Source organism: Pinus tabuliformis, chromosome 2_1 (genome assembly GCF_031772625.1).
Source record: "Pinus tabuliformis cultivar Carrire ecotype Pingquan chromosome 2_1, CPIR1, whole genome shotgun sequence".
NCBI lineage: Eukaryota > Viridiplantae > Streptophyta > Pinopsida > Pinales > Pinaceae > Pinus > Pinus tabuliformis.
In genome coordinates, this window is record NC_142299.1 from 250,491,873 (window position 1) to 250,563,961 (window position 72,089).

The 72,089-nt window shown below is 37.9% G+C and overlaps 1 protein-coding gene across 1 annotated transcript; it reads left to right on the forward strand.

Annotated features, from left to right (window-relative positions):
• The first annotated feature begins 25,491 nt into the window (after nucleotides 1–25,491).
• On the forward strand, nucleotides 25,492–28,728 carry LOC149199637 (3-ketoacyl-CoA synthase 11-like). Its single transcript, XM_089399427.1, has 2 exons — nucleotides 25,492–26,971; nucleotides 28,392–28,728. Exons 1-2 carry the CDS (start codon nucleotides 25,617–25,619, stop codon nucleotides 28,618–28,620), a joined length of 1,584 nt encoding a protein of 527 aa, XP_089255553.1. The 5' UTR covers nucleotides 25,492–25,616; the 3' UTR covers nucleotides 28,621–28,728.
• Nucleotides 28,729–72,089: the final 43,361 nt, after the last annotated feature.

Genomic DNA, 72,089 nt, shown 5'->3' on the forward strand with positions numbered 1-72,089 from the left:
ATCCAAATGTTTCTTTGGAGTCCAGGAGGTGGAATATTTGGGTCATATTGTATCTCATGAAGGAGTTAAGGTAGACCCTAGCAAAATTAAAGCCATTAAGGAATGGAAAATCCCCACATCCATAAAGCATCTGCGAGGATTTCTTGGGTTGACAGGGTATTATCGCAAGTTTGTTAAGAATTATGGGAGAATAGCAGCACCTCTAACAACATTATTGAAGAAAGATTCATTTTCATGGACTCCGGAAGCAACAAAGGCCTTTGAACATCTTAAAGAGGCAATGTGCCAAGCACCGGTCTTAGCTACACCGGACTTCACAAAAACCTTTATTGTGGAATGTGATGCTTCAGGAAATGGAATTGGTGCTGTTCTAATGCAAGATGAAAGACCCATTGCTTTTGAAAGTCGTCCAATCAAGGGAAAGTTTTTAAGCAAAGCTATTTATGAGAAGGAAATGTTGGCAATACTCCATGCACTTAAGAAATGGCGACCCTACCTAATGGGAAGACACTTCAAGGTAAAAACGGATCATGATAGCCTTAAATACTTTTTAGAACAAAGATTATCCTCTGAAGAGCAACAAAAGTGGGTCACAAAGATGTTGGGTTATGACTTTGAAATCATCTACAAAAAAGGGAAGCAAAATGTGGTGGCAGATGCACTCTCAAGAAAGGATGAGGATGTGGAAGCATTGTTGTGTGCCATTTCTATTATCCAACCAGATTGGATAAACGAAGCAAGGGAGGAATGGAAGAATGACGAAGAAGTGTGGGCACTTATTCGAAAGCTACAACAAGATTCCAGTACTTCTGATACATTTAGCTGGAAAAATGATTCGTTATGGTACAAAGATCGCTTATACCTCTGTAAGAATTCCCAGCTAAAACAAAAGATTCTTATGGAATTGCACACTTCTCCCTTAGGAGGGCACTCAGGATTTTTAAAAACTTACCACAGGGTTAAGAAGGAATTTTTTTGGGATGGCCTTAAATCAGATATTCAAAAGTTTGTGGCGGAATGTTTGGTTTGCCAACAAAATAAAGTTGAAACAATTAAGACACCGGGTCTATTACAACCTTTATCCATTCCAAGCCAACGTTGGGAGGAGGTTTCAATGGATTTTATCACAGGTTTACCCAAGTCTGAGGGAAAGAGTGTCATCATGGTGGTAGTTGACAGACTTACCAAGTATGCACACTTTTGTGCATTATCACATCCATTTAAAGCCAGTACAGTTTCTACTGCATTTATGGAAACAGTTCAAAAGCTACATGGAAACCCAAAGATTATTGTAAGTGACAGAGATCCCATTTTCACTGGAAATTTTTGGACAGAATTATTTTCTTGTCTTGGTACTCAGTTAGCTCATAGCTCATCTTATCATCCTCAATCTGATGGGCAAACTGAGATAGTAAACAAATGTTTGGAAGGATATCTTCGTTGCTTTGTATCTGATAAACAGACACAATGGGTCAAATGGTTGCCTCTGGCTGAATGGTGGTATAACACTTCCTTCCATACAGCAACAAAAATGACCCCATTTATGGCACTTTATGGGTATCAACCACCATCCATCACATCATATTTAAGAGAAAATTCTAAGGTTCAGGCAGTGGAACATCACATCGAACATCAACAACAAGTCCTCCAACTCTTAAAGGATAACCTCGTGTTGGCACAAAATAGAATGAAACAACAGGCAGATCAACATCGCAGTGAAAGAAGTTTTGATGTAGGTGATTGGGTATTCCTACGGCTACAACCATATAAGCAAATGTCCCTAAAGCAAGCTAAGAAGGATAATAAATTATCACCAAAGTATTATGGTCCGTACAAGGTGTTGCAAAAGATTGGTACTATGGCATACAAATTGGAGCTTCCAGCTTCTCGATTGCACCCAGTTTTCCATGTTTCATGTTTAAAGAAGGTTATAGGCGACAAGCTCCCAGTTCAAACAATATTGCCAGAACTTGACGAGGAAGGAAAAATTATATTGGAACCGGAAGCAGTCACAGAAACAAGAACTCGACAGCTACGAAATCGATCAATTTCAGAGTATCTTATCAAGTGGAAGAACTTATCCGCTGAAGATTCCACATGGGAGGATGAGAATTTTATGCAGAAGTATCCAGAACTGCTCAAGCGTTGAGGACAACACTTTTTTGAAGGAGAGGGGCATGTTGGGTCCCTATAATACTAGTAATTACCCCATAGAATCCCTCTATTGTTATTTTTGTGGCTTTATATTATTATTGTTAGGTCGGCTGGATTATATTGTGACTCCTTAGACTCCTATATATAGAAAGGAGGTTTTGTCATTTGTATCATCCAAGAATTGTTCATTTATGTAATGTAAAGGAGGTTGCCTCCTCGAAGAGGCTGAATTCTAAGGCGTGGATCTCTCTTTTCTATCTTTTTGTGAGTTGGTTTCATAACAGATTTCCCACCAAAATCCCTTGATTAGTGGATCTAGTCCCCAATACTAGGAATTTGCATTAAATGGCAGGGAACACATTCCTAGATTTTCTCAATCATTGGAGTTCCACAATTTGTGCCATAATTCCATAATATCTTGTTGAATTATTATTTATTATTGATACTCCAGTAGTAGGGAACAAGTCCCTAAATTATCTCGCCCTCCAACTCTTCATAATTTGCACAATATTCTCATAATATTCCACAAAAAATAAATAATATTAGGCACAAATATTCAATTATTCATAAACTTTCCTAATGAATATATTAAAGTTAAAAATAAATTATCTAATGCAAAAAGAGAGGTTTAATGTGCTGAAGGATGGTCATAGGCCTTAATTTATGTTTTAAATTAGAGGCATGGGCCTTAATTTATGTCTAATTTAGAGGCCCATCATACCCCCCTGCTGAAAGTGTTGCTCATCCTCTGAGCAACTTAGTGACCTCATTGTGCCTCATCCATGGCCCTGGTGGCCTCTCTCTTGTGCATTAAGAATCTTGGCTGTAAGCTTTGCAAGGGCAAGCCCAAAAACATATTTGTTCAAAGAGAAATCATTGTTTCTTGAGACCATTTTCTTGCTTTCTTCCCTTATTCAAGATGAGTTATTGAATATTTTTTTAGTTTGGCAAGGTCTTCCACACCCTTATTGGCATATCAAGTCATTTATTTTCCTTAGGACTGCCTCCTGTAGGATTTCTGGGTCACTGTAATTCCTACATGATCATCCTGTAGAAAACACAGTCCCTTTGTAAACTGAAGTAAAGGAGTGGAAAAAATGACAGAAATGGTGGAGGAATGAATGGTAATGAGTGGTAAAATAAAAATGTGAGTGACAGGGGTCTCTTTGTGATCCTCCTTTTCTCTTTGACTGTCCTTCTTGCTGACCTGCAAATGGAGAGGATGCTCTCTTTGTTTTTTTTTTTTTTTTTCCAGAATGAAATGGGATAGATGAATGATGAATAGACAGTGAATATGAAGTGGATGGAGGGCTTGGAGTGCTGTGGTTACCTTGGCCTTTGCAAAAATTTATCCTTTTAACTGCTGTCCTCATTCTTTAAAATAATCACCCTTCATAATTTGACTTTTCAACATTATAGGAGTGAAGGGGTGAGTTGCAATTGAAGGCTGTTGAGACTGCTAACCAATCCTTAGCTTATAAAACCTCATCTTTCATGCATTGACAACAAATTTCTAACTATAATATGCTCAAGACAAGAGGTCAAGAATATTGCATACCTGTACCTACTTAATGGTTGTTAGAGAGACATGCATGCTGCTGCTGAGTTGATGTGTATGTGCAGGTGTTGGATGGTGATGCTGATGATCCTAATGCTGCTGCTAAGCTCTAAGGAGCTTCTTTGACCTCTGGATCTCCTTTAAACTACTCACTACCAATCCTTATTACAGATCCATTTGGGCAAATCAATCCCATCATTCGGATCAGTGTTTTAGGGCTCATCAAACCCTAATTTCAGTTGCTACATGCCCTTAACAAGTCACCCTTTTGAATGCCTACCTCCCAGACATGACTTGAAGACGTCTAGAAATAGGCTCTAGAAGGACCAACACAGGTAATCCCTTGTAAAGGTGCACTACAGAGCAGTTAAGTCCACTGCCAGGGTGCTTTGCAGAGCACTTAGGCTTCCTTTCACCTGCACTGGGGGAGAATGAGCGAAATTCACATAGGATTTTGGGAATATTCTTATCTTTTGAAGTCATCTAGAAGGTTCCCTCACTTATCAACTCCTATGAGCTCGAAAATGGATAAGGAATGAGTTAAGGTGCATCCTATCCTCTCATCCCTTCCTCCATGGAACTAATTCTAAGTATGGAAGGCCATTCAATGCCACCATTTATGACAAAACCTCCTTCATCTTCCTATAAATTGACCACTCATCTATGTGATCAGGGGTTGGATTATGTTAAATTGTAAGGAGATAATGCTGCTGTGAGATTTGGCTTTGAAGCAAGTATTGTAATGCTACAATTTTGTCATGCTTTTGATGTGATGTGGATGTGATCCAAGCTGAAGGAATGGCTTTGAATCAAACACCAATGGTTGTAATTCCTTCTTCTATTTAATATAGTGTTTGAACCTTTCTCCCATATGTTTGTATTGTTTCACAATGCTTATATGTGTGAATTGTATCTGATTCCTTTCACTTATATTTAATAGATCGTGTGCTTTGATTGATTCTTGTTTTCTATTGTGTTTAAAGGTACTTATCAAATGTATTAAGTACGAGAAGGAGTGATAGGATCGATACAAGGGAGATGAGAGTAAAGCGAAACTACAAGTAGGTCTTCTCATCTTATCTATTGGTTATAGGAAAAGTCTAAAACACTTTAAACTGTTGTTCTAGATACAACTACTTATTTAGGGAATTAATATTTATCCGTAGATACCAAATTCTCCAAAACAAATTGGGAACTCCGTTGGGGAAGATCCTCTTTTCTAGTAGCTTATCCACCTCCTAGGACATTCTTGTAGACCTTATTTGTGTTCATATATTGTAATTCAACTCTTTGCATTGAAAAATTGGTCAAAACTGTGTCAAATTGCCTCTTGAAATGGCTCACTGTCACCAACGTAGGCTTGTGAGGGACACAGTGTGCTGCAGAGCACCCCTGGCTTAGGGACAATGCTCTGAAGCGCACTGTCTCCTATTCTAGGTTGCGCTGATCCTCCTAGGGTAAGTTTCCCAACTTTGGAAAGTGTTTTGCCAACTTTTCTCTGTTTGTTTGTTTGCTGATTGATCAATGAATGTTATGTCTCAGAGAATAAGTTTTTATCTCCTTGCCTAGCCCAACTTTGATTTGATTGATTAATTTTTCTTGATGTTTTCTTTGTCATTATCGATCGATAGTTAAAGTTAGAATATAATTGATTAATCTACATTAGAAAGAAAGTGTCGTAAAGTCTTCTCTTCCTTCGAATTAGAACTGTCGTAAAAATCTTCGTTCTTTTGAGAGATTGATTGATTATATGTGCATATTTCCGTTTGTTCATATTCACATTAAGGAAATCGAAAAGAAATACATGCATGTTGCATTGAAAAAGTTTGTGTGTGCTCATAGGAATAGTGTAGATAAATTTCATTAGATTGTGCTCTTTGCTCTTTGATCAAAAGAAATATGATTGCTCTATCCATAAGTAGCTAGGATTTTCATTGTTAAATTGAATGGAAAGAATGCTTATCATGATAGTTGCATTCCTAGGAATTTCAGAATACATCACGTGGTTAACTTGAAAGGCAAATTCCTAAGCAAGATCAACTTAAAATTAATATCAATTTACCTAATGGAGCATTGTCATTAACAAGAACATTTAGTGGTTTTAGGCTAGAGACGTGTTCCAGCGTCGTAAAACAAAGCAGCTGTCGCTAACTTATCTGCAATACATCCCGAGTGTGATACCTCATTCCACATACGTGAGTATATCGTAGCTCATCCACGTACTTTAGGGTATATAGGGCGGTGTTACAATATGTAAAGTATATGGGAATGCCCTTACTATGCGGTTTTGCATTAGACAACGCTTATACATATTGAGCCTCCACGTACCTTGGGTATATAGGGCAGTGTTATAGTATGTAAAGTATATGGTAATTCCCTCACTATGCGGTTTTGCATTAGACAACGCTTATACATATTGAGCCTCCACGTACCTTCGGGTATATAGGGCAATGTTATAGTATGTAAAGTATATGGTAATTCCCTCACTATGCGGTTTTGCGTTAGACAACACTTATACGAATTGGGCCTCCACGTACCTTCGGGTATATATGTGAGGACAACGTTTCTATCCATCCTTAAGTAACCGAGTCGGCTGCCTTGTACACTGTGATACACTGAACACAAAATTCGGGGAGATTGCCTGCTCATACTTCTTGGTTCGCTAGGAGGTATTCTATAGTTCACAGTTGCTTGGTAAAACTTTTTCCTAGTTTACCCCTTTTTGTTTATTCCTTTTTTGATAATAAAATTAATCAGCAATCGTGGAGGAACATCAACCCTTACCCCATCGTTTGCGGGAAGCAGTGAGTAAACACATTTTCCACCCGAAGCTACACCTATTCGGTCAAAGCGGTCTCGCCTAACTGAGTCAAGTACATCAAGAACTCCTAGTTCTTCATCTAAATTACTTGAATCATCTATTTCGGTAAGTATTGAGACTCCAGATACTCCAACCATTTATGGTACATCCGTTTTTGAAGGATAAGTTTCACAATTACTTGAGGACATTAGCACTGATCCTAGTAAAACAATAACTGAAGTTGCTCAACAACAAGTTGATCCTCGACTTGAAGTTCCTCAACAAGAAATCACTTTTGAACTTGAATCAGTTCAACCAGACGTTAATCCAGAACCTATCACAGTTCAAATATAAGTTACCTCTGAACTTGAAGTTGTTCAAGAACCTCTTTCTGAAACTGTTGTTCTTTTACCCAAACATCTGGACTTCGAATTTGAACATTCAGAAGTTGTTACTTTACTGGAAGACAATCAACCGGTTATCCATCAGACATTAGTAACTACTGAAACTTCAACTTTATCGACACCATAAATCTTTTACGGACCAGACGGTGAAGTTCTTCCACCAGGTTTAATTGCTATAGAGGAAGAATTGGAAGAATATTCTACACCTAGAACCCCATTCCACTTTGGAGCTGGGCTTTATCTCTACCCTCATACTCCTCATTTTACTACTCCATTTGATCCTGCTTATTTTCAAGTACCCGTTGATTCTTTAGGACAAATTTTGGGACAGTTAACTATGGCTGAACAACCGTCAACATCCCAGACTGTATCATCTGATGCAGCTACAATAGAATCTTCTGTTGCAACTTATTCGATGTCTTCTACCACAACTAATTCGCACCTATATGGTGAATCATCTGTCCCGGTTGGTTACCAATATTTTTTTGGAACCCACTCAGAGGTTGCTTCTACACCATGGTCATCACCCATGTCCTCAACCAGAATTCTACCTGGTTCTTCTTTAACGAGAACTCAACAGTTTGATCCTGCATATTAATATCAAGCTGCGAAATCTGGTCAACAAAGACCTATGTATCCATTAAATACTGGATTGCCACCATATGGAGAGAAATATGCTTATTCACCTTATCCCCCCTATTCTGGAGGACTGTCATATGGTAATATCCCGCAATATTAAGGTCAACCTAGAATTCAAGTTTTTCAATGGCAACCAACAATGCCAATTCAACCAAGGCTTGTGTATCCAACAAAACCAATGTAAAATGTGTCAGATATTCCTACCACACCTGTTGTTACTACTATACCATAGTCACAAGTTCTAACTGCTGTATCTCAACCAATACAAACTAGTCCTTCTACCTTGCAACCACAAGTGTCGGGTCAAGAAGCTCAAGTTTCTCAGGTTGTTGTACAACAACCACTTGTTTCCAGGGTTCAACAACAACCTCAGGTTAGTATACCCTTATCTGGACTGACCCAAGCTTACACTGGTATAATTTATTCACAACCTGGTCCACATTTCATTGATGGGCAACAACAACCATTAAATCAACAACTGTTGTACCAACAAAAAAAACAGTTGATTCAACAACCGTGGCAGCCTCAATTTCAACAACCCCAATTCCAACAATTCCAACCCCAATTTGGACTTGCCTAACAGGCTCAACCTGGGTTTGGACAATATCAAGCTTACCAAGGTCCTGGTCAACAAGCCTTTGTAGGTTATGGACAACCACAAATTCAACCTAGTTATCAACAACCACCTTATGCCAGATTTTTTCAACAACAACCTTATCAAGTTTACCAAAGGCAGATGCCCTATGTTGGTATGCAAAGACCTATTGCTCAGGCAATTCCATTATATCCTGGGTATGCTCAACCTGACCTGAATTGACAGTTTCCATTTGTAGCAACTTTAGAATTACCAGATTTAAATCGACTCACTAATGATCCAATCTTATATGCACCTTGGTGGCCGGTGATTCCGCATAAGTTACCTTTTGACATTTCGAAATTCAATGGAAATCCCGGAGAAGACCCATCAAATCATGTCATGACCTTGCATTTGTGGTGTTCATCAAACTTCTTAAATGATGATTTGGTTAGATTCCGTCTTTTCCAAAGAACACTTACTAGTCCAGCTGCTAAATGGTACATTGAGTTACCAAGAGCTTCTTTCGACAACTTTACGACTTTAGCCACCACATTTCTGACCCACTTCCAGTTACCTATCAGATACGAGACTGGAACGAAACTCCTAACCAACTTTAAACAAACTACTGCTACCCATATATCAGATCATATTCATGAGTGGCGGCGTCATCGTCGAATGGTTAAGAGATATGTTCCTAATCAGATTTTGGCCGAGTGGTTCATAAAATCCTTGTTTCCATCAATCACTTAGGTTGTGGAAAAAGATGAAGTTGTCACAGAAGAGAAAGCAATTTCTCATGCCCAATACTTGGATTTGATTTACACACAATCCGACAGGCTCTACGACAAAATTCCCAATGCACGCTGACCAACTTTCACTGTTCCTCCTCCTCCACAATCAAGTAAGGACTCTCATGCTGGCGATGGTGTGATCGGTTCTTCGAGCACACAAATGGAAGGAAGACCATCTGGTCAAAATCTTGCCACTACCAATCAAAATACTAATGCATCAGAGAACACTCTTGCTTTCAAAGTTAATTCCGTGTCATATGACAAAGGAAAAAATAAAAAGCGACCACGAGGCAAGAAAAAGGGGAAAAACAAGAAGAAACAAGATAATTCTCCTCAAGAGGAATCATCTGATTCCTCTACTTTAGCAAGGAAACCTCATTATCCATGTCTAATTTGTAATGGTGAGTATTTTACAAGAGATTGTCCACACCGCTCAGAGGTCTCTAAACTTTTAAAGACTTCTAACACATCTGTGGTGTTGACTGATCCATTTCCAAACCCGGAGATACATTTGGTTGTGACAGACCATGCTTCCACATCTCAAGTACTCATGTTATCCATCATAAGGCCACAAAATGAAGTTTTGGTGTCAACGAGAAATAAGTATTGTGGAAATCTACTGTCATCATAAAATAATCATGCCACTGATCAATCTAATACTTGGACTTCGACTTCATCTGAAAATATTTCACCACCTATTGCACCGGAATTGACAATAAAACCACCAAAGGGAGTTGTGCATAAATCGACATTTTACCCTCAGGCTTGAGTAGCTCAGAACTATAACATAGTGGAAGATCTTACTCAATCACCTTCTGCTATGTCGACACTCGAGGTGTTACAAAATTGTCCCTCCAAGAAGCAAGCATTATTGTCAGCAATTAGCGAGATAGACCCTGCGGATTCCAATCTTGTGGTTTTTAACCATGCAGGATATACACCACAGTTACCGGCGCAGTTAACTTTCCCGATTCAAGTAAAAGCTCTCAATAAGAATGTTCACTAAATTATTATTGATGAGGGGGCATCTACTTGCATTATGTCAATGAGCTGCTCGAAAACACTTGGTTCACCGCCATTGTCACGATCACCAACCACGTTAAAAGATTTTGACAAAATAACATATAGTCCTTGTGGGATTTTGAGTAACCTGCAAGTCGAACTAGGGGGAAAAAAATTACTGTTGAAGTTGAGGTAGTTGACGGACCCCTCGATTACAACATTTTACTGGGAAGGCCATGGGTATATGCTATGGCTGTTGTGGTTTCCACGTACTTTCATGCTATTGCATTCCCTCATAAGGGTGGAATCGCAGTTATTGATAAGCTAGCCTTCTTTTCCAGTAATTCACAGGCTACGGGAAGCATTCTGTTGGTACACAGACTCCCGCTGTTACTTCAAAGTGTTGGAGTAGGTCTCTTTAAAGATCCTTCCCTAATGGGTACTTTTACACTACTGTCACCATCTGATTTGGCGGAAGTAGCAAGAGTAGAGACTTCCAACATGATTTCCTCCACATCATTTGATTTAAGGAGGATTACCAACAATTTTGAAGTTGATAGTAATATTGAGGTAATGCCACTAAGCCCCATTGAACTAGCATAACAATCAATTTTTTGGGCTTGTGTGGAAAACCCAAATCTGCATTCATCAATTGTATGGGTATATCATTCGTTAGAATACGGTACTTCTTCGGATCCTTTCTCACATATGCATTCTACGGATGAAGGAACCGTCCAATCAATGATGGTAGTAGAAGAACCTTGGGAAGATTATCATCATCGTTCCCATCTTCCTGATGACATTGAATATTATTCAAATGAGCTAAACCACCCTTTAATGGTTGATTTTCTTTCGAATTCAGTTTTCATAGACACATTAGAATCTAATAGAAACCTGTCAAATATTGAAGAAATGATTTCTATTAATATTTTGACCAAGCCTAATGTTGTAGAGAACATTCATGTCGACAGATCTTGTTCTCCATTAGAACTCAATAGTTACCGTACTCTCTTTCGTGAATTTAGAGATATCTTTGCATGGTCTTACGAGGAGATGTTGGGCATTGATTCTAGTATTATTGAACACGAAATCAAAATGTACCTTGATGTCAAGCCAGTTCGACAGCGGCTTCCACCTTTTCACCCCAAGAAAGCCGTTGCAATTAAGGCAGAAGTTGAAAAACTCTTGCGGGCTAGTTTCATTTACCCTGTACCTCTTACTGACTGGGTTTCCAACCTTGTTCCTGTCATGAAGAAACAAGGGACAATTCGAGTGTGTGTTAATTATAGGGATGTAAATCAGGCATGTCCAAAGGACAATTATCCTACTCTTTTTATCAACCAGAATATTGACGAATGTGCCGGATGTGAAATATTCTCATTCATGGATGGTTTTTCCGGATACAATCAAATCAATATCCGCCCACAGGACCAATCAAAAATAACTTTTATTTTTCCATGGGGCACATTCGCCTATAGGAAACTCTTATTCAATTTGAATAATGCTGGGGCCACATTTTAGAGGGCAATGAACTATGCCTTCCATGACATCAAGCACATTGTTCAACCTTACCTTGATGATTTACCTACTCATTCATGAAAGCGGACTGATCACCCACAAAATTTGAGAGCCATATTTTTACGGTGCCGACACTACAAGATACGACTCAATCCACACAAATGTGTGTTTTGTGTTGGTTCTGGTTGATTGCTTGGATTTGTAGTATCTAGAGAGGGATTCGACTCGATCCATTAAAGGTTCAAGCAATTCTAGATTTGTCTCCACCTTCAAATCTTTTACGGTTACAGAGACTCCAAGGGAAAGCAAACTTTCTGAGGAGGTTCATTCCTAATTACATTGAGATGGTTAAAGGTTTTACACATCTTTTGAAAAAGGAGATACCCTTCCATTGGGATCAGGTTGCGCAAGCTTTCTTTGATGCTCTTAAATATACCTTGATTAAAGCTTCATTAATGTACTCTCCAAATGATCAAAATGACTATTACCTATATCTCGCCACTACAGATACAACCATTGGCATGGTTTTAGTCCAGGAAGAAAATCGGATTGAACATCCAATTCATTCCTTGAGTCATAATCTCAACAATACAGAAAATAAGTACTCTTATGTCAAAAAACTAGCTTTGGTAGCTATGAAAGTTGTTCAAAGATTTTGCTATTACATCTTGCTATGGAAAACAACTGTCATTTTGGATTGAAACCCTATGACATACATTTTGTCACATCAATTGCTGGGGGGAAATACTCAAAATGGATAGTTATTTTTTAGGAATTTGATTTGGAATTCATCAAGTTCAAATCAAAGAAATCTCTAGTTTTCGCAGAGAAACCTCCACTGATTCAACATCTGAACCATCAGTTTTGGATGAGTCTCTATTTATGATATCATCATCTGATGCATGGTATGGATATATGCTGATATATCTCCAGACCCAACCTTTCCGCCCTGATACCTCTCGCTCGCAACAACGACATATTCGATACCAAGCCAAATATTATCTGATCATTGGCGACACTCTTTATCATCATGGTATCGATACGATTTTATAGAGGTGCCTCACCCATGAGGAAGCTGAGAAAGCATTAAATGATTGCCATTCTTGTGCCTATGGTGGACACTTATTTGGATATGCAACTGCACAAAGAATTCTCCGTGCTGGTTACTTCTAGCCAACTATATTCAAAGATTGTATTATTGCTGTCAGAAGATGTCACGCATGCCAGATATATGACTGAAAAAACAGATTACCACCTGCACCATTGCATTCAGTCATTGCTGTTGGCCCATTCACCAAATGGGGCATTGACTTTATGACATGTAACCCCACCTCGGTCGGGGGCATGGGTATATTATAGTCGTCGTTGACTGTTTTACCAAATGGGTCAAGGCGATGCCAACATTGAACAACAATGGCGAAACGGCTGCTCTTTTCTTTTTTAACCATGTGGTTGGCTGATTTGGTGTACCATAAGCCATAGTTATAGATCATGGGTCACATTTTCATAATCACATGATGGCTGAGTTAACTGCTAAGTTAGGACTATCACATGATAGTTCTACCCCTTATTACCCGCAAGCGAATAGACAAGTTGATCCTATCAACAAAGTCCTGAAGCAGATGTTGCAGAGAATGATAAGGGTTTATAAGCGGAACTGGCACTTAATCTTGTACTCTGCCTTGTGGGCATATCGAACCTCGGTGAGAAATGCAACTGGATTCACACCCTTTCAGTTGGTGTATGGTTTGGAATCAATCTTACCGATACAATGCGAAATTTCATTGCTCAAACTCGCGATTGACCTATTACCCGACTCTTTTGAAGAAGAAGCGTGTTTCTTGGAATTAATCCATCTGGATGAAACCCGTCATGATGCCGCATTTGCTAACGAAGCGCATAAGAAGCGTATTGTCAAGCGTGTTCTGGAAAAAGGTGCATAGGAGTTACTAGATTATGATGGGATTCCATTGTCACAACCCTGAAGCATGCTATACCTCAAATGTTACTATGCTTGATTAAGTGTAGTAAAACTCACTGTATATATGATTTCATTGCATGTGTGTGTATCTTTTAGAGATTTTATCTGGTTAGTGATACACTTTGTATTTGTTGCAGATGTCGGAGTCTTCAGAACCTTTTGTTGGTTACGCTGATGGTGCTAGTCATAGTATGCAAAACTTGTCTTCTGCAACATGGGCTATTTTCGCTCCAAGTGGAAAATTAGTAAGTTTTCAAGGGATTTGTATTGATCGATCGACGAACAACATCACAAAGTATATCGTGTTTATTGAACTTCTCTCTGATGCCATTTCACTTGGCATTCATCGAATCATCATTAGGCTAGACTCACAACTCATTGTACTACAACTAACAAACATTTATACTGTCTGAAATCCAACAATTTTCCGTATGTTCCTTAGAGTTTGTATTTTGGAAAGACGTTTTGAACACATTCAATATCAACATATTTCCAGAAATCTTAACACGTTAACTGATTCTCTAGCGAATTATGTGTTAAATAGACATTTAGGACACATGTAAAATTAACATTTTCAATTCATCATCAGTTGAATAGGATTGCATATAACCATAGAAAACTCTGAAAGTAAAATAATTAGGTGTGTTAAATTTTTTTACAAAATTTGTGTCCAAGACACGCTTGGTCATCTAACTCAAAAAACTCAAAATTCATGCAAAACATCCTAAGTAGATCTAGTGGTGCTCATGGTAACAGGTCACACCTTTGATATCATGCGCAAAAGCCTTTCCCAGCAGCTAGGTACACCAATAGTGTGGCACTGCAGCCTCATAGGTAACTCCTCGATCTGGACATCCAAAATACCAAGGGTTAATCCCTCTATGTGATCTTGAAACTCTACTAAGGTCTTAGCCAAATCCAAGTCCTAGAGAAATGCTCTCCCAATGTTTTTCCACACTAGCCCACCTGCGACTTGTTGGGGTCCCACAGGTCGAACAATACCCACATCTGCATGCATAAGAGTAATTTTAGTTTAGTCTTGGAAACATTAAAAACACAAAATACATGTAGAAACTTGAAAAATAAAAAAAACACTTTGGTCAAACAACTTACCCATAGCACCCCATTGTGCTCCAACTGGTAGAATAAAATCTGGATCTCCACGGACATCCATCCCTAAGTATGGATGCTCCTCGATGACAAGATGTTGTCGCTTGATCTAACTGAAAAATGCAGTGGAAAAAATTATTGTTGACTGACCCACATATCGAGCCATCAATTCGACCCACCTCTGCATACGTGGATCTCTAAGACCAGCTACACCCAATGATACATGCTGTGGTTGCACCAATGGGATTCTCTCTAAGGTAAAAGCAATTAGGATCGAACCATAGTAGAAATACTTCGTCTTACCACTTTTTACCTTGGTCAGTTGTTCTTTTAGTGAGGAAATCATAGCCTTTCACTAGTTGAAAACTTCTGGCTCTAGACACTCCAATGCATATTGCATATAAGATCTGTTCACTAGATGTAGTGTCACACTGCCAGCCAATTTTTTGATTGTGAAGAGGATTGTTCTCAAATACAAATCACCTACATCCCTGATGTTTATTTTCCCATCCTTTCTAGGCTGTGTACCTAGCCGACATAACTGTTTAATATAATCTCTCACTGATTCACCTCCACGGGCAAATCCAGAAAGTGAGATGGGGGCACCTCGCCTTGACAGTCCGGTAAGAAAGTAAATATCACCCATGGTAATAGAGATTATCTTGTCCTTAATGTGAAAAGTCTGATCTGTCAGATCCCATGCATGAACAAGGAACTGCAGTGGTTCTATTTGTTGCCTCATTTCGGACAACTTAAAGTATTTGAGTACCTCGCAGTTTTTGAGGGCCTCAACTATACCTGGATTGAGGGAAATCAGTTCTGAAAAATTATTTGTTCCCACTCCTAACCGCATTTGAATTTTGAAATGGTGGTGTTTAGATAGATGAAATAAAATTCCCCCACCACATCCCTGTGCTTGAGCTGCACCACTGAAATAAGCACAGGGAAGAGAAAGATCAATAGTTTTGGAGTAACTACTAGGCCTGTAGAAGTGTGATCCTCATAAGGTAATTCATGGTATGCAACAATGATCTTAGCAGTGATGAAAGGCCATCTAGCCAGTTTTCTCCTGAATATGATCCCATTCCTTGTCACCCAAATGGACTAGAAAACAAGTAGAGGAAGGCAGTGGATTTTTGTATCGCAACGTGCTACACGCTAGAGGTCCCAAGCATCGGGTACAGATTGTCCATGCCATCTGATAGATAGAGTTAGCGCATCTAGGACTTGATTCCAAAGTTGAACAAGCATCGGGCAGGATAGGAAAAGATGTTTTTTGGTTTCTTCTGCCTGTTGACATAACATACACTAGGTAGGGCTGTAGAAATACCAATGCAATAAGTTGTTACCAGTAGGAGTCTTATTTCGAATGACATTCCACATGAAGAGCCTTGTTCTCGGTGACGCTTTGAGTTTCCAAAGCTTTCTAAACTAGTCCAAGAGGACAAGCAGTTTGTGCGCTGAGTGGACGATGGGATATCCCACCCTCGGGGAGAATATGCCATGTTCAGCATGGGTCCAAATGAGCTCATCAACTCCTTCTTTGATACGGACATGTGATTTAGTCAGGGCAACGATATATCCTTCCCAGTCCTGCTGCCATTGCTCGGGGATGCCTAATTGCACCGTTGTTAACCAAGCTTGTGCAAGGATCGTACTATTCTCCAGGTCAGCCACCTGAGCAATCACATTAATATTCCTATTATTGTGTATATGAATAAGGTCTGGAGGTAATCTAAACATATTCCCACATCCTGACCAGGAATCCAAGCCTATGCGCATAGATGTACCATCATTGATTCACCATGCTAGCCCATTTCTAATAGTAGGCAAGGTGTGTAATATTGCTCGCCAAACCATGGATATCCTAGTTCGTTGCCAAGTGGGCAAATGAATCCAATCCATAAGCTGATGGGGCCATATATATTTATGATAGATAACTTAAATCCAGAGACTTTTTGAGGTGAGAATAATCCAACTCATTTTTGCAGCCAACACATGTGTGAAGGAAAATAAGTCCTTTAGACCCCATCCACCCCATTTCTTAGGTAGAGAAATATGATTCCAACCCACCCAAGAAAATGGTTTGCCCTCCTTATAACCATTCCAAAGGAATCTGCAACATATCCTTTATATCCGGGATAACATTCCTTTAGGAATCCAAGCCAGAGACATCCAGTAAACAGGTGTAGCCTCTAAGACCAATTTAATGAGGACTAACAGGCCAGCTCTAGAGAGGAATCTGTGGTTCCAATTGAGTAATCGTTTTCTGATCTTGACCACAAGAAAAATCCAGTTGATCTTGTAGCAATGAGGTTTGATCCAGAACCCCGGGTATTTGAGTCCATCCTCTAGGTGATGGCTCTGAAAGGGAAATTTTTGTTGTGCAACCCTTGCTTCATGAGGAGTACAATTAGAGAGAGTAATAGTGGATTTTAAATGGTTTGCTTCCATACCTGTGGCCTTGGCGAAAAAAATGAGAATATCAAAGAAGGTAGAGGTATCCCTTATACTTCCATTAAGGAAAATGAGCACATCATATATAAAGAGAAAGTGAGTGAGGAAGCACTGATCAGATATTTTGAGTCCTTGTAATTGCCCATCATGCTTGGTAGATGCAATGAGTCTATTGAGGCCTTCCATAATGATCAGAAAGAGGAGAGGGGAGAGTGGGCAACCTTGCCTTAGACCATGTTCAACATGAAAGAAGTGTGATGTTGAGCCATTAATCAAGATACTGAAGGAGGCTGAGGTGATGCAACACATAATACAATGGTGAATGGAAGGGGAAATCCCAAGTGAGTTAGAATCATTCTAAGATAGATCTAGCTGACCCGGTTGAAAGCTTTAGCAAGATCAATTTTGAGAATGGCCCCTTTGAGTTTTTTAGTTTTCATGGAATGAAGGGCTTCCTGCGCTGAGCCAATAGCCTCATGGATTTGTCTGTTATGGAGGAAAGTAAATTGTTCAAGGGAAATGTGACAAGATAGAATGGGCTTGAGGCAGTTGGCTATGATCTTGGAGATGATCTTGTAGAGACAATTATAGAGTGAGATGGATTGGAAATCATTGAACGATGAGGGGGAGTTAGATTTGGGAATAATGGAAATGAAAGTGGAATTATTGGCTTCATACATATGCCCAGATGTCCTACATTCCTCCACCACTTTGAGAAGGTCCTGTCCAATGGTCTCATGAAAGGTGAGGTAGAACTCAATAGTCCATCCATGAGGCCCTGAAATCTCATCTTTTCTAAACCATTTTAATGTGCTTTCCAATTCCCCCATGGTGACATGGGAGATGAGTTCCTCAGCCTCATCCATGTCAATAAACCTAGGGAAGTGTCCTACTATCCAAACAATATCAGCAAGAGTGGCACTAGGAGGAGCCTTGAATAGTTTTTGGAAGTGAGAGTTACCTAGATGAGTCAGCTGATTAAAAGAGGTTTCTAATCTCTCATCCTCCATGGGCATGTTCCAAATAGTGTTGCTGACTTTCCTTCCCTTTTCAAAGTTGTGGAAAAACTTTGTATTCTCATCCCCAGCTTGTAACCAAATAGCATGACTCTAGAGGTGCCAGGTTTCTTCCCTCTCTTTTAAAATCTTGGATCGATGCTCTTCCAACTCAATGAGATGGGGTTTTTCCTCCACATATGTGAACCCCCGTCCCTGATCGTCCAAAATATTGGCCAGATTCTATTCAATAGTACTGATGGTTTTCTCATCCCGGTCTCTTTTCTCCTTGGCCCATTTAATGGATAATCGATTGATCTAGAGAAGGTTGGCACAGAAATCGTCCACAATGGTTCTCCCTGAGGATGGTGGGTGAGAATGCCAGAAACTATTGACCAAGTGAATATATGAGGGGTCCAATAGCCAAGAGGAGTTGAATTTGTAAGGTGCTCTTGCGTTCTAAAAAGGGTTAGAGATCTCCATGAAGATGGGGGAGTGGTCTGATATATATCCAGAACCAATCCATTGTCTGTACAGTGATAATATTCTCAGCAGGGTATCCTTTATGAGGAAGCGATCTAGATGCCTAGTCAGGGCAACCTCCCCTATTCTGCGATTTTGCCAAGTGGGCTGGGGTTTAACCATCGAAATATCAGTCAAGTGATGTTGTTCAAGGAGTTGCTCCATTATATCTGATAAGGGATCCACTTGTGTATTGCTTCCCCAAGATTCCCCAAAGCTAATGGAGAAGTTCAGATCTCCTCCCATAATGATATTATCAGAGTTGATAATGGAGAGATTTAGAAGGTGGTTCCAAAAAACCTCTCTATTATGACAAGGGTCATAAATATTGACAATTTTGAGATCCATGCCCAGGTCTGAGGAAAAAATATCCATGTCGATAAAACCAGTGCCACCCCAGGAGGCCTTGAGATGTATAGTGCAGGGATTAAAACCCAGGGCCAACCCACCTGATTGCCCCATGACATCAAGGGACTGGAAGGTCCAACCCAGTTTCAATGATTGAAGCACAAGAGTAATATGATCAGCCAACCCAAGGGTTTCTTGCAGAAAGATAATGTCAATAGGCTTAGATTCAAATAATCATCTAAGGGCTAGTTTTTTGGGAGGGCTTGTCAGACCTCGACAGTTAAAAGAAAGCTACTTCATGGGGGAGATAGTGGGTGGTTAGTCTGTGCTCTAAGTATCCAATTGAGAGAGTATTGTCTGTTGAAAGCCACTTTGACCCCAGCTAGTAGGATGGCCTTCGACATATGATGTTTACCCCCCCTGGTGGATTTGGGAGCGCAAGAGGGGGGAATCAAGCCCAACCTAGAGTTCACATAGGTCTCTGGAGGGTGAGTGGAACGAGGACGAAGGTTGTAGGGGTGCGAGAGTCCAAAGATGGTCAAAGAAGCAACATGAGGGGTGGAATGTTCCGAGTTGGGGATGGAGGGAGGAGTAGTAGAGATAACCATAAGATGGGAGACAAGGAAGCAAGGAATGGAGTGAGGAATAAAATATGGTATAGATGCAGATGCATAATGCAAATGTTGTGCAGAGCATGTAATAGTAGATGAAAATACAGAGCAAGGGTGAGGAGGAGTACCCGAGGATCGAGTAGCCTCAGCAGCAGCCCTTGATCTTGTCATTGGAAAAGAAGGAAGGCGGGGAGTGCTCGAGGATGGCATCTGAGTAGATACTCCTTTCTTTGGCAGAGGAGCATTTGCTGGAGGAGTCGACCCAGGAATGGTATCTGATGCCCTAGCTGCAACGTTCTCTCCTTCTTTAGATGGGGGCGAAGCCTTACAAACCAATGGACATTCCTTGTAGAGGTGCCCAACCTTGTGGCACCTATGGCATCTAAATGGTACTCCTTCCTAGTCCAATATTTGTATCCTTCGAAATTTTTCCACTGCAGAGTGATTTTTTCCTCCAACCCTTCTCTAGTATCCAAGTAGACCAGTATGCAAGCCAGATACTAGTTTCCAGATTTGATGTATGATTTGTCATAGTCTAGGTAGGTGTTGAGTGCATTGCCAATGCGAATGAATATATATTCAAACCAATAATGCAAGGGAAGACCAACAAGCCTAACCCATAGTGGTCCAACACCAATTTGTTCCCTCTCTGGATCAAAGAGCGGGTTGCAGCGCTTAAGCATGATCAACGCCATTTCGATGTGCCAATATCCGGTAAGAGCCCAATTGGTGTATTCTTCCTATTGAAAATGGAGCGCAAACCACCCTCGAGCCAATGTTTACACTTTTGGGAGGTCCTTGAATATATTTCCCCAAATCTCCTTGACCCGGAGTTTGAGTCTCTCGGCAAAATAGGCACGGCTCCGAACCCTACCAACAAGAACCTTACCAACCGTGTTGACAACTTCCCCCATGTTGATCCCTTCCCCAAATTTGAGTTTCAATTCCCTACTCGTGGCTTTCACGCACATGATTTTCCGCTTTCCAGAACGAGGCACAATTGGATGATCCTGCAAGGGGTCCAAAGAGCCCAGGTGCTCCTATTGGGCTTGCTGAGCTAAGTGCCAGACTTTGATGACCAAGGTTTCAAAACAGCTGGAGGGGGTGGATGAGGAGTTTGGTACCGCAACAGGGGTGGAAGGAGTAGAGGACGCAGGTGGGGCGAGTCCAGGTGTTGATTCGAACCTAGCTGAGGAGGGAAGCACAAAGGGAGACGGTTGAGACAAATTTCTCGATGGCGATGGCTCAAATGGAGGGGAGGATGACGTGCAGGCAGTTAGTAGATGGAGGGTTGTTGGAGAGAGGGGAGGGCAGTTGAGTTTCGGGGAGTCAATGGATAGGGCGACGAAGGGGAGACCGGAAGTAGATGGACTGGGGAGTGTAACGGCGGGGGGCGAAACAGAGATGAGCGGATCAGACGGGTCCTGATAACCAACAGGCGAGGAAATCGACGTAGGGTTAGGGCTTCGCTAGATAGAAACATAGGGGTTAGGGTTGGCAGAGTAGTCCACATCTTCGAGCTCCATGTCCGACATTCTACAATAAACCCGGCGGTAGCGAAAGGCAACATGTGACAACGGGAACCAAAAAAGGAATCCAACCGTTAACGATGAGAATGACAGTGCAAGACAGCAGGCCTCGTGTGGTTTACTGCATACGATGAAACCATAGCCGTATTCCTTGTTCACAGAAGCAGATTTTGTTATGAATAATAACAAAATCGACTTTTTTTCTCTTCTTTTGTTTTTGCCTTCTTCTTGGGCATAATTAATTCCAACTGTTTCCTGATAGTTAGGAGTTAAGTTCAACATGAAAACCCTTAACACATTATCAAAACGATTAACACACCAAAATAATTGTTTTCCATTGATTAAAGTAAATATTTACATCAACGGTTCATCTTTAGTCTTTTTAACTTTTCTAGCGACAACTAAATGAAAAAGTCATAAATCATTATCCAGGGGTGTTACAAAACATGTCATACTATGATTGATAATGCAATATTTCATAACTATGCAATTCCAATTCATTTATCTCTAAGGAATAAGAGAGGATCTAATTTGGTCATTGACTTTTAAATCTCCCAATCTTAATTTACACCCTTCATTAGCCCCCATGTTTCAAGTTAGAAATATATGTATAATTTCTAACACATATAAATAGGTTTACATAGTCACAACATTATAACCAATATTCGAACACGAATTCAAATTCCTAAAAACTACTTTACTAAAATAAATCTATCTTTCTTTTCCCTTTTCCAACTTTTCCAAAAACTAACTGTTCAACGGTAATTGAAAATCGCAAAACACTTATTTAAAGCTCTTCCTAGAAATGTATTAAGTTCTCTCACGTTCCTCCTAACCATAAGTTGGCTTTCACAACTAGATACCCTTGAGCTCTTCTCCTCTCTATTAAAGAAACAATAAGGAACTTTCCATAAACTTTTCTCATGAACCCTTAAAGTAGCTTCTTGCTCTATTTCGTAGGTTTTCACTAATGTTTCTCTCCCATTGGTTATACTTTAGAAGCAATTGTTTTTCTCTCCCATAGTGCTCCTATATAGAATACACTTCATGACCTTACCTCCAGTCATGTTTTTATTATGGTGGTATGTTTCTACCAAATTTTGTTAAATAATAACAAAAGATATTTTTTTCTCTTCTTTTGTTCTTTCCTTCTTATTGGGCATAATTAACTCCAACTGTTTCCTGACATTTAGGATTTAAGTTCCACATGAGAACCATTATCAAAAAGGTTAATACACCAAAATAATTGTTTTCCATGGTTAAAGTAAATATTTATATCAACAAGTCAACTTTAGTCTTTTTAACTTTTCCAGCCACAACTAAATGAAAAAGTCATAAATAATTATCAGGGATGTTACAAAACATGTCACACTATGATTGATAATGCAATATTTCATAACTATGTAATTCCAATTCATTTAGCTCTAAGAAATAAGAGAGGATCTGATTTGGCCATTGACTTTTAAATCTTCCAATCTTAATTTACACCCTTCATTAGCACATAAGTCCGCATTTTTATTGAGATCACAAAGAACTTGGAAATATGCTATTTAAGAGAATTCTTATGTTGATTTCCTAATTCTTTTCATAAAACTTCCTAATGTTTTGTCTCTTGTAGAGGAACTCTTCACGAAATGCTAGATAAGAAGGAGAGAGTCTTCATAAACAATGAGAGAAATCACTTAATATTCTTTGACAAACTGAATCCCTTAGTAGAGGGCATAAACTTCAGCTTGGTTGTTCGTCATACATCCTAAGTCCCATGAATATTATGTAACTTTAACTTCCTCGGGCCCATAGAGCACCTCTCCCCCTCCTGCCACATCTTTTTAATTAATCACTTTAATTAAACAAGCATAACTACTTTAAAGATAAATCTCAAAATAACATTGAGGACAACCATCACTGGGTGCTATTCACGAATGCACATTGACTCGTCACTCTTATTAAAGGAAAAAACTAGGCCATTGGAATTACTTGTTATGGTCCATAAGAGTCAAGTTTTCACTGCTCCAAGATATCTCTGGCTCTTGGGCCATTAACATATTTCCTTACATCCTAAAAACCAAATTCTTAAACCTACATTATTATTGATAATAATATTTACCACATAACTTTATAATAATATATATATTTTTTAAAAATATACTACATTATAATATTGTATTTTTTTCAAAATGGTTGAGGATTTTTTTGACTTATTTTCCAGCTTATTTTAATCTTTGTGATTTGACCAATTTTAATTATGAATAATTACATAAAATAAAACAACTAACTTTTTTAGGCATCCGCATTATAAAATAATTGTTAATAAAACCAGATAACTTCATGGCCATTTTGTTAAGGAGATACACCGGACAACACTCTCACACATACAACATGGTATGTGATTGACCCATAACCTTGTTTTACTGCCACTTTGGCTCCTGATTTTTTTGTCTGCCACAGTGTTTTGCTTGTGGCACGGTCCACAACTGAACATTCAGGAAGAAGCTCCCATGACGTGGACCAGTGACACGTTAGAAACCTTTATCCGTGACACGTGTAAGCCAGACACCTCTAATTGGTACACGGGATGGGATGAAGTCCACAGTCAATCACTTAGCGCTGTATATACGCAGTGTGTACATCACGAGCAATTAGCCTCCCGCTGCATTCTGAGACATGAGGAAACTGCAATATTTAATGTAACCAGAGTAGAGTTTTATATATATATATATATTCAAGTTAAGGGGTTAGTTTGGGTTTATAGTATGTTTTAAAATTGTTTTATTTGGTTAAAAGTTTTTTTTTGGATGTAAAGAAATAGGGTAATAGTCAAAGATGCAGAGGTATCTGCTGGGAGTGATAGCATTTTTCTTTATGGATCACTTGTTGGAAATTCCAGGTGACGTAGTTTTTTTTTCAATAACAGTGATGAGTTAGTCTGCATTTACCCATAGTAATCAGTGATCGTTATCCCACTGTTTAGAAAAGTGAAAGTGTCAGTTAAATGTCATTGGGCAATAAAAGATTTGATGTATCCTAATTCCCTAATTCAAATTAAAATTTAGATATTTCAAATTAGTTACGAAACCCAAAATAACACTATAACAGTGATGTAGTTTTTTTTCAATAACAGTGATGAATCAGTTTGGGTTTACCCATAGTAATCAGTGATCGCTATCCCACTGTTTAGAAAAGTGGAAGTGTCAGTTAAGTGTTATTGGGCAATAAAAGATTTGATGTACCCTAATTCCCTAATTCAAATTACAATTTAGATATTTCAAATTAGTTAGGAAACCCAAAATAACACTATAGATCACAGGTTTGGGTAGTTTTTCTTCAATAACAGTGATGAGTCAATCTGCATTTATCCATAGTAATAAGGGATCGCTATCCCACTGTTTAAAATAATGTTAGTTAAATGTTATTAGGCAATAAAAGATTTGATGTACCCTAATTCCCTAATTCAAATTACAATTTAGATATAGATATTTCAAATTAGTTAGAAAGCCAAAATAAAACTGTAAATCACAAGTTTGGGTTAATACAGCCTGATATGGCCCATTAGCAAGCTGATTATTTTCAGCCAATTATAAGTTCTGAATTTCTTGCCTGATATGGCCCATTAGCAAGCTGATTATTTTCAGCCAATTATAAGTTCTGAATTTCTTTCAGCCCATTACAACTATGTTGATATTAAATTGCAAGTTCTGAATCACAGCAGCAAAGGACAAACAAAACCCCTGTAAAATTGGAAAAAAAGACCCCTGAATGATACACATTGCAAGTTCTGAATTACGGCAGCAAAGGACAAACAACACCCTTGTAAAATTTGAAAAAAAGACCCCTGACTGAATGATAAACATTGCATGTTCTGAATTACAGCAGCAAAGGACAAACAAAACCCTTGTAACATTGGAAGAAAAGACCCCCTGAATGATAAACATTTCAGAGGCACTGTACATTTGATAGTATGTATCGAACATATACGCTCTTCAAATACTGCAGCACCAGGACATATTTACTGTATATATCCCATTCTTCAGGGAACGCTTGTACAGCCTGGCAGAGTGCGGTCACATGGGCGAGAAGGCTGATCTCGCACGGAAAGATACAGAAAATCAACAACAGCAGTACCGGGAGCATGGAGGTCACGGGTTCGACATCGCGCCAGACGCAACCGTTAAAAGCGTAAGCGCAGTAACCATAGGATGGCTCGCTGGGCCCCACCATGCGTGTCACTCTGGAGGCGAGGTGGGTACAATAGCCACGTTTAAATGGTGGAACGCCTCTGCAGCAGTACAGAAACGACTGCTCTGTGTTCACAGTAAGAAAAAACAAAGCACAGTGGAGTTCTACAGGGTTAGCGCAATTGGTGGAAAAGCCCATCCTTGCATGAATCCTGCAATTTGTTCAATGGTTGCCCCTCTTTCAAACAATTCTTTCAATTATTGCCCGTTTTCCAACTTATATTAGACTTCCAGGATTCTATAGTCAAATATCCTAATTGGGCCACTTTAGTACAACAACCTAGAAGTCCTCTTTTGCATTAGGGCTGTCAGATTTTGTTGGACTCCATTGAATCATATGAAGGTGGAATATAATTAAATTGGTGGACTCCTACTACCTATCATCATGCAGATGAATGAACAATCCCTTCTCTCAACTGAGATTGTGGCACAAGGAGTGAAGAAATCTGGACCCAATGCTGGATTCCTCACATATTCAGTCAGAGTCCATAGACATTTGCCTGATCTCATGCAGTCTGTCAATTTGAAATATGTGAAGTTGGGTTACCATTATTTGATTGCCTATGCCATTTATATATTCTCCACAGTCCCTGCACTTGCCTTGTTGTTGGTCAGTTTGAGGAGCATTCAACTGGGGTCATGGAGTAATAAGCTGCTGCAACCAGACAGCAGCATTGATATGGTGGGCATCTTGGCCTTATTAATGATATTAACTCTTCTGTTTATCTACTACATGTCCAGGCCCAAGGTTGTGTACCTGGTGGACTTTGCCTGTTTCAGGCCATCCTATGAATCCAAGGTCTCCAGAGAATTCTTCCTGAGAATGTCTAAGGATACTGGGAAATTTGAGGAGCCAAGCTTGGCCTTCCAGAGAAAAATAGTGGAGAGATCAGGACTTGGAGATGAGACCCACTTGCCTAAGGCAGTCACATCTTGTCCTCCATGTCCCTCCTTGAGGGAAGCCAGAGCAGAAGCAGAAACTGTGATGTTTGGTGCTCTGGATGAGCTATTCATGAAGTCTAAGGTTATAGCCAAGGACATAGGCATTCTGGTAGTCAATTGTAGCCTGTTTAACCCCACTCCATCGCTTTCCTCCATGATCATAAACCACTACAAGATGAGAGGCAATATTCTGAGCTTCAACCTGGGAGGAATGGGATGCAGTGCAGGGATTATTGCAGTGGATTTAGCCAAAGACCTATTGCAGGTCCATTCCAATACATATGCAATTGTATTGAGCACTGAGAACATAACATTGAATTGGTACACAGGCAATGACAGGTCTATGTTATTGCCCAATTGCCTGTTTCGCATGGGGGGCTCTGCAATTCTTCTCTCCAACAAAAGAACCGAGAGAAGCAGATCGAGGTACCAACTGAAACATATTGTGAGAACCCATAAAGGAGCCGAGGACGAGAGCTACCAGTGTGTTTATCAAGGAGAAGATGAAAATAACGAGAAGGGTCTATCGATTTCACGAGATCTGATGTCTGTAGCAGGGCATGCACTGAAAGCCAATATAACAACTCTGGGTCCCTTGGTCCTTCCATTATCAGAACAGTTCCAGTTCCTCTCGACTCTCTTCTGTCGAAAGGTATTGAAGATGAGGGATGTCAGGCCTTACATTCCCAACTTCAAGCTTGCATTTAATCACTTCTGCATTCATGCCGGAGGCAGAGGTGTGCTGGACGGAGTGGAGAAGAATTTGGGTTTGACCAAGTATCAGATGGAGCCTTCCAGGTTGGGAAATTTTCAGAGTTGAATTTGGTCATTTAATTGATTTTTTATTTATTTTAAATGATTATTCATTTTCTTTTCATACAGAAAAAATAATTTGTTTTTCTAAAACAATTAAGTCAAAGCATTCATAAACTTATTCTATTATAAAATTTTATTCATAAAATTATTTTATTTTAAAATTGTATAATGTTTAAATGATCTGGACTTAAATATTAATCAGTTTAGATTTATATGAAAGATAATTTTTTTTTTCAAAAAAATTTATATGTTAAAAAATTTGATCCAAATCCAGAATAAAAATAGGTTTAACTTGATTTAATTATTAATTAGTAAATCAAAAATAAAAACAGGTTTAATTTGATTTAATTATTAATTATAGTTATAATTATTAATTTATATATATATATATATATATATAAAATATGTTGATATAGTTAAAATGTTAAACCTTACCACATCTCTACCTTATAGAGTTTGAGAAATACTATAATATTTATTATTTAAATTATAAATTTGAGTTATTAAATTTGTATAATGTAAATATTTTTTTGACAGGGGTTCATATATTAATAGAAAATTATTATTTTATAAAAAAATGTATTGTTATATTTCAGCCCAAAAAAGAAAAAACTAAAACATAGGTTGAGATTTATCTCAAAAATAGTTATATCATTTTTATTTTTCAATTTAATTACAAAAGTAATAAAATACAACATGCAAAAAAAAAATATTTCAACTCTCAAATAAGTTGTGATTTTTTTGGCATGTAACATTAATAAGCCATGATCTTGACCCACTAATGTAACGAAACTTATTTAAAAGTTAACAATTTGTATGATAAAATAGGAGTGAACCTTTATTGTTAAGAACATCCGTACATGTTTTTTTAAATAGATACAGGTTTAACTTGTATATTAATCATTTTTATAATTAATAATAATAATTTAAAATAAAATTATAATTTAGCTAAATTTTATGATTTTTTAATATTAGCAAATGTGAAATGTATCATGAAATAATTATTTTGATAACTATTATAAATTAATGTTTAAGAATATTTATCAACTATTTAATTTATATAACCGATTTAATTTTTAGAATATAAAAAATCGAAATTTAAACTATTTTCTGATTATATTTTTCTAATCTATTTTATTAAAAATCTAATTAAAAATAAAAAATAAAAAATTTATATTATCTCATTTTCCACCCATTTTCCAATAAACTATTTATAAAAATTAACCAACTTCATATATATATAACCTTAGCATCAATCTGTTAACAAAAACCTACTTTTTAGAAATCTGAACATTTTCAAAAAAATACTGTGAAACATTTTTTTGGTTTAAGAATTATTAATTTCTGTTTCAGTTTTGTGCATTAAACAACTATGGAAATTTCAAATTTCCCTTTTCTGCAGGATGACTCTGCATAGATTTGGAAATACTTCCAGCAGCAGCCTCTGGTACGAGCTCGCCTACTCAGAAGCAAAAGGACGAGTGAAAAAAGGTGACAGAGTTTGGCAGATCGCCTTCGGCTCGGGTTTCAAGTGCAACAGTGCGGTGTGGAAGGCCTTGAGAGATGTGGAGGTGCCTTTGCAGAATCCATGGTTAGACTGTATTCACAAGTATCCAGTTGAATTGACATAAATTATCGTCCAACCTTTACAGAAGAGGTTGAAGACTGAGGCTGATATTGAATCTCTGTAATATTATTATGTGCATTATATATGGTTTGGTTTGGTTTGAAACTATTAATGAAACTGTTTGGGCGATAGATTTCAATTATTTTGTTAAAATTGATATATTATATTGTTTTTAGTTGATGTGGGGTGTTTTTATATAGATTGCAGATTTTTTGAATATTTGATATTGATTTTTTGAATATTTAAGAATCAAATAACGTTGTAAGTTATTTGACAGCACCCATATCAGTTTGATTGCCGAATTATTTGACAGTAAATATATTTGACCGTGCCCATGTCTATCTAAATATTCAGAGAATCAACAATAGAAATGCGGTCATTCTTGTAATCAATAATCAATTGACAGTAAATATATTTGACCGTGCCCATATCCATCTAAATATTCAGAGAATCAGCAATAGAAATGCGGTCATCCTTGTAATCATCATAAACTATAGTTATTTCTCATGTCAATGGACAATCTGTACTGAATATCTCAATTCCTTGTTTTGTGTTTGATTTATTTTGCTGCCATCTTTCTGCATATTTATGAGTACGAACGACAAACAGTTGCATTGTTAGTTGCCCGCTCACGCATGGAGCATGGCAGAAACATGCAGCACGCGTGTATGTGATACCCGTCGTATTGGAATTTGTTTCGAAGAATGAAAATTTGTTTTGTCAATTTTTTGATTCTTAATCCGGGCTGATAATGAGGGAGTTTGTTGTTTGGAAAATTCAAATACAACAAAGGCAAATAGATGTCAGTATCGTCTTTTCAATTCAATGAAATTCAATTTCATTTTATTTTTTTAAAAGAGAGGGGCTAGTTACCAGGAGAAGGGGAATGGGATTTTTTTTATTATATTTATATTTTGTCAGACGTGCTGACAAGCATCACATCATACATTATATTCGCAATGGATCACATGAAACCAGCATACAGCGGCAACAATGGTAACAGGGGGAATCGAACACATGTAACGTTCACCATAGAACCAGCATACAGCGACAGCAGAGAAAATCTAACGCGGTCGGGGAACAAGACAGCCAACAGCCCCGACCCCGCGAGATCATGCACTCATGTGCAATTTCATTTTATTACTGTTAAACTGTTTCAGGTATTGGGTCACTATTGGAATTTGCAAACTATAATGGTTTTTTTTTTTTTTTAAATCATGGTAAATTTGTAACATATAATAATATTTAGGTATTGGGTCACTCTTGGTGTTATGGTTATTTTTTTAAGTTTTTAAATCACTGTAAATGTCTAACCTATAATAATATTTGATACAATATTTAATTGAAAATGTCCATGCAAGGATTGATTTTGAATTCTCTAGGTTTTTATTACTATTTAAAAGAAGTGTGTATATATATATATATGTATATTTTAAATATTCGTTCTCAGTTATATATATATATATATCATTTTAAGTGTTTTATATTTTTTAATTTGATATTTATATTATAAATTTTAGAGATAATAATAAGTATTAATTTTTTACATATTTATTAAGTAAATTTAGATATAAAGTTGAAAAATATTATAATTTTGCATATGAATTACCATTATTTAATATTTTTTATATAGAAATATTTTTATTTTAATGGTTTCCACATGCAGTGGATAAAAAGTTAGAAAAAAATTAATAATTAAAAACATAATATTCTATTATTTAAAGAGAAGATGGATTTAAGTAATTTTTGTGGGATAAGAACTCTAGTGCTGAGAATAATAGCAACTCCTCCCTACCACCCACGTTACACCCACTTGAAAATTTTGTTTTCATTATTAAAGATGAACAAATTTTTAAATTAACAAAAAATCATAATATGCAAATTATATATAAGCAACGTAGATTTTTATTAACTTGTCAATCGAGTTATCTCTGGTGGTTGGGCCTAATGGCTATTATGGCTATTATCTTCTTCATCCAAGTTCAAATCCCATAAGTGAGCATACTTATGTGCTATAATGCCTTAATAGTTATTGTTGTAGTGGCTTAGTGCCAATGAATATTGTTGTAGCGGCTTTGAACCTTGTGAACTCTTAAGTGAGCATACCTATGGGCTTTTAATGCCTTGATAATTATTGTTGTAATGATTCAGTGACTATGCATATTGAGCCTTCAACTCTTAAGTGAGTATACTTATGGACTATAATGTCTTAATAATCCTTAAGTGAATATACATATGGACTATAACGTCTTAAGAATTATTGTTGTAATGGCTTCATGCCTATGAACTCTTAAGTGAGTATACATATGAACTATAATGTCTTAATAATTCTTAAGTGAGTATACCTATGGGCTATAATGTCTTAAGTGAGTATACATATGAACTATAATGTCTTAATAATTCTTAAGTGAGTATACCTATGGGTTATAATGTCTTAATAATTATTGTTGTAATTGCTTCATGCCTATGAATATTGTTGTGAGTATACCTATGGACTATAATGTCTTAATAATTCTTAAGTGAGTATACCTATGGGCTATAATGTCTTAATAATTATTGTTATAACAGCGTCATGCCTATGAATATTGTTGTAGTGGTTTCGAGCCTTGTGAACCTCTTAACTAAGTGTACATGTGGGCTATATTGTCTTAACTAGTTATAATGCCTTGTTAATTATTGGTGTAATGGCTTCATTCCTATGAATATTGTTGTAGTAGCTTCAATCCTTGTGAAATCTTAAGTAAGTATACATGTAGGCTTGCGAGGTACCAACAACATCACTCTAACCCTTGGAAGATAACCTTGTACATGTGGGCTATATTGTCTTAACTAGTTATAATGTCTTGTTAATTATTGTTGCCTTGTTAATTATTGTTGTAATGGCTTCGTTGCTATGAATATTGTTGTAGTAGCTTCAATCCTTGTGAACTCTTAAGCGAGTATACCTGTAGGCTTGCGAGGTACCAACAACATCACTCTGACCCTTGGAAGATAACCTTGAAAGATTTGTTGCCACTATTACATGAGGTATAACTATTTAATAAATGCCACAAACAAGCTAGTTACAACATGTCTCCAAAGACTTGAACCAACACAACTAGAGAAACACACTATTCACCAAACCACTTCCGCTAAGATATATATATATATATATTAAGAATTGAATAAATTACACATCTTCATCAAAATGGAAAGTGAAATTCTAAGAATTTTATTTATTTATTTTAATTAATTAAATTATAAAATGAATTTTTGTAATTTTTTTTTTCCGGGGAAAACAGAGTGCGTAATTTCTATTAAAAAGAAAATAATAGAGATTACATGTTGTAGATGCCAAAGCATATGCAGTAGCGTGGTAAAAAACCACTTACAATACCAATACTTCTGGGAAGTATGCAGATACAGCCCTCAGTCAGGGCCTCCAAAAACAAAGCAAGTAAAGCCCACAGGGGGCATCCAGTGACAGGGTATGTATCCCCAACAGGAGTCAACCCAAACAAACTAATAATAACAGAAAATAAAAACAGTAAAAAACGATAGCTCCATCGCATGGTAAAACAACCCCTACCCAAAGAAGCTATAATAAAACAGATACAAAGCTCCAGAGAAGAGCGTTGAAGATCTCCAAAGAAACCAAAGAAAAAACCACCAGATACAGCCATTGGAGACGGCACGAATCAGTGCAGAGCAAGACTCCACGCCACAGATCCCTCAACGCATCCAATGACTGCCGAGGTAGCCAGCGAGAAACCCAAAAAAGAAACCCACACCTCAGCAAGGGAACCCATCAGGGCTCAACCAGTGCAGAGGCGTTTCGGATCTGGGGGCAGAGGCGGCTGGGGCAGCCACCTCGCCCCCTCAAGGCTTAACTGTGCCCCCGCCTCCTCACCACGGCTCAGAACAAACAACGACGGACCACCAAAACAGAGCCGGAGATGAGCCCAAAACCGCCGGAAACCAGAAGAGGTGGGACGCTCACCGCAGCCGCCCCAAACAGAGCACAAGGCGGGGAACTCTGTCAATGAAAGATGCTGAGCAGTGCACGCCTAAACTGGGAACGCTCACCGCAGCCGCCCCAAACAGAGCACAAGGCGGGGAACTCTGTCAATGAAAGATGGAATTTTTGTAATTTAATATGCACATTAAATATTTTATTTATAGGTGACATGAAAATATTTGTTTGATTATCGATATTTTGCCACTATTACAAGAAGTATATAACTATTTTATAAATGCCACAAACAATTTAGTTATAACATGTCTCTAAAGACTTGAACCAAGATCCAAATCACAAAGTAGATGCGGAAGCAATGAACCTAACAAGAAGCTAGTTACAACATGTCTCCAAAGACTTGAACCAAGATCACAAAGTAGATGTGGAAGCAATGAACCTAACAAGGTGTATTAACTCAAACATCAATCACCTAGAGAGACGCAGTGGTGCATGAATGCCACTTGGAGGTCTCAGTGATTTCAAGAATGAATGTTATCTTGCTCGGTTTGACTGGGCTCCGTCGACAACTTGATCTATTTTCAACCGGGCACCAAAATTGCAATATTTTTTAACTATGGTTTATAAAATTATCACTAGTACAACCAAATTAAAAATATAAATGTTGTTGATATAGCCAAAGACTTGATTTGTATCTACCATTGATAAATATATAACAAAAAAAATATTGTAACAAAAATATTATTATTAGCTATTGCAACAAAAATATTATTATTAACTTTGATTTCACTTAACTCTTAAGAATCTCAGGTCTTGATAAGACATAGAAGTGTTGGAGAGTTTTTATCCTTTACAACAAATATATAAGCAATTTCTCTAAAATTATGTATGCTTTGAAAATCCCTAGGAAATTGGTGGGCATTACTACAACTGATAAGCATTCAAAATAAGCATATGTTGAGCATATTCCCTTGAGAATCAATCTAGTCCATCAATTAAAAATGTTCATCCACCTTAAGTTGAAATAGGAACCCTTCAGCGAATTAATGTACACAAAATTATGAAAACCACCATTAAAAAGAAAGTAAAAAAATCATGCAATGCAAAATAAAGGAAAAAAAACTAAAATATGAATTTTTAAAACAAATTCAAAAATTCAAAAAAAATCAATAAATATTGATTAAAAAATAATTAAAGTAATTAAAAAAAGAATAGTGAATTAAAAATAATAATAACAAAACCCAATAATTAAAAGATCTATATAAAAATAATAATAAAACGAATAAAACCTAGAAATATACTTATATTCATTTAAAAAAAAAATCAAAAATATTTTGTTGGGTATATATATATATATAATTTAAAGAATAATAATAATAATTTGGTATAAATAAATAAATTTAAAAAATACTTAAAATAAATAAAAATAGTTGAAAATTTAATATATATATATATATATATATTAAAAGTTAAAATTCAACGCATACAAACACACATTATGGTAATTAAAATATTTGTATTAATTACAAAATCTATGCCAGGATCACAGCTATACATTAGGTGTTACAGTATAATTTTCTTCCATTTTCAATATCATTTACAACTCTTGAACCAAAATTATTCCATGAACAGGGAATACAACAAATACTAAGCATATACAGGTCTTTATAGGTGAATACCTTTTGTAGTACATATAACCTACTTCAAAATATAGTTCTTGATTATAAAAAATTTCCTTATATCCACTATATCATTTAGGTTTGGACACTTAACATTAAAGTTACTTGAAATGACTGAATCTTTCATATTTAAGACCAAACTCTTCACCAAAGATCTCAATGTATTCTCATGGAGTAGGAGAATATGCGATTTCCCTTTTTGAACTAATGATTTAACTTCTGACATTCCTTTATCCAACCCAATCCCTTGTAATTCCAAGAGATTAGTTTCATAATTTGCTACTAGATTTTGTGGCCCCTTGATTGGGGCTTAAACTGTCTCATTTCCTTGTATTCCATCTCCCTATGATGTAGCTATGTATGATGTAACTATGTATAATACATTTTCTTCCCAACTATGTATCATTTTCAACTTTTTTGATTCAAACCTCTCTATTCATTTTTCTTCCCACCCTACGATGAATGCGTTCTTGTTCCTTCTCTTTCTCTATCTCTAATTTTCATCAGCTGAACTGGTAAGGGAAGGGTCATTTAGAGCCACCCAAGAAGAGCGAAACTCGCCCTCATCTGAGGAAGAGTCAATCTCACATGGACATGGGCATCCTCAAGGGGAAGAATTCCATCCTTGGGAAGACCAAGAGAAGCTTTGGATTCCTTCCTAGGAGAGGGAGGGACATTTCTTGAGGGAATATCCTTCCTCTTCAACCAATTTGAATGCTTTGGAACTATTGCTATTAGCCTTTGTTGCATCTTGATTGTTGTTACCCTCTCTTGGAGCTAATTTCACTTCAGGTTGAGTGGATAGGCCCTTGCCTTTTTTCCTTGCTAGATTATTATGTCGTGGCTAGTTTTTAGTTTTCTTGGATGGTCATCTTCGCCTTTTGGCTATTACCATTGATCCCACTCTTCCACCTGATTTTGTTGCCCCTTAATCTTCTTTTTCAAACTTCCATGAAAGTGTCCATACTCATGACAATCCTTGCACTTAAAAGGAACTTGGTCATAATCCACCTCTTGGATATGAGACCAATTATCTAGGTTGAGATTTATTGAGGTCAAAAGCCCTTTGTTAAGCTCTATTTCCACACAAATCCTAGAACAAGAAAACAAATCCTCTTGTGGCTCCTCTTGTGGCTTAACACGATCGATATAATTACCTAGGGCATTTCCAATACTTTTCAAAGTTTCATTGTTCCAGCAATGTAGAGGAAGGAAGGGAAGTTTAACCCAGACTAGAGTTGTTGAAGGAACATCACTTTCCGAGTTAAAATTGTAGGTTTTTAACCCTTTACATAAATTATCTGCAAATGAATTCTTAAAACAGAAAAAATAATGGTGAGAACATAAAACAAACATACATAGATATTTTCCCCTGGATCCCAAAACCAGGACTACTATATTGATTTTTCAGTATATTCCTTTCAATGTTACAATATATATATATATATATATATATATATATATATATATATATATATATATACATGTCAAAGAATTCATAAACTCCAATCCACTAACCCTGGATTACAACATAATTGTAGTTCCCTTTACCGGATCTACAAAATACCATAGGCAGAAAACCATGCGCAAAAACCATGCACAAAACCGCCCAAAAAAAAATCGAGGTGCTGCCCTCGAACACCAAAAAAATTATTTTGGGGCTAGTCGTGGAAAGAATATAACACATATCTAACATTCTCCCACTTGTTGTTTTCTTTCCACATAGGGGGTTGTAAGAGTGCGTAGTCATTGATCCAAGGCTGCAATGCCCATTGTTTCTCTACACCAAGGAAATTTCTTATTGCTCACAAACTTCGGCAATGCATCTACAACATTCTTCAAAATGTCCATGTTTACCAGCAACACCTTTTTGTCTTCAACTGTATCCCTCACAAAGTGATACTGAACATCAATGTGTTTTGTCTTTGAATGATAAGCATGGTTCTTTGCCAAGAAAATTGCACTTTAGTTGTCACAATCTATCCTTATAGCTCATTGTACCAACCCCATACATGAGCACAATCTCTGTAACCAAAATTCTTCCTTCCTTGCATGAGTGGCTATCATGTATTCAACCTCTGTAGTTGAAACTACCACTACAAACTATCTCTTACTTATCCAAATGATTTCTCCTCCAAATAGGTTAAACACATACCCACTTGTAGATCTTCTTTGTTCCAGATATTTAGGCAAGTCTGCATCAACAAAGCCATGAATGTCCAAAACTCTATCCAATCCTGGTATTCTTGGTAGCACAAACCATAATCACTAGTGCCACACAAATACCTAAAAACCCACTTCATTGTTGTCCAATGCTCTTTCCATGGTTTTGACGCAAACCTACTCAATACTCCCACTGCATGTGCAATGTTTGGTTTTGATCCAGGTGTATATTGGTGGCCACCCACCTATTCTACCTATACCTCTAGTTGGTTTCATCTGTTTCCTTGTTTATTGCAACATTTACTATTTTTATAAGTTTTTTAGCTCTTGAACTTCAAGAGCAGTTTTGACCCCCTAAACGACATTTTTTTAGGTTCGCAACAGGTCCATGGCCAATGGTAGAGGCAAGGGTCTACCACTAATCCCATAGTACTCGGATAGATCTTTCCAACAAGGTACCATATGTGCAAAACAAAGATAATATGACTAAGTTACAACACTGGGAAGTTGGTTGCCCAACTAACCCCAATGAGGCCCACAAACTCTTGGCATTCCATATCCTAGGGTTAGGGTTTTAGTTGTTTAGGGTTTTCCCTTGTGGTTCAATAATAAATAGGCCCTTGAGCCTCATCGTAACACAGTTCATATGCATGTAGCCGCCACATCTCTTCTGAGAGATAAGCTACCATCGCTCGAGCTAGTTTTATTTCCATTATATTTGTAAGCATACTTCAGTATTTGATATTAATGAAATGAAGTGTTATTTCTGCTACATATTTTCATTCATGGTTATATCTGTAATTTTTTTTTGTTCCTTTTTAAGTTTGAATCAATGGTATCAGAGAAGTCTGCTCTTTCTCTGCTTTTCTTTGCATGTCCCCAATGAGGTCGGGATATAAGGAGTTAGGGATCAAACTAGTCGAACCTTTGCAAGACCAGCCTCGTAAATCTTGATGGCCTCCCATGACAGAAGAGAAGAAAGACAAGGGGGCAGGAGATCCTTTCAAAATCTTGCCCGAAGAAGCCCTCGAGTGACTGAGGAATGTGATGATGGACAACTTTACCCAGATCCTTAAGCGACTACCCAAAGGCGACGCATCTCCTTCTAGCAGCTATTCTGGAAGTGCCACACCCTTTAAGGTACAAGTTAACTTTTACATTCCCATATTTGAAGGTCAAATAGAAGTGGATGCCATAGATAAATGGTTTAATCTGCTAGAAGGATATTTTTGTTCATTATTTTTCTTGCAGGGAAAAGATTACTTTTTCAGTTCTTAAAGTCACCCCACACGTCAAGGATTGGTGGGAAACCTACTCTGAGAAGAAGGATGAAAGTACATCCTCACTATTTTTAGCTGCACCCACTTGGAATTCATTCTAGGATGCCATCAAGGAGCATTACTACCCTATCAGGAACTACATGGATAAATACATAAAGTGGACCACACTGGGGCAGGGAAGGGACCAAGACGTACCAAACTTTACCAATGATTTTCATACCCTTCACATGAAGTTGGGTATCAAGGATTCTGAGTGACATTTTATACTCAAGTACCATGGTTGCCTACACAGGTACATCTAGCATGATATGGAGTTCTTGGACATCTCCTCGCTCAGCACAACGTATCAATACTCTGTCAAGATTGAGCATAAGTTTAAACATAAGAACCAAGACTTTGGATCTGCGAATATGAAATAAGGGAAAGGTGGCTCCAAACCACATAGCAAAGGACAAATCCAAGGCAGGGTGACCCAGGACAGCCTGCTAAAGCCGCAAGCAAAGAAAAATGCCACGAAGATAAATAAGAACAAAAGAAAATGGTGTGAGTTCCATAAGAGATCCACTCACAAAATGAGTGAGTGTCGGTCCAAGTAAACACTGGTGGTGGAGCTAAAGGCTTTCGAATCAGACGCATGTTCTGACTCTTAGTCAAAACCCGACAAGGGAAATGACAAAGGGAAGCAGATCATTGATGCGGAGCCTAGTGCCACCATGGCCACCACCAAGATCTGGAAGAATGAGCCCGGAGATCGAGAGGAGGGGGAACGCTTCTTCCACTCACAGATGTTGGTGAAGGGTTCTCTGTTGTAGTTCATTGCCAACAACAACAGCCAAAAGAACCTCATTTCAATAGAGGTCATGAAGAGGCTGGGCCTACCAACTACAACACATCCACAACCATACACCATTGGGTGGCTTCACCAAGGACAAGATATCCATGTCATCCAGTAGTGCCACCGTCCCTACAACATCAAGCCCTTCACAGATGAGGTACTGTGTGATGTTTCCCCTCTTGAATTTTGTGATGTATTATTAGGACAACCATACTTGTAGAAGTGACATGGTGTATATTATTCTAGACCTCACTCTGTGATTATTACTTTGGGAAATAAATTGTAAAGGATACTGGAGATAGCCCCACCTACCACCATCTCTTTGATTACTGCAAATAAATGCAGTAATATCATTTCACAAGCCAAGAAATTTGTTTTCCTTATGATTTTCCCTTAAGGAAAGAATAATATTGTGGCCACAACCCCTTTCAGGTCGGGTTGGGATTTCATCCATTATATCCCATTTATGTGGCCATACCACTTGCAGCCACTCAGAAAGATTCGTATCATGTCTAGTTCGAAGCCAACATGGCTAACAGCTTCATTGAGCACATTCAACACATTCACGAACAATTCCATGATATATTTGACAAAGCCAATGCTAAGTACAAGCAACGCCATGATCAACATCGGGTGTCGCACAATTTCTAGGTGGGTGATAAATTTTGGCTACATTTTCAGAAAGAGCGCCTTGCTAGACCCCAACGCACGCTTCGCCTGCTTTGATATGGGCCATACACCATCACCAAAGCTATAATGGACAGTGCCTTCGAGCTTGTAACAACCCTGGTTAAAAACTCATGCAAAATATATAAGGTTGCGGTGATGGGACAAGTATTCCAAGATGAATGGTGGGAAAAACATCCTAATGGGTGTTGACTCAGTTTGTTATGGCTAAGGGAATTGGAAAAAGCAATGGCAAAGGCTTTGGAAAGACAAAATGGCATTTTGACACATTTATTTATGAAAAGAATGGAAATTATGAGAAAAGGGATGTGAAAGGTCACAGGTTGCATGTGACGAGGAAAATGAAGGAAAATAATGGAAAATGAAGAAAATAGAGGCCTCATTGATAAAAAGGCTTCTATGGATCAGTGGGCAAGCTTGGTCAATGTAACCTTTTGTCAGTTCAGTTTTAGAGCTCTCTCGTTATTCTCTCTCTCTCATTCTTGGATACATAGAGTTTTCTTGGAGCACTCTTGGAGGGTGTGGCATACTTGGATTTTTGGAGCAAGAAGTTAAAGGAAGAGCAGTAAAGCGCAAAATGACATCGGGATCAACAACTACATTGGTTTTTTCTAGCAGTATCGAGTTGCATGTATGTTTTCCTCAATAGTTTTGGCATGGAGGATGGCTGGGATTGATAGTGGATTTCCTGGATAGTCATGGAGATTGTGGGTTTATTTAATTTATTTGTTTTGGTTGATTCTCATGTTTCCTTAGCTTGGGTTGAGTTATTAGTTCTGGGAGCCTTGGTTGGACAAACACACTAGGGCCCTGTAACAACTTGGGTTGAGTTATTAGTCCTAGATCCTTGGTTGGAAAAATGCTATGGAGCCCTTGGTGGGTTGAGTTACTAGCCTTGGAGCCTTGGTTGGACAAACGCTCTAGAGCCTGGTAAAATTTGTGGGTTGAGTTACTAGTGTCCTGGAGCCTTGGTTGAAACAAACACTTTAGAGCCCTGGAAGGCTTGGATAGAGACCAACCAGGGTTTTCCCACAACCAAAGTTTTCTCTAATTGATAACAGTAGTAGAGAAATTCCTCATAGAACAACAAATAATGAAGGCTACTATATTTCACCAATTCTAAATTGATATACAATCTAATGACCAGCATTTATCAAGTCTGAAAGCAGAATATGAAACCTCTTCGTAGAGAAACATCGGTCAGATATTCAAAGGATTGTTGATAATATAATCTCTAAAGAAGTATCCAATGCAAGTGGAGGTCCGAGATATGTTGATCCAGATTTAAACACGAACACAAAAAATTACAGAGATAACCATATACACAAAGATGCAGAGGAAATAATACTTCATTTCATTAATGGAAAATATTGAAATATGCTTACAACCAGAAATGGAAATAAACCAGCTAGGGCAATGGTAGCTTATCTCTGAGAAGAGATGTGGTGGCTACATGCCTCTGAACTATGTTACAATGAGGCTCGAAGGCCTATTTATTGTTGAGAAACAATAGAAAACCCTTAACATTCCAAAACCTAACCCTAGGAGATGAAACGCCAAACTGTGGGCCCCGTTTGGGTAAATTGGTACATCAACTTCCCGGGGTCGTAACTTTGGCATACAATCTCTGTTTGACGCATACAATAGCTCATTAGAAAGATATAGCCGAGCACTACCACTTTGGGAAGGGCAACATAGGTGAATGGACCCATGTTGCCCCCATATTTCCCAAAAAACGTCGTTTAGGGCCTCAAAACGGCAACAGAAGTTCAGGACCCGAAAAACTGCTAAAAATAGTAAGTTGTGCTACAATTAAGGAAACTGAAAATGCTGAGAGAAACAATGGTGGGGGTCCAGGTGGACTTGGCAGGTGGCCACCGATATCCACCTGGATCATTCCTCCCCCCTTAGGAAGCAATGGTCCCCATTGCGTTGAGTTCCTCCATGAGATGAGGAAACTTTTGCTGAACTTGTTCCCTGTGAGCCACTTGCCCTGCTGAAGGAGTTGGCCTGCTTTGACAACTCGATACAGTTGGATATTCTGTTGGCGAGTGTTCTTGATATGTGTGTCCATGGTTCGATCAGTTGCAGCTTGTTCCATGCAATCTCGATTTAATTCTGTGGGTTTGAGTTGTTCAGCAATGTCGGATGTGTCTAGCAATGGTGGAAAGTATGGCCGAAGGCGGTCCGCATTGAACACTGGGTGCAGGCCAAGGAATGGGGGAATGCTGAGCTCAAATGCATTGTCTCCCATAGCCTTAGTAATGGTGTAAGGACCATATCAGAGTGGTCTCAATTTCCGATAGGCTCCAGTAAGGTGTTCCTTTTGCAAATGCAACTAGAATTTGTCGCCCACCTGAAACTTGTGTGGCACCCAATGTTGATCATGTCGCTGCTTGTACTTGGCATTTGATTTCTCAAGAATGTCATGGACCTACTGACGAATATGTTGGATGTGCTCAATGAAGCTGGTGACCTTATCTGTTTCGGACTGGACATGAGCTGAATTTATGTGAGTAGCTGCAAGTGGCATGGCCACATCAATGGGGCATAGTGGCTGGAATCCCAAACCCACCTGAAAAGGGCTATGGCCAGTGGAGCTGTGAAGAGCTCAGTTGTAGCTGTGCTGAACATAGGGGAGGCTCTCGTCCCATGTGCGTGGATGCTTTGAGTTATACATGCGCAGAATGTGTACAATCATCCTATTGACAACCTCTGTCTGGCCATCAGTTTGAGGATGGAAGGCTGTGGACTTCATGAGTTTGGTGTCCAGCATTGACCAAAGACTAGACCAAAATGTGCTGAGAAACCGACTGTCCCGATATGAGATGATAGACTGTGGGATCCCAAAGTGCACCCACACTCGTTCAAAGAAGAGTTTAGCAGTGGCTTCTGCTGTGATATTCTTCTTGCAGGCCGCCATAATGGCCATCTTCGAGAACCTGTCGACGACCACAAAAACACAGTCATTTCCATGCTTAGTGGAAGGAAGGCTTGACATGTAATCCATGGAGATGGATTCCCAAGGTCGACTAGGGGTAGGCAACGGGGTATAGAGGCCGTGCTTCTTAATGGTCGGTTTGGCAATGGCACAGGTAGTACATGATCTGATGTATTTCCAAACATCCTGTCGAAGATTTGGCCAATAGAAATAATTTTGCAGTACTGCCACTGTTTTCTCGACCCCGAAATGCCCAGCAGCCCGAATGTAGTGTGCTTCCCAAATTATCTTGGCACGCTCGCTTGAAGGAACACAAAGGTGACCCAGGTGGCATAACAAGGCATCCTAGAGGTGAAAATCTAGAACATGCCGACACTCCAAGAGTGTCTGGTATGTGTGGCCAAATTCTGGGTCGCTTTTGTAGAGAAGTGGCCAATCAGAAGTCTCGTGCCCACAAGAGTTGAGCACGGTGGTTAACGCCATGATCGGTGGTTGACTGAGGCAATCTGCAACATTATTGGTGCTGCCCTTCTTATACTTGATATTCAAGTGGAACTGTTGCAGGTATGTAGACCACTTCTGATGGCGATCATTCTGCAATTTCCCTTGGGTCTGTATGAACTGCAGGGGTCGGTGGTCTGTGTGGATGACCGTTTCCTTCCCCAAAATGTAATGCTTCCATTGTCGGCAGGCCTGTACAATGGAATACATCTCTTTATCATAAGTGGGGTACTTCCGGACTGTGTCTGAAAGTGTTTCACTGTGATATGCCACTGGATGTCCATGTTGAGTAAGGACTGCCCCAATAGCATAGTCAGAGGCATCTGTCTGGACCTCAAATGGTTGTTGTAAATCTGGTAACGCGAGCACTGGTGCCGTGCAGAGGCGATCCTTCAACTCCATGAATGCCTTCTGTTGAGATTTAGACCAGAAGAATTTTGCTTTCGCCCCTCCCTTGGTGACTTGACTCAAGGGCCAAGTAATATGAGAAAACCCCAACACGAACCTCGGTAGAAGCTGGCAAGACCTAGAAATCTGCGGAGCTCTGTTAGAGTGGTTGGAGATGGCCAATCCCGAATGACTTGGATCTTGGCTGGATCGACATGCACCCCCTGTTCATCAATGATGTATCCCAGATACTGAACCTAGGTCATGCCAAAAGTGCATTTCTCCAAATTGGCACATAGCTTGTGTTGTTGTAGTGTTTGGAGAACCTGTCGAATGTGGTGGAGGTGCTCTTCCCAACTCTGGCTGAAGATCAGAATGTCACCCAAGTATACTACTGCAAAGGAGTTGGTGAATGGCTGCAAGATGTCATCCATTAGCCTCATGAAGGTTGCAGGAGCATTCGTCAATCCGAAAGGCATAACCAACTATTCAAAAAGGCCCTCCTTGGATTTGAAGGCAGTCTTCCACACATCAGAGGGTTCGATTGGTACCTGGTGATATCCTGACTTTAGATCAATCTTGTTGAAATATTTCACCCCCTTTAGTTGGTCCAGGAGGTCATCAATCCACGGGATCGGGTACCTATTACGGACAATGATCTTGTTCAGCGCCCGATAGTCAATACAGAGTCTCCACGTCCCATCCTTCTTCTGTACCAACACGATCGGGCTCCCACAAGGCGATGAACTCGGACGGATGTGACCTTTCTACAGGAGCTCCTGAATCTGCCTCTTGATTTCATTGTTCTCCAGAACGGAGCGCCGATAAATTGGTCCATTGGGTAGCGGCGCACCTGGGGTTAGATCGATGGAGTGCTTGACCTGACAGTGCAGAGGAACCCCTGCAGGGGAGGTGAAGATGTCCTCGTACTCCTCCACAACCTTGTCCATTTGTAGTTGTCGTGCAGAGGGACCCCGTCTGGAGGCCGTGGCCACCGTCTTCTTCTTTCCTTGAGGGTGTATCATCAGGAAAACAAATTTCCTGGTTTTGGAAATGATCTTACTGCATTGTTTTGCAGTAATCAAAGAGATGGCGGTAGGTGGTGCTACCTCTGGTATCCTGTACAACTTATTTCCTAAAGTAATAATAACAACACGGGGCCTTGATTCATACACAGCATGTCACTTCCAGAAGTATGGATGTCCTAATAATACATCACAAACTTCAAGGGGAGAAATGTCGCACAATACCTCATCCGTGAAGGGCTTGATCTGCTGGCTCACGCGAAGATCTCGTCCTTGGTGAAGCCACCCAATGGTGTATGGTTGTGGATGTGTTGTGGTCGGTAAGCCCAACCGCTTCACGACCTCTGCCGAAATGAGGTTCTTTTGACTCCCGCTATCAACAATGGACTGTATCGGGGAGCCCTTTACCCACATCTAGGAGTGGAAGAGACGCTCCTCCTCCTTTGGATCTTTGGGTTCATTTTTCTGGATCTTGGCGGTAGCAACAGTGGCGTTGGGATCCACATCAATGATCTGCTTCCCTTTTTCATTCCCCTTATCGGGTTCTGACTCAGAGTCGGAACATGCATATGATTCTGAAACCTTTAGCTCAGCCACCAATGACTGCTTGGCCCGACACTCACTTTTGTTGTGAGTGGAGCTCTTATGGAACTCACACCATTTTCCAGTGTCCTTTTTCGGCTTTGCGGCGTTGTTTTTTGCTTGCAGCTTTGGCGGGTTGTCTTGGGCTGTCCCGCCTTGGCTTTGCCCTTTGTTCTATGGTTTAGGGGCACCTTTCCCCTGCTTTGGATTCGCAGATCCAAAGTCTCGCTTCTTTTGTTTAAACTTCTACTCGACCTTGACGACATATCGGTATGTTGCACCGAGCGAAGAGATGTTCAGGAATTGTATTTCTTCCTGTATGTACTTGTGCAGGCAGCCACGGTATTTGAGTATCAAATTTTGCTCCGAATCCTTTATACCCAACTTTGTGTGAAGGGTATGGAAGAGATTGGTGAACTCCGGCACGTCTTGTTCCCTTCCCTGCTGCAACGTGGTCCACTTTATGTATTCATCCTCATAGCTTCCGACAGGGTAGTACTGCTCCTTGATGGCATCCCGGAATGAATTCCAGGTGGGTGCGACTGAAAATAGTGAGCCAGTAATTTCATCCTTCTGCTCGCAGTAGGTTTCCCACCAGTCCTTGACGTGGGGGGCTGCTTTGAGAAGAGCGAAAACAATCTTTTCCGACTCGAAAATTCATGAACAGAAAAATAACCCTTTAGCAGATTTAACCATTTATCTACGGCATCTGCGTCTATCTAACCCTTGAATATGGGGATTTCAAAATTGACTTATACCTTAAAGGGCGTGGAGTTTCCAGAGTAGCTGCTGGAAGCCGATGCATCACTTCTGCGTAGCCGCTGAAGGATCTAGGCAAAGCTGTCCATCATCGCGTTCCATTGTCGCTCGAGGGCTTCTTCGAGCAAGATTTTGATGGGATCTCCTGCCCCCTCGTCTTTCTTCTCATCCGCCATGGGAGGCCGTCGGGATTTGCGAGGTTGGTCTTGCAAAGGTTCAACCAGTTCAAGCCCTAACACCTTATATCCTGACCTTGTTGGGGACATGCAAAGAAAAACAGAGAAAAAGCAGACCGCTCTGATACCACTTATCCAGATTTAAACAGGAACACAACAAATTACAGAGATAACCATATACACAAAGATGCAGCGGAAATAATACTTCATTTCATTAATGGAAAATACTGAAATATGCTTACAACCAGAAATGGAAATAAACCAGCTAGGGCGATGGTAGCTTATCTTTGAGAAGTGATGTGGTGGCTACATGCCTCTGAACTGTGTTATAATGAGGCTCGAAGGACTATTTATTGTTGAGAAACAATGGAAAACCCTTAACATTCCAAAACCTAACCCTAGGAGATGAAACACCAAACTGTGGGCCCCGTTTGGGTAAATTGGTACATCAACTTCCCGAGGTCGTAACTTTGGCATACAATCTCCGTTTGACGCGCACAATAGCTCGTTAGAAATATCTATCCGAGCACTACCATTTTGAGAAGGGAAACATCGGTCCATGGACCCATGTTTCCCCAGATTTCCCAAAAAACGTCGTTTAGGGCCTCAAAACGGCTCCAGAAGTTCAGGACCTGAAAAACTGCTAAAAATAGTAAGTTGTGCTACAATTAAGGAAACTAAAAATGCTGAGAGAAACAATGGTGGGGATCCAGGTGGACTTGGTGGGTGGCCACCAATATCCACCTGGATAATATGTGGAGGAATCACCATAAGCAGTCATTCCATCCAAGCATCAATAGCATGATAAGTAGTCATTTCATCCAGCCTTGCTAAAATAACTTATCTAAGTTTGCATTTTTAAGTCTGGTATTCAAAAACTGCGAGGAATGCAAACATATATTAAAATCACCTTTTTGTGTTTGTGGGCCTGATATCAAGGATGGCCTTATTGTATCTTAGTTGTTGAGATAGACAAATTTCATCTAGATAATTAGGTATTTAACATGATTTTGCAGTACAAAATGTTGTGTTTCATTATGAAATAAGGGCAGAATTATTGAATTCATTCTTATTTTCATGGATTGATTATTCAAGACACAAGATAAGGCATAAATAAATTCATTTTGTTAAAAATCCAAGTTTATTTATTAGTGAATTCCCAATTCTCTAAAACTATTTTTCTTTGTAAGTATCTCCGCTTTCTACTAGGAAAATGGTCATCCTTTCAAGGTCAAGTTTCAACAAGTTATTTATGAACAACAAAGAATTAATAGCATTCTAATTCAAACAGTACTCATGGGGACCTATTTATTTTCACAAAATGAACTATCATATGCATCTAGTTATAGAACTAGATTTTAAGATCTCTAATTATTTCCATGAATCAGATGGATTCTTGTACTAGAAGGGTTCTTACATGCCTTTAGAGACATGCCTTTGAATCTCTATTTTTGTATGGAATAAATTCAGTAGAACTCCATAAAATAATCTAAAAGGTCCCGCGTAGATAATTTTTGCACGAGGAGGCATAGTATTGTCTGTGTTCCCCGCAGTCTGATATTCAAACATGATCATGGAAAAAAAGAAGAGAGAAACAATTCCTTAAACAAGCAACTCATCACAAACAACGATAAAACTAATTGTTGCACTCCAGTGTGGGCGACCTTTGCTCATCTGGTTCCAAGCGCATCGAGTTATAGTTGCTCTGAAATTCGACTCCATCAGGGATGTAAGAGTGTTGAGCAGGTTAGACATCAAAACATGGGATTTTTGAAATGGGAACGCGGGAAGCTGAAGTTACAGGTTTCAATTCGGGTGGTGGGTGGTAGGAAAAATGTCATATTGTACTCATTGTGAGGCAAACAGAGCCTGCAACGGAGACAGAGAACATTTGGGAGACATAGACAGAGAGGGATGCGGCCATGGCGAGTTAACAAGGGTCAGTCGGAAGTGGGTTGCCGGCGACGAGAGGGCACAAAAAATAAAGCATGAATCGTCAACTTGTTAGTCTACGCCATTGATATCTTGATGCACACATGTTTATAACTTTTTATATCTAATATACTATGTTTTGGGGATTTGGTTAGTTATAAGAAGCTATGATGAATCCATGAGCTCACACATTATTTTTATGTCTATTTTAACTATGTATGACCTAAATTACAGGAAGGTATTTGAGTGAATCACAATGATATGAAATGGATCCATGTAATTATTACATTGTTTTGTTGATGCTTTCATTTAAAACAGATTTTGGATTGTGTAATGGTATTTTAATTAAAATCCTTAAAAGTGTATTGATAAATTTATTTATTTATTTTTAATTTGAGATTTTAAGAGATATTTTTGTATTATATATTAATTCAAAATGATATAGAAATGAGATCTCTATAATATTTGATTGAGAATTTTTTAACTACTCTAAGGAGCATTTAAAATGGAGCTCAAATGTGAAATTTATGCCTCAACAAAATAATTGTTGGTTAAGGAATATGTGAAAGCTGGGTCATCTCTCAATGTTTCACCCATGTGAAGTTAGTGACAAGTAGAATCAACAAGAGACTTTTAGGATCATTAAGAGATTCCAAAACCTTGAATGGAGCTTGGGTGTGAAAGTTATGCCCAAAAAGTAACCATTGGTTATTCCTCAAAGGAATATGTTGAAGCTAGATCATGTCCCAGTGATTCACTCATGCGTAGTTAGTAACAAAAAAATAACAAGACACTTCCAGGATAATTGAGAGATTCCAAAACCCTAACCATGAAATTTGAGAAAGGGCGTTAGATCCCTAGCCAAAAGGAGGGAAAGAGGTTCAACTTCTATTGTAATGATTTAATGTTTGACAACAGAGAAACTACAAAGAGGAGTGAAGAGATAAAAGAGCATAGAAGATCCAATATGTAGGGGATTTAGCGACTAGCAAACCTTAATGACTCATTGCTCTATGTTGAGGTCAAATATCTCTATATTGTGTGTTGTACACTGTTATTTAAAAAAAATACATATTCCTTTATTTTCAAGTTGGAGTTCTCACTTAGTTGGGCTTTTCCAAAGTAAATAGCATGTTCATAATATTCCATTGTGTGTCTTTACCATTATAGTTATGTCCTCTATATTTTCTATGATAGTTTAAATAATTTGTGTCCTTTATGTTAAATAACTAGATATAAGAAAAAATATTGTTGAGTATAGTCTCATTTGTATTAACAATGAGTTTGAGATATGTTTTGATAAGCTAACCATTGGAATATCCAAGGTGGCTTACAAATCTTTTTGGCCTTAGAGTGATTTTCTTTCAACCTTTGTGTGGTTTAAGTATAGTATTATGCTTATATAAATTAAAATTTCTAAATCCAAAGCCTTTTTTATGAAAAGGGGAGGAAAATGAACTTAGAGGCATTTAAGAGAGAGAAACTAAAGCGGTAAGTTCCAATAACATTACAAAATTGATAAAAAAAAAAGTGACCCTTATGAGTAATTGCACAATTATTCTCACTAGATGTTCAATCATCTAAAACCTCTTCTCCCCTATATTTTGAAATCGTTATTGTAATACTTCCGAGGTATTTTCCAAGATGCACAAAGGTTTTTCTCCTACTTAAGAGCATGATAATGTATTCAACTCATTCATGGCAACCTCCATCCTAAAATATGATCGTATAGATATCCTTATGTTGATGAGAGCGAGATTGAACACATTGTCCAAGACATGTTAGAGGTTAGCATCATTTGACTAAGACAGGGTGCTTTCTCTTCTACAACAATGACGGTTCACACAAATAATTATTCATGGAATATATGTCCAAGTTATCAAGAACTCAACAAACAAACCATTAAATATAAATTTCATATCCTTATCATTGATAAATTTTTAGATTAATTGCATGGAGTAACTTTCTTTGCTAAATTGGATATTTGTTTAAGATATAAGCATATTAGAATGAGGGAATAAGATATTCCCAAAGCAATGTTTAGAACACATGAAGGTCATTACAAATTGTTGGTGATGCCTTTTTGACTTACTAATGCACTATGCATGATTAAATTTTTTTTCAAGTTCATCCTTTAAAAAAATTAGCTTTTCATTTTAATATTGTACTAATTTACAATAAATCTTGGGAAGAGCATACACACCATGTCAACAAGGTCTTACAACTATCAAAGGAACAACACTTATATGTTAACCATTCCTAGTTTTCATTTTGGATTTAAGAAGTGGGATATATGGGGTATTTTGTATCTTGTGAGGGCATCAAGGTGGACCTTAATGAAATTAAAGCTATGGTGGAATGGTAAATTCCCAAAACCTTGAAGAATACTATGGGATATTTTAAGATTGATGTGTTATTTCCATAAGTTTGTCAAGAACTATGGTCAAATAGCAACATCTCTAACAACACTACTTAAAAATTGTTCCCTTTATTGGAATTGAAATTCAACCCAATCTTCTTAGAAAATTTAGGAGTCCATGTGTGGCCCTTCAACCTTGGCTACCCCTTACTTCACAAAACCTTTATTGTAGAGTGTGGTGTCTTATAGAATGGTGTTACAGATCCATTTAGGCACATCAAATCCCAACATTCAGATCAGTGTTTTAGGGCTCATCAAACCCTAATTTCAGTTTCTTCATGCCCTAATCAAGTCACCCCTTTGAATGCCTCCTTCGCAGATAGTTTCATGACTTGAAGACATCCTAAAGTAGTCTCTAGAGGGACCAGTGCAAGTAAACCCTTATGAAGGTGCGCTACAGAGCAGTTAAGTCCACTGCCATGGTGCTTTGCAGAGCACTTAGGCTTCCTTTCACTTGCACTAGGCGAGAATGAGCGAAATTCACATAGGGTTTGGGGAATATTCTTATCTTTTGGAGTCATCTAGAAGTTTCCCTCACTTATCAACTCCTATGAGCTCAAAAATGGATGAGGAATGAGTTAAGGTGCATCCTATCCTCTCATCCCTTCCTCCATGGAACTAATTCTAAGTATGGAAGGCCATTCAATGCCACCATTAATGACAAAACCTCCTTCATCTTCCTATAAATTGACCACTCATCTAAGTGATTAGGGGCTAGACTATGTTGAATTGTAAGGAGATAATGTTGCTATGAGATTTGGCTTTGAAGCAAGTATTGTGATGCTACAAGCTTGTCATTCTTTTGATGTGATATGGATGTGATCCAAGTTGGAGGAATGGCTTTGAATCAGAAACCAATGGTTGTAATTCCTTCTTCTATCTAATAAAGTGTTTGAACCTTTTTCCCATATGTTTGTATTGCTTAATAATGCTTATATGTGTGAATTGTATCTGATTCCTTTCACTTATATTCAATACATCGTATGCTTTGATCAGTTTTTGTCTTATGTTGTGTTCACAGGTTACTTCTCAAGAGGATTAAGTACAGGAAGGAGTGACAGAATCAATACAAGGAAGAAGAGAGGAAAGCGGAACTACAGGTAGGCCTTATATCTTCTCACCTTATCTATTGCTTATAAGAAAAGTCTAAAACACTTTAAACTGTTGTTCTAGATACAACTACTTATATAGGGAATTAATATTTATCCGTAGATACTAAATTCTCCAAAACAAATTGGCAACTCTACTGGGGAAGAATCCTCTTTCCTAGTAGCTTATCCACCTCCTAAGACATCCTTGTAGACCTTATTTGTGTTCATAGATTGTAATTTAGCTGTTTACATCGAAAAATTGGTCAAAACTATGTCAAGTTGCCTCTTGAAATGGTTTAATGTCACCAATGCACTGAAGAGCACCCCTGTCTTATGGATAGTGCTCTGAAGCACACTGTCTCCCACTCTGGGCTGCGATGATCCTCCTAGGATCAGTTTCCCACCTTGGGAAAGAGTTTTTTGCCAAATTTTCTCTGTTTGATTGTTTTCTAATTGATCAATGAATGTTATGTCTCAAAAAATTAGTTGTTATCTCTTGGTCTAGCCCAACTTTGATTGGATTGATTGATGTTTCTTCATGTTTTCTTTGTCATTATTGATAAATAGTCAAATTTAGGATATAATTGATTAATCTTCATTCGAAAGAAAGTGTCATAAAGTCTTCTCTTCCTTCGAATTAGAACTGTCGTAAAAGTCTTCGTTCTTTTGAAAGATTGATCAATTGTATGTGCATATTTCCTTTTGTTCATATTCACATTAAGGAAATTGAAAAGAAATACATGCATGATGCATTGAAAAAGTTTGTGTGTGCTCATAGGAATAATGTAAGGAAATTGCATTTAGATTGTGCTCTTTTCTCTTTGATCAAAAGAAATCTGATTGCTCTATCCCTAAGTAGCTAGGATTTTCATCGTTAAATTGAATGGAAAGAATTCTTATCATGATAGTTACATTCCTAGGAATTTCAGAATACATCACGTGGTGAAATTGAAAGGAAAATTTCTAAGCAAGATCAACTTAAAATTAACATCAATTTACCTAATGGAGCATTGTCATTAACGAGAACATTTAGTGGTTCTAGGCTAGAGACATGTTCCAGCGTCATAAAACAAAGCAACTATCGATAACTTGTCTGTAATACATCCCAAATGTGGTACCTCATTCCACGTACGTGAGTATATCGTAGCTCGTCCACGTACCTTCAGGTATATAGGGCAGTGTTACAGTACGTAAAGTATATGGGAATGCTCTCACTGTGCAGTTTTGCATTAAACAACGCTTATACGAATTGGGCCTCCACGTATCTTCGGGTATATATGGGAGGACAACTCTAGGTTGCTATCCATCCTTAAGTGACCGAGTCGGCCGCCTTGTAAACTATGATACACCGAACACAGCATTCGAGGAGATTGCCTGCCCATACTTCTTGGTTCTCCAGGAGGTATTCTGCAGTTCATAGTTGCTTGGTAAACCTTTTTCCTAGTATACCCCTTTTTGTTTATTTCCTTTTTGATAATAAAATTAATCAGCAATCATGGAGGAACATCAACCCTTACCCCATCGTTCACGAAGAACAACGATCAAATTGCCTTTTCCACCCGAAGTGACACATATTCGTACAAAGCAGTTGTCTAGTAAATTTAACATCTTAAATTGCTCTACATAAATTATCAATCTGGGTATCGTAAACTGATGAAGTGTGGTGCACCATATGTGCTTAGTTAACATTTTTCTTACTTCGTTGTTTTATAGATTTTATTTTGTTTTGGGGTTTTGTTCTTGTTGATCTCCTAAAGTATCTAATGAAAATGGAAATCCTATTCTAAGGTCTTAAGAATACTTTTAAAGGTCAAGTATGGGTGTAGATTTCAAGACAAGGTCTATGTCCCTAATGGTAACTTCCAAAACTTAGCACTTCAAAAGATCTTAAAACATGTTATTGATGGAATTAGTACTTAAACAAAAGTGTAAGTATGCAACTACTTCAATCAAGCAAAAGATGAAATAATGATCATGAAATCACTGTTTCCACTGTTTGTCTAAATACGGAAATAAAAGTTAAGCTATTGCACTCAAAGAAATAAAAAATTGCAAGGAAAGTAAAACTAAAATCAAATTACACATTCATAATTCGATCCCTCACCAGTGGTCCCGCTATGGCTTTCGGAGGTAACCGTCAATGATATGAGCAATTTAATATCTAATTATAGAAAAGTAAAACTAAAATCAGATCACATCAATTCATAGTCTGACCCCTCGCAAGTTAGTCTCGCTATGGCTTTCGGAGGCAATCATCAACAACTTGAGCAATCTGATATCTAATTGCAGAAAAGTAAACTTAAAATCAAATCACATCAATTCATAGTCTGACCCCTCGCCAGTTAGTCTCGCTATGGATTTCGGAGGTAATCATCAACAACTTGAGCAATCTGATATCTAATTGCAGAAAAGTAAACTTAAAATCAAATCACATCAATTCATAGTCTGACCCCTCACCAGTTAGTCTCGCTATGGCTTTCGGAGGTAATCATCAATAACTTGAGCAATCTGATATCTAAACTAACTAACAAAGCAAATGAATAAGACTGAAATCAAAGCATAACTGAAATTGAAAAGCTAAAAAAAACAAAGTCAACAGAGAGGTAAATCTCATGTCACTATTTGCTGCAAAAACATGTAAATAAAAACTAATCTACAATCAACCGGTTGAACACACTTGCATGAATGAAAAATCTAATCTATCAAACTTGAAAGCAATCAAATGACATAATGAAATCAAAGCAAAATTACAAAATGAAATCTACTCTACCTTACATTCTAATATGCTCCATGACATCTACTTCACATCTCCTTCCATGTTGAGAACATCAAAGCTTTATTCAAATTCTTCGAAATTACAAAGTACAACAAAGCTCTCCAAAGTTTTCCAAAGCCATAACACAAGCTAACAAGCTTAAGAACTAACAAGCTAAGACTTAAGAACTCACAAGCTCCATGACTAACAAATGAAGGAGAGAGATCTCCTATTTATACAAAAAGATGAGAAGCCATCTCATTAATGAGAGTCCATGAAACTCTCCCTCTACCTCTAGAGTCCTAATCAAAATAGGAACTGATAAGACACATGTCTTCTTAGAGTTACAATATAATTAGGAGATGTGACACATATCCTCATGATCCCATGATTCTTTCCACTCAAATTCGAATTTGGCCTTAGAGTGCCACATAAGGGTCTTCTAGAAGCCTCCTTTCAACCTACACATGTCAACAATATCAACCCATTTATCAGGTATAAGCATATGCACATTATTTTCTAATTTTTAACCACAAAGTCACTTAAAAGGCTTAGAATTAATAAAGATTGGAAAAACATAAATGTGGCCCAATGATAATGAGAGTGGGATGAATGTGGTGACATAGTAGTGAAATGGAGGTGATATAATGGACATAATAGTGAAAGTGTAATGAAAATGAATGACATTTTAAAGACTCAACATACCCCCCAACTGAAGCTATTGCATGTCCTCATGCAATATATATTACATTAACTCTTTTGATCCTTGAGCTTTGGCTTAACTTTGCATGATATCATTTGATAACTTCATATTTTTGCAAAGTGTTTTACCTGAATTGCAACATGGTTGGTTCTTGTGTTACAACCAATTTTTTTTGTTGTTGTTGCATTCTATTTTGATCTTTGAACTTTGCATAATGATATTTTGATTATTGTTGCAAAGTATATCTTTATTGGATAGCATGATGGTTGGTTCTTGTGTGACAACCATGATTTTGTTTGTATCCAATTTATCCTTTAGGCACTTTTTCAAAAGCCATTATATGCTCATAATAACAATGTAATAGTTAATATATGTTGGAAGTATGTGAGCTCTTGAGTATGGTATGGACATGACAAGATATGAATATGAATGTATTCCCCCCCCCTGTCCCAACTGATGGTATTAGCAATTTTATGAAATGAGGAAGAGAAATGTTTTTCCAACAATTGTCATTCTAGCTTTTTATGGAATTATATGGTCAAAAGTTAGAAAATGATGTACCTTAACTTACCCTTTGGAATGGATGAGTTGTATGTGTGGTGGCTAAAAAATTCTAATCATATTCTTCTTCAAGTGGTTGAACAAGAGGAGTCATGGATAAAGAGATAAGATGACTTTTTATTGCTTCTACTAAAACTTGCTGAATCTACTCCAAAATGCTGAAAATAATAGTCTTCATGTCTTCAAAACTCATTGGCACAATTCCTACTATGTGAAAATATGTTCTGATGTCGAACATAGTAGGAAATTGTTGACTTAGTGGCCATTAATGGATGCCACTAGTCAACACGAGAACTCTCACCATTGATGACAATGAGAGTCAAGATGCCCAAACACATCTTACTAGATACGAATGATTTTTCCGATGTCGAGTCACCTAGAAGATCTGACAAACAAGGGACATTAATGTATTCTCATTGTTTGTCAGCATGAGAACTTGAAATTAAGGCATGCAAGCCTCAAGGTGTCTTTACAAGGAACTTAGACTCAAAGGACTATGGACTCAATAATTTGCATTGAAGCAGGGCTTATTTGCGGAATGAAAATGACAGGAAATGGAAGATGAAAATGGAAGATGGCAATGGAGAACAGAAATGGCAATGGGAAATAAGCATGTGAATGAGCCTCTTGCTTTTATTTGTGGGTTATGAATGGACAAAAAGAGATGGAAAGTGTATGTGAATGTAAATGGAAAATATGGAGGAAAATGAGATGAATGGTTTATTATGAGGTATGGATGTGATGGATGGATGTGATGGAGACAATAGTATCTGAAAGTTTTTCAAGTGTTTGGATCTGATTTTACATCAGCATATTTCCTCTTTGTTGTTGATCATCCTCTTATGAAAAAAATTGGTCTCTTAGAGAGACAACATTCTCTTGTAGTCATTTGTCCTTCCTCCTGGAACCTGCAAAAAAAACTAATATTTCTTCTGCAATGGAATGTAAGGTTATCAAATGAGAGAGGTGATCAATCTCTCTAATTATGATATTTACACACAAAACTAAGAATTTGTATTAATGAAACAAGTTTTCAAAGGAAAAATCAAAAGAATTTATACATGCTTTGGAATTGATGCCCCAAGTTGAATGTTGCTTATTTTCAGCAATTTATTTCATTATTTTCCATTTCAAACTCTAATGATGGATTTCTCATTGTGTATCTCTTATTGAGATCTTTCCAACGGTACTTAAATCATCAAAATCTGATTTTGTATGAGAAAGATAGGCTGATTTGAACAATGAGGTTTTTCTGGCTGCGGAATTAGAGAACAACTGCGGAATTGGACTTTAGCTGCGGAATGTGCACAGTTTCTGTAGCTAAAAATCTTGAATAAAAAGTTAGCCATTCATCTTTCATCATCAGTCCAAAATTAATCAATACCTTCAGAAAAGTGAGCAAATAACTTATTCATTTCATTGATTCAAAATTATTATTTTTTTCTTGACATGCAGCGACTTAGTGTGGTGACTCAGTGTGGCGACTTAGTAATAACACACAACTTGACTTCCCTTTGACCATGGTCTTTTTCATCGAATTGGATCAAATGAATAGGACACCATCCATATACTGACATTTTCCCAGCTACCCATGTGGCTTGGTTTGCTTGATGACACCTGCAACCTAGAGTTTAACAAAAACAGCTGCAGAAAGTTGAACCAGCTGTGGAAAGTGGCTGCATTCCGCAGTTAAAAAACAGTCAACCATTAGTTTTCTGATTTAGTTATTTTCTTCATTGTCTGCATGTAGAAAATCTATGAATGGTAGTGGTATATGAAGCAAAACAGTTTCAATGATGGAAATGGAATACCAGGGTACCTACACTTGTGCTGCTCATTTTTTATTTTTTTTAAGATATACCCGAAGTGTCACTTTCCTGCTGCCTTCTGAATCATAACCTTGAAGATGAATTCAATCTTTTGGTTACTTAGTAAGTAGGCACGGGAACAATTTTAGAGCACTTCGGCTATCAAAAAGATGCTTATGCAAGAGTGCAAATATGCAATAGCTAGTATGCAGAAATGATAGATTATTTTCAAGATCAAACGAAAACCAATGATTTCAAGAATACCATTATAATGCACCAAACTTTGATATGATTCAGATCAGCCCAAAATTAGCATGCAAACAGTCCCAAAATCTCACTTGAAAAACAAACAAGATAATACTTATTGAGCCTTTAAGTGTATTAGGATTATCATAACTTATTTTCAGGACTAAACTTCGAGGATTACACTATTGTAGCAGTTATATCAGACTTCTGAAATACACAAGACTGCTAAGGAAAATGAGCAACAAAGCTTAAAATTATAGTGTGATAAACAACTGAAGGCACATCATGATAAAACCTCCACTCCTTCTAGTTTCTAAATCATAAAACAACCCATTTCCCTTTGCTGTCATGCTTTTATTTTCTATTGTCTGTGCCCTGTTCATTATAAAATATGGATGATCATCCGGATTGGCCAATTTTGTCTACCTCATTCACATTTTCACCAGCGAGAATTTGAAAGTACCATCTAAATCATACTTTGAGTCCGTCGGGTCTGTAAGAGGATCTCTTCATCTCCACGCTACCCATTACCGTAATCACCAATTGAAAACAGAGTTATGCTGAATGAATAATCCACTAATTATCTTCTTCACCACTCATTCGTTTATAAAGTTCACGTGAATGGTTTTTTTAAGAGTAGAAAATGAGTAAATAAATATGATAATGATTTCATTCACGTCTTTGAAATGCACTCACATTCTCCTCTTTAACGCATTATAAAATCAAATTTCAGTGCATTATACCATGTAGTTCTACCACCGAGAGCGATCACTCCTCCACACAGAATAATTATGCACTCAAAATCCACTATCATAGTCCAAGCAATATGGATGTAAAAGAGTCGTATTCACTTGTTCAAGTTATCCAATTTAGTTGTTAAACAGGTGGAGTGGAGAAGTTTGGTTGAAGATGACAGATCAGTTTGGAAGAGGCATACTCAACTGGTTCGTAATGGAATTAATTCACTAGTAGAGTCGTCTTCAATTGAGATTACAGGTGTTAATGAGTTACAAACGGGTGGCATTAAGGACAGAAGATGTGGTAGAGTAAGTGCCATCACATAATCAAATTGTAATTCCCCTTTCTCAGGCATGCCGAATTAAATCACAACCTGTTCATTAATTAAAATTCCATTTTTTTTCACGTGGCAGGCAAAAATGCGCTCCAAAGAACCGAGGATATCTCCCAAACCGCCATGATTTTCTAAAAACCATTTTTGGGTTATCTAATTGACCCTACTAGTGAAAAAACCCATGTTTTCTTTTTTTCAGATTCGTCTCCATTTGGCCAAATCATGCTTTCAAAGTTTGATGTTTTTCTTTGTTTACGTTTTTCCTGAGTTGTTGCATTCAGCCTGTAAAATCAATTTCAGAAAAAAATTGTTTTTAGATGCAATCAACAGTAAATGAATTCGTCAGTTTCAGGGAGAGGACGCCATTAAAAATGTTTCCTATCATATTAAGCAAGTGCTGAGATCTATTCTAGCTGGAGCAGCTCAGAAGTTTGTTTCAAATGCTTGCTAAAGAAACAGTGGATTCAAATTTGATGCAAATCCGTGTGAGGTTGGAAAAGACTTCAAGTTCTGATCTAAGGAGTAAAAAAATCATCCTATTTTTTTATTGGTCTTTGAGATAAGATCATGTGGCAGGCCAAGACCAAAGTCATAGTCATTTCCGTGCCTCCATATGAAGTACCAATACAATACTGAAAGCAACATTATAACAAGCAGTGCAGCAGAGAAACCCAACCCAATTTTAGCACTAACAGATAAGCCACGCTTTTTCAAAAAGTATGGACAATCTAGTAGAGATGGCACTCCATAAAGGTCGTGACTTTCTTATAAATGTTAGTAGGCATCTCCACATAGGTATGTTCTCAGTTGGGATGTTCTGGCTGTATGAAGGATTTTCATTGCTGATTACAAGAGTCAGGCAAACAACTAGAGGAGGCTTTTGCAGATTTTATTATTAATTTTTTTTTTAATGTTTTTGCAGGTTCGTTTTAAGGTCAAAACTTGAACAGGGATGCAGATTTTCTTGTTGAAGCCACAACGAAAGCTAGGATTCAAGATAGCCATTGATTGTTTTTCTTTTTTTTTTTTCTCTTTAAAATTTTAAATTTTTATAAGAAGGATTAATGATTTTCAATTTCAGGCAGCAAAGGCTTCAAGGAAAACATGCTAAAAGCAGGACTTTGACTGAGGCCTTAGGTTGATTTTTTTATCAATCTGGGCTGGGCAATTAGGATAGGATCCATGTTAGGACAATTCTGGAGATGCCCATGTGGTCGGTTTCTTCATTGGATGCTTGTAACCTGCTAAACCTTGAAATCAACTGCGGAATTCTCAACTAGTTGCGGAATCAGGCTACATTCCGCAGCTAAGTTGCAAAACCTTATTAAAACAGGATACAATGTTTTGAGGGCCACTACAAACCGTAACCAGTCAATCTTGGACAGTTGAACCTATCAAAGCAGTTGGGTTTCATTTTTTTTTATTGAATAAATTGAAATGATGAAGTTTATTTTCTCTCCCCCTTTTTTTTTAACATAACAATTCTTTTTCTAATCCTCTAGATCACACAAAGTGCAGGAGGAGAGCATACTCAAGAATTATAAATAAAAAAAATTAGATGTAAGAAATAAGGCTTCCTAATTACACTTCCCCGGCAAAAACGCCAAAATGTCTAGTCAATTTAACGTCTTAAATTGCTCTATATAAATTATCAATCCGGATATCGTAAACTGATGAAGTGTGGTGCACCATATGTGCTTAGTTAACCTTTTTCTTACTTCGTTGTTTTATAGATTTTATTTTGTTTTGGGGTTTTGTTCTTATTGATCTCCTAAAGTATCTAATGCAAATGGAAATCCTATTCTAAGGTCTTAAGAATACTTTTAAAGGTCAAGTATGGATGCAGATTTCAAGACAAGGTCTATGTCCCTAATGGTAACTTCCAAAACTTAGCACTTCAAAAGATCTTAAAACATGTTATTGATGGAACTAGTACTTAAACAAAAGTGTAAGTATGCAGCTACTTCAATCAAGCAAAAGATGAAATACTGATCATGAAATCATTGTCTCTGTTGTTTGTCTAAATATGGAAATAAAAGTTAAGCTATTGCACTCAAAGAAATCAAAAATTGCAAGGAAAGTAAAACTAAAATCAAATTACACATTCATAATCGATCCCTCGCCAGTAGTCCCGCTATGGCTTTCGGAGGTAACAGTCAATGATATGAGCAATTTAATATCTAATTACAGAAAAGTAAAACTAAAATCAGATCACATCAATTCATAGTCTGACCCCTCGCCCTCGCCAGTTAGTCTCGCTATGGATTCCGGAGGTAATCATCAACAACTTGAGCAATCTGATATCTAATTGCAGAAAAGTAAACTTAAAATCAAATCACATCAATTCATAGTCTGACCCTCGCTAGTTAGTCTCGCTATGGCTTTCAGAGGTAATCATCAACAACTTGAGCAATCTCATATCTAATTGCAGAAAAGTAAACTTAAAATCAAATCACATCAATTCATAGTCTGACCTCTCGTCAGTTAGTCTCGCTATGGCTTTCAGAGGTAATCATCAATAACTTGAGCAATCTGATATCTAAACTAACTAACAAAGAAAATGAATAAGACTGAAATCAAAGCATAACTGAAATTGTAAAGCTAAAAAAAACAAAGTCAGCAGAGAGATAAATCTCATGTCACTATTTGCTGTAAAAACATGTAAAGAAAAACTAATCTACAATCAACCGGTTGACCACACTTGCATGAATGAAAAATCTAATCTATCAAACTTGAAAGCAATCAAATGACATAATGAAATCAAAGCAAAATTACAAAATAATATCTACTCTACCTTACATTCTAATATGCTCCATGACATCTACTTCACATCTCCTTCCATGTTGAGAACATCAAAGCTTTATTCAAATTCTTCAAAATTACAAAGTACAACAAAGCTCTCCAAATTTTTTCAAAGCCATCTCACTTGCTAACAAGCTTAAGAACTAACAAGCTAAGACTTAAGAACTCACAAGTTTCAAGACTAACAAATGAAGGAGAGAGATCTCCTATTTATACAAAAAGATGAGAAGCCATCTCATTAATGAGACTCCATGAATCTCTCCCTCTACCTCTAGAGTCCTAATCAAAATAGGAACTGATAAGACACATGTCTTCTTAAAGTTACAATATAATTAGGAGATGTGACACATATCCTCATGATCCCATGATTCTTTCCACTCAAATTCGAATTTGGCGTAGAGTGCCACATAAGGGTCTTCTAGAAGCCTCCTTTCAACCTACACATGTCAACAATCTCAACACATTTGTTAGGTATAAGCATATGCACATTACTTTCTAATTTTTAACCACAAATTCACTTAAAAGGCTTAGAATTAATAAAGATTGGAAAAACATAAATGTGGCCCAATGATAATGAGAGTGGGATGAATGTGGTGACATAGTAGTGAAATGGAGGTGATATAATGGACATAATAGTGAAATTGTAATGGAAATGAATGAAATTTTCAAGACCCAACAACAGTTTCGCTTAACTGATTCTAGTACATCAAGAACTCCTAGTTTTTCATCTGAATTACCTGAATCATGTATTTCAGTAAGTACTGAGGCTCCAGTTACTCTAACTATTTCTGGTACATCTGTTCCTGAAGAAGAAGTTTCACAATTACCTGAGGACAATAGCATTGATCCTAGTGAAACAATAACCGAGGTTGTTCAACAACAAGTTGATCCTCAATTTGAAGTTTCTCAACTAGAAAGTACTTCTGAACTTGAATCAGTTCAACCAAAAGTTAATCCAGAACCTATCCCAATTCAAATAGAAGTTACATTTGAACCTGAAGTTATTCAGGAACCTCTTACATAAACTGGTTTTCATTTACCTGAACATCTAGACTTCGAAATTGAACATTCAAAAGTTGTTACTTTACCAGAGGACGATCAACCGGTTACCCCTCAAACATCCGTAACTACTGAAACTTCAACTTTATCAACGCTAGAAATCTTTTACGAACCTGATAGTGAAGTTCTTCCACCAGGTCTAATTGCTATAGAGAAAGAATTGGAAGAAGATTCTACAACAGGAACCCCTTTCCACTTTGGAGCTGGGATTTATCTTTACCCTCATACTCCTCATTTTACTGCTCCATTTGATCCTGATTATTTTCAAGTACTCGTCGATTCTTTAGGACAACTTTTGGGTTAGTTAACTATGGTTGAACAACCATCAACATCTCAGACTGTATCATCTGATGCAGCAACGATAGAATATTCTGTTGCAACCTCCTCGATGTTTTCTACCACACCTGAGTCACACCTATATGGTGAACCGTCCGTCCCAGTTGGTTACCAATCTTTATCTGGAACCCACTCAAGGGTTGCTTCTACACCATGGTCATCACCCATGTCCTCAATTAGAATTTAACCTGGTTTTTTTCTAACAGGAACTCAACGGTTTGATCCTGCATATCAATATCAAGCTAGGCAATCTGGTCAACAAAGACCTATGTATCCATTAAATACTAGACTGCCACCATATGGAGAGCAATATTCTTATTCACCGTATATTCCTTATTTTGGAGGACCATCATATGGTAATATCCCGCAGTATTCAGGTCAATCTGGAATTAGAGTTTGTCAATGGCAACCAACAATGCCAGTTCAACCCAGACTTGGGTATCCAACACAACCAATGCAAACTATGTCAGCTATTCCTACTACACCTGTTGTTACTACTGTACCACAGTCAAAAGTTCAAACTGTTGTATCTCAACCGGTACAAACTGATTCTTCTACCTTGAAACCACAAGTTTCAAGTCAAGAAGTTCACATTCCTCAAGTTTTCTTACAACAACCACTTGTTTCCAGGGTTCAGCAGCAACCTCAGGTTAGTATACCCTTATCTAGACTGACCCAAGCTTACACTAGTATAGTTTATTCACAACCTGGCCAACCTTTCATTGTTGGGAAACAACAACTATTAATCAACAATAGTTGTACCAACAACAACAACAGTTGATTCAACAACCGTGGCAACCGCAATTTCAACAACCCCAATTCCATCAATTCCAACCCCAATTTGGACTTGCTCAACAAGCTCAACCTGGTTTTGGTCAATATCAAGCTTACCAAGGTCCTGATCAACAAGGCTTTGCAAGTTATGTACAACCACACATTCAACCTGGTTATCAACAACCACCTTATGCAGGTTTTGTTCAACAACAACCATACCAAGTTTACCAAATGCAGATACCCTATGTCAATATGCGAAGACCTATTGCTCAGGCAATTCCATCATCTCCTGGGTATGCTCAACCTGACTTGAGTCGACAGTTGCCATTTGTAGCAACTTTAGAATTACCAGATTTAAATCAGCTCACTAATGATCCAATCTTATATGCACCTTGGTGGCCGATAATTCTGCATAAGTTACCATCTGACATTCAGAAATTTAACGGAAATCCTTGAGAAGACCCATCAAATCATGTCATGACCTTTCATTTGTGGTGTTTGTTAGAGTCGGTATTGTCATCCCTCCATCAGAGATCAAATCCTCTTGTTGCATTTCATATTAGGTGTCCTGCCCAGTCATTTGCATTCCATTAGGCGCATAGATCATCTGACGGTAGTGGCATTCCTCCAGTTTCCCTCATGTTATCTACCTGCTGGCACATATTTGCTCATAAAAAAAACATATACAGTCTCCTTTTTATCCTGAAAATTGCAAAAATTGTCTTTAGGGTTTCATGGTCAATTAGGTCTAGGGTTTCATTAGGGTTTCATCAAAAAAATGTGTCAAAATGTCTAATAATTACCAGCAGACCATGAGGAGGTTGAAACATCAATAAATTTTATCACCAAGCATTTGAAAATGTGTTTTTCCTCAAAACTCTGTTTTGAGGAAAAAACAGAGTTTTTAGATTTAATTGTTAAAAAATCATGAAAATTTTGTTTTCTACATTGTAAATTCCTTCATCTGCATCCTGGTTCCTTTCCTTAGCCCAAAAGCTCGAACACCTGCAAAAACAAGCAAAGCTCAGATCATTAAATTCATCACAAAGTGAAAAAGTAGTGAAAAAGTCCAAAAACAGAGTTTGAAAAGCAAGTGAAATGCAAACATTACAAAGTGGGTAGTTGATAAGTGAAAGCTTAAAATCTCTTGTATATAACTCATGGGTCATGTTCAAAGAGCTCATTTGCATTCAAAGAAGACATATTAAGCAAGAGAAGGTCGTGTTGGATAAAGGAAACAAGTTTGAAGCAAAACTGTGCAAATCCAAAGGCGCGGCGCACTGGGCAGGAAGTGCGGCGCACTCACCGGGTGCGGCGCATTGGGCCTCAAGATCCAGTGTAAAATAACATTGGTGCGACGCATACGTTGGGTGAAATGCATTGAACTGGATGCATGGCGCACACAGCCAAAGAGCCCAAAAACTGCCCAAAATCGCTCTCATCGCCCCAAATCGCATGAATTGGTCTTGATACAAGTAGGTAGAGCCTCCATCTCTGTTTTTATCCAAGTTTGGTGTATATGTCATGGTGATTGATGAATGGTGAGTGTTTAAAAAATCAAACCCTACTTTTTCAACATTTTCAAAGGAGATTGCTACTAGGGTTTTGTATTTAACTGTTTTGCTACCAAGTCTATCATCCCTCCATCACTCCCTTATCCCATTTGTCCATTGATTTCATTATTCCCTAAGTTCCCCTACCCCCTAAATTCACTAATCCCCTATCCCAAGTTCCCTTTCCCAAAATCCCAAGTGTAAATTCCCAAACCCTAATGGCTGTCCCAAGAGCTTCATGTCACCATTCGGCTGAGTGTACCATCATTCAGAGGGTTGTCATCATCATGTCAAGTTCTAATGGGTCATTTTACACCTTGTTCATACTTCAGTTGTGCCTAGGTAAGGTTCATTTCCCTCTCCTAGGGTTTTGAAGGTAATTTCTATTGGATGGTCAAATCATCAACAAAATTTGTATCCTGATGTTCATACACCTTCCTGTATCCTTAATGTACCTTATTAAACACTTCCCATCACTGATATCCCTCAAATTCCTCATTTTCGCACAAACCCTAGTTTCTTGCTACAACTTGACAATTTTCTGGGCTAGGCCTGTGTTTTGCCCTTTTGGAGCCCTTCCCCTCAGTAAATATTTGTAATTCCACTTTCCCCTGCTTCCTAACATCCCTCCCTACTTCCAAGAATTTTCCCAAGAATTTAGAATCCCCTTATCCCCTTCATTTTGATTCATTTCGACAAATCCCCTGTTCCACACATCGAGGTAGGTTTTACTAAAATGATCTTTCTGAGCAAGAAAAGATGAATTTGGGAAAAATGAGAAACTTTTTGTCCAAAGTAGGCCAAGGAAGAAAAACCTCCTTCAATTTTTACGCAGGTGTCATGTTTTTAGAGAAATGTCAAAAATACAGTTGCCCCAGGAGAATTGATGCACCTCTGAAGTGACCTTGGGAAAATCAAGTTTTCTCCTAACTTGATTGGCCAAATGACTTGCTTGATGAGTCAAATGATAACTATATACAAATATCTTTCCAATGAGCTATCATGAGCTCAATTTGGGGTTGAGGAAGACCTTCAAAAGTTGACTACAACAACACTCTGCCTCTAGGTAGCCTCATTTTGACCAGTCTTGGGAGATTTGACTTCTGACAGGGAAAATTAACTCCAAATTGAAAAATTCAAGTTGGGTTGGAAAGCAGACTCAATGATATTTTCAATGAGCTATTTTGCACCCAATTTGGACACCGAGAAGGCCCTCAAAACTAGTCTGAAAAAAGGTGCTACGCATAGGAATTTTTAACACAGAATTTTCTGCCCTATGCGTCGCGCCACGTGGCACTTGCTTTTGCTAGAGGCCTCCAAATCTTAAAAAATTAGCATTTTTGGATTTTTCATGTAAAATTACACTTTTATACTTATTTCCAAAAAGTTTGGGCAGGTTTTGAGCCCTCAAAAAGGTCAAAAACACTCAAAAAATGACCTCACTGCCCCTAGTTTGACACACAGGAAGCAGTGTTGGGAGAAGGGACTTTTGGAGGGGCAAATGGAGGCCAAATTGAAAAATTCCACTTGGGTTGGAAAGTAGACAGGCAGAAATTTCCACAAAGAACACTTTTAGCTCATTTGGACATCGGAAAGGCCTCCAAAAGTGGGTCCAAACAGGCGCTACGCATAGAGAATCAATTACGGCGCATAGAGGAGAAATTGCCAGTTTGACCAAGTTTTGCTCTGTTTTTCGCCCAACTTCGCCTAGTTTGACTTTTTCACTTTCCTAATGGTGAATCTATGATGTGATTTGATGAAAATTGATGGATTATGATGTAAATATGTTGGATTTTCACTTGTATAGGTAGATTCATCAGTTTAAAAGTTGTTTGAAATTGAATGAATCAGTTTCCTTGTTTCTAGAGGCATGCTATTATATTGCCTAGTTTCTAGTTCTCAGTTTAGAATCAGTTGGATCGGCCCTAAACTTGTGAGCTCAACCCCTGGAGGCAAGGATGAGCTATGTTTTTCTATAATATGTTATTTTTCAGTCATTAGCATGGTTGGAATCTTAAGAAAGCCTTGAGCTTCATTGTACATTCATTTTCAGTATTTTGGCTAAGGAATTGAGACCAGGATTTGCAGCACTCTTTGGGATTCATGCGGAAATTTGTATTGGTACATTGCTTCTCTTTGTAATGGTGAATTTTTTTTATGTATTCCATCATCTATCTTATTTCTTCTAAACCAAACAAACAAGAGTGTAAGTAGAATTCATTGAAAGTGCAATGCTCTACTTGAAGTTTGCTTTAGTTTCTTAATGTTTTCAGCTGTTTGGGGATGATTCTTGATTTCCCTTTCCCTCTTCAACACCTCACATGTCTTTTCCCTCCATCTCACTAAAATTTAAGTGCCAAAACGATTACCTACCTTGCCCCATCGAGATCTCTGCAAAACTGAGCCTCAATCCCCGCACCCCAAAATCTTCCTTTCCCTTGATTCCAACAAAACCCCCAAAAAATCACATCAAATCCTTGCACTTCATACCTAGCCTAAAATTATTTTTTATTTCAGTCATCTCAAGCCCCATAGATCATCTTTTGTTGAGATTGACCCGGAGAGAGCCCTCTCCTGTCCTCGTAGGGCTAGCTATGAGGCTGAGCGTGGTTTGATGTTGGCCCTGGATCATACCTTTTCAGCCTGAGGTAAATCTAGGCTCTAACAGTGTTCATAAAACTCCTTAAATTATGATTCAGTTAGACTTTGTCTCTTCCAAAGAACACTTACTGATCCAGCTACTAAATGGTACATTGAGTTACCAAGAGCTTCTTTCGACAATTTCACCACTTTAGCCACTACATTTTTGACCCACTTCTAGTTACCCATAAGATACGAGACTGGAACGAAACTCCTAACCAACTTTAAATAGACGACAACTACCCATATATTAGATCATATTCATGAGTGGCGACGTCGTCTTTAGATGGTTAAGACATATGTTCCCGATTAGCTTTTAGCTGAGTGGTTCATAAAATCCTTGTTGACATCAATCACCGAGGATGTGGCAAAAGCTGGCATTGTCACATAAGAGAAAGTAATTGCTCGTGCCCAATACTTAGATTTTATTTACACAAAATTCAACACGCTTTATGACAAAATTCCCAATGCATCCCGACCAGCTTTCACTATTCCTCCTCCTCCACAATAGAGTAAGGACTCTCATGCCGATGATGGTGTGATCAGTTCTTCGAGCACGCAAACAGCAGGAGGACCATCTGGTCAAACCCTTTGCCATTACCAATCAAACTACCGATACATCAGAAAATACTCTTGATTCCGAAATTAATTCCATGTCATCTGACAAAGGCAAAAATCCAAAGCAACTAGGAAGCAAGAAAAAGGGGAAAAATAAAAAGAAACAAGATAATTCCCCTCCAGAGAAATCATCTGATTCCTCTACTTCGGCAAGGAAACCTCGTTATCCCTGTCTAATTTGTAATGACGAGCATTTTACGAGATATTGTCCACACCGCTCCGAGGTCTCTAAACTTTTAAAGACTTCAAACACAGCAGCAATGTTGACTGGTCCGTTTCCAAACCCGGAGACACATTTGGTTGCAACAGACTTCCACATCCCAAGTACTCATGTTATCCATCACAAAGCCACAAAATGAAGTTTTGGTGTAGAAAAAAAACAAAGGTTATGGAAATCCACCGTCGTCATCGAATAATCAGGCCACTAATCAACCTCATCCTTCGACTTCGACTTCATCTGAAAATATTCCACCTATTGTACCAGAATTGACAATAAAACCACCAAAGAGAGTTTGCACAAATCGACATTTAACCCTCGGGCTCGAGTAGCTCAGAATCATAACATAGTGGAAGATTTACAAAAGATTTTTCGGCGAAAATCACATGAAATGTCATTTGTCGACGCGTTTCGAACCAACCAGTGTGGTTCATCGTCAGGACAAGTTGAAGAAGAGATCCAGCTTAGCATGCTTAAATAGCTAGAGCAGAGACACCAACGGTTACCTGGGCAAAAGGTTTACTCAAGGAGCAAGGTCAAATTTAGTTAAATTGGGTAAAAATAAATAAATAAATAAATATATAAATGATAAATTATAATATAATAATAGAAATAAATAAAATTTTAATATAAAAATATAAATTCAGTTATATTAGGTGTAAGAAAAATAATAACAAATTATTTATTTAATATATAAATGAGGAATAATAATAAACTACTTATTTATTAATTAAATAAAATAAAAATATATAAATTAATAATAGAAATAAATAAAAATATATAAAAAAATTTATATATAAAAATATAAATTTAGTTATATTAGGTGTAAGAAAAATAATAAAAATAAATTATTCATTTAATATATAAATGAGGAATAATAATAAATGAAAAAATCTATACATAAAAAAACGCCGAAAAATCTTTTGTAAACTTGATATGGATCACAGAAGCCTAAACTCTATAATAGTGGAAGATCTTACTCAATCACCTTCTGCTATGTCGACACTTGAGGTGTTACAAAATTGTCCCTCCCAAAACCAGGCTTTACCATCAGCAATAGGCGGAGTAGATCCTACGGATTCTAATCTTGTGGTTTTTAACCATGTGGGATATACACCACAGTTACTGGCACAGTTAGCCTTCCTAATTCAAGTAAAATCTCTCAATAAAAATGTTCACCGAACTATTATTGATGAGGGGGCATCTACTTGCATTATGTCAATGAGCTGCTGGAAAACACTTGGTTCACCATCGTTGTCACGATCACCAACCACATTGAAAGCTTTTGATGGAAGAACATATACTCCTTGTGGGATTTTGAGTAACCTGCAAATCAAACTAGGGGGAAAAACAATTACTGTTGAAGTTGAGGTAGTTGACGGACCCCTCAATTACAACATTTTACTAGGAAGGCCATGGGTATACGCTATGGTTGTTGTGGTTTCCACGTACTTTTGTACTATTGCATTCCCTTTTAAGGGTGGAATCACAGTCATTGATCAGCTAGTCTTCTTTGCCAATAGTTCATAGGCTACGGGAAGCATTCCATTGGTACATAGACCTCCGCTGTCACTTCAAAGTGTTGGAGTAGGTCTCTTTAAATATCGTTCCCTAATGGCTACTTTTACCCTACCGTCACCATCTGATTTTGCTGAAGTGGCAAGAGTAGAGACTTGTAATATGATTTCCTCCACCTCATCTGATTTAAGGAGGATTACCAACAAGGTTGAAGTTGATAGTAATATTGAGGTGATGCCATTAAGCCCTATTGAATCATCATAGCAATCAATTTTTTGGGCTTGTTAAACACACATGGACAGCACAAGAGTGTGAAAGATAAATCATTCAATGCATTTTTTATTAACATAAGATACACATTTATAGTACAATACGTGACTCTTGGGATTCAGATCCCAAGGTCTCTTGGACTGCTTTTGTCCATTCGAATTCCACACTAACCCTTTAGGATTAGGTGTCCAACATTCCCCCCTTTAATCCGAAGGGTTATGTATGAGTCCAAGAAGAGAGCTGTAATACAAAATGTGCAAAAATGCATGGCAGCACTAGGCTGAATGTGCTCTATGAAATGTTGGTAAAAAAAGGGCGGTGGTTTAAGGATGACTACCAACACTGGAACGCTTAGTGCAGTTCCTGGAACTCTTCCAAAACTGGCAAGAAACTGAAGTTTTCTGCTAGAGGAAGTGTTCTCAACCTGTGATGGTTTAAGGATGACCAACAACTCTGGAATGCTTAATGCAATTCCTGGAACTCTTCCAAAACTGGCGAGAAGCTCGAGTCTTTTGCTAGAGGAAGTGTTCTTAATCTGTGATGGTTTAAGGATGACCAACAACTCTGTAATTCCTGGAATTCTTCCAAAACTGGCAAGAAGCTGGAGTCTTCTGCTAGAGGAAGTGTCCCAGATCGCCAATTGAAGGCATGTTCAGGCATCTTTGTCTCTGGCTACAACTCTGAAACTGGTGTGGCAGGTTGTGGCTCAGGCTCGCTTGATGTGACTTTGAAGCTTGTAGATGACCATCATTTCCCTCCCTGTCAGATACAAGGTGAGAAGATGGAGAAAACTCAACTGCAAGACTGTTCAATACTCTGGAACAAGTTCTGACATGTGTTTGGAATATCTTCTTGGCTGTTGATGCCCATTGCCAAGAAGCGATCCATCCAAGATGAATCTTTGTTCTTGCAAGGTGTTTGTTTCTGAAGCATCTGTTTGAAGAATGGCTGGTTTTATGACAGTGCTTACATGGATGAAGATCAAAACAGTGATCTTTCAGATGGCCAACTCGGTCACAGTGTTGGCATTTCACGATCTGTTGTTGTTTTTGTTGCGGAAGAGGGGCAAATTCTGGAACAGCTGAAGCTGAACTGTCATGAGAAGCAGGTGAACTGTCATCAATGAATCCAGCACTTTGAAACTGAATGGGCTTTGAGTAGTCTGGAATATGAAAGGACAAGTCCTTGTCATATCCAAGACCAGTTTTGTGCTTGTTGTGGGCAAGCTGTTCCCAAGGTATGATGATGGGCTTGGGAAGTGCAGATTGAGTTTCTGCATCTGCATGTACACTTGTTGCTTTATTGGGTACTGAATCTAAATGAACTTGAACAATATTGACTTGCTGTTTATGGGAGTCTGCTTCATTGTTCTGAATAGAAACAGGTTCAGAATGATGACTCCACTGCTGTAATTCTTCCTGCTGTAGCTTTGTTTCTAGCTGCAAAAACTCAATATTTTCTTGTACATTATACAAACAGGTTCTAATATCAACCAGAGAAACTTTGCTTATTCTCACAGTATCATGATCTAAGGAATGTATGAGAGTTTTTAAGAACTCTAATATTTCAGTAATTTGAGTCATTTCTTGATATCTTTACTAAACAGAAAAAATATATCTAGATGCAAAAGTTCAGCAAATCTCTCTTTGAAAATTAGCCCAAGCAGAACAAAAGCTTCTTCCTTCCCTTCAAATTTACAAAATCAATAGGTTTTCTCTCTCAACAGCAAAACTCTTCTTATGGAAGCCAAATTTTAACCCATCCGCTCTCAGTTCAAAAATGCAACAGACTGTCCAATATTAAATGCCAACCACACGGTCGAAGATTTCTCCTTAGATTTGGGCCACAAAATTGCTTCAGACTGTGTCAATGTGTCTCTGAAATGGGAGGAAAATGATGTCTCTGACCTTAATCACCCACAATATATTTCTGAAATGAAGGACCGAAAGCCGCTTGAGTTTTTTTTTTTTTTTTTTTTCTTTTAATCACAGATACCTTAGTCAATGCCTCAGACCTGCAAGTTTGTCTAGAGTTTTTAGCAGAAATATGTACCAAAGGAGGGCCGCAAACATATACTTCGAATCTACTTTAAAATTTCAAACAATGGTATTGAAGCACAGCCATAGTTTTGA

Bases quoted from the DNA above. Each gene is read 5' to 3' on its own strand.
- LOC149199637 (XM_089399427.1), top strand. From the start codon at position 25,617: ATGCAGATGAATGAACAATCCCTTCTCTCAACTGAGATTGTGGCACAA. The intron at 26,972-28,391 runs GTTGGGAAATTT...CCTTTTCTGCAG, and splicing joins TATCAGATGGAGCCTTCCAG to GATGACTCTGCATAGATTTG.